Here is a 72,089-nt window from a genome sequence, read left to right as displayed (position 1 = left end):
CAAAATAATAACTTCAAAATGAATTGCTTGATTGGAGATAATTTTAAAAGTCTTAAGAAAATGATGTTAAATTTCTCAGCTGTACTGTTGAGTATCATCGTCAGTTTTTAACTTTTATTGATTTCTGAATCATACACAAATTTTTAAATGAAACATTTTAAATTCAGAAACTGGATTAGCATTTAAGGATTAACTACCAAAATAATATAAAGAAAACTATATCTCCTGAATTTTTCAGCTCAGTGCTCCTCATATATTCAATTGTTCTACCCAAAACTAAACAAATTCTAAATGGAATTTCCTAATCTTATATCAAAATAAGAGGTTTGTATAATAAATTGACTAAATCTTTAAAAATTTAACAAACTTTAAGTGCATAGAAGAAGATATTATCAGAGCATAGTATGTGTTTTTTCTAAACTTGTTAATTCTTTCTAGTAAGAGTTAAATTTCTTCATTAATGATTTATTCATGCATCAATTACAGCTTGAAAAAATAGCCTTGAGAATTAAGAGATTTAGTGGACATGTGTGAGGAACATCAACCATAAACTTTACACATCTGGGCCATCAAGTGTTGGTTACAATGTAGACCATATGCTAATCGACAGAGGAGGATAAAGCCTTTAAGATTAATTGTGTGTCAAGAGAACACCTGCTCACATGATGTGACAAATGTTAATTATTCATCAACAATTCAGACATTTTTCTGCTTTAAGCTTTGCAAAAACGAATCCAGGTTTGACATTTAACATTTAAACAGGAAATAAGAAACTTAGCAATATTGTGAAATTCATAATTACTCACACAATAACAAAGCTTATGTCCACTTTGAATCAGTTAAAATTTTCAACAACAAAATTATCCCAAATTCATGTCAACTAAAACATATCTATACTGAAAGAAATGATTAAGCAAAGGGGTCATTCAAAAATTAACTCCCCAGGAAAGTTGACTATTATAAACTGTTTACTCTTGCTTTGTTACCCTAATGACACATTTAGTTGAAAAACCACAATCTTAAGAAACATTTGATAATGTAAATCTAAATTAAATACCACAAGTAAGCAAATACAAAAATACTCAGCCCCAAACCTTGGACTCTTTCCTGAGTTTCAGCTCTCTGGTGACCTTTTCCTCTAACCCACCCCATCCATGACTACTGTAGTGATACCCAAGATGTTATCAGTAGCAATAACCACCTCGCCTTACAGTGTTGATTTCAGGCCTCATTTCTGTGAATATCACTTTCTATCTTTACAATTACTTATTCTAGGATCCTTAATCCCAAAATCTATAAAGCCATAAGATTTTTCAATCCACTTTTCACTCTGTTCTTTATCTCCCTTTCCCATTTTACCTAATGTACATCCAACAATAGCTGGGATCAACCTTCTTACCACTCTCTTACCTTCTTTCTTTACTGGAAAAAAAAAAATTCTCAGTCTTCACCTTTTTATGGCTTCAGCCACACAATGAAGGTGGCTGGAGAAAAGTCTGGAACCCACTACCTGTGTCACCAAGTCCAAACTCCTTCTGCTTGCCATAGCACAGGCTAATGAATCTAGAGACATGTTATTGGAGAAAAGAATAACTTTATTCAGAGAGCCAGCAGACTGTGAAGATGGCAGGCTAATGTCCTAGACCATCTTACCCAGTCAGAACTAAGGCTTCTTTAATATTGGAAGGGGAGGGGGAGTGGTTGGTTGTTACAAACTTCTTGGTGCAGGAATCCTTTGTTCTTGCAGCCGTCCACCTAGGTCAGGTCACGATGTTCCCATAAACCTCCAACAAGACATGTTGTCCTCTGTTCTGCAACTTATTATCTCTGTGTGAATGGAGGTTATACTCTTAAAGGTCAGAGCATTGAGAATATGCTATCCTGTCTATTTTAGGCTATAGGCAGCATTCTTAACTAGAAGGGAAAGCAATAGAATACAAAGGTTAAAGTACAAGAAACAGATCTAATATGGAGTCAGATTTGTTCTTCCCTATTACAACTCTGCTACTTTCTTTTTAGAAAGTTGTATATCACAGTGGCCTTTATCATTGCCTGATGCATTTCTTATTCTACTTATTTTCCTACTGCCATAGAACTCTGGTAGAATTTCACCACTCTGCCCACATCCTCAATACCCTTTCCCCACTTCTCATTCTAAACAGATGACTTTGCTTCTTATTTCACAATAAAATAAAAATAATCGGGAGAAAGTTATCTAATTATCTTGTTACAAAACCTGTTAACTGACCTCCATCTAAACGTTTGTTCTTTGCCTTCCCTTCTGTTATACTGAATTAAATGTCCCTGTTCTATATCATGAACACTTCACTAGCACTTTGGATTCCAATTTCCAAAGGCCCTGGTGAGCTCCACATCAAATAAACATCTTAACTGATATATCAGCAGCATAAACACAGTGGATCACTTCTTCCTTCTTGAAGTATTTTATTCTCTGAAGGGATGCCATGCTGTTCTTCTTTTACTGATAGATTGTTTCCTTTGTATTTCCTTTTCCGGACTCACCTTGTACTTTCTGGAATGATCAGAACTCAGTCCTTCATCCTGATCTATTATCTATCTAAATTTAATCTGTAATTTTACTCCACCAGTCCCTTGGCTTTCAATACCAGCAGTAATTTTAATGACATAAATTTACATTTTTATCCCTATATACTGATTCATATCCAATTGATTGGATTATACTTCTCTTGGATGTATAATTAAGTATTTAAAACTCATGAAAGAACATCATGCTTCACTTGAATCTGAAAAGCAAGAATCTGAATTGACTCAAGTTCTCGCTCCTACAAATGATAACTCAGTATGGAAATTCAGTCTCTTGATTAAAAAAAAAAAAAAAAAAAAAAAAAGGAAAAGGTTATATTGGTTTGGGAAGTAGGGGAAAGGATTAATTTACGTTAGCTTCCCTGTACATAATCCAGAAAAGTCTCAAGTGTGTTTTAATCTAATTATAGATTCGTTAGATTTCCCAAAAGGGTCTGTTGGAAAGAACTTGTTGCTAAGGCTGCAAGGAGCCTGTTCCTCCAGAAGGACATGACCATTCTGGAGAGAATGAAATGTTTATCATCCTAACATCTTGTAACCATGACCTTTGAGGGAGAGCAGAATTTTATATTCTCCTATTTTATACTTTCAAAGCCCCAATTCTGATACCTACCTTACTCAGCATGCTTCTTCAGCAGTCATTCCCATCTCAGTTAATAACACCATTGTTCATCCTGTTATTGAGTTCTAAAACTTTAGTATCATTCATTATTAAGGCTTTTTCATAAATTCATTTTGTATGTAACAGTTGATACTCATGATTTGCAGTAGTTACATTTTATAAAGTCACAATAAACCAGAACACTGAATTAGTGACTACTAAATCATTAATTCCAGAGGAAATTCAAAGTTAAGTCCCTATGAGCCTCTGGTTATAACATATTTATCAACCAGTCAATACATAACCTGGTTTTGTGTGTTTCTGTTTTATTTTCCATATATGTTGATTCCTTATCATTGAACTCATGGCCAATGTCACTAAGCTGTGCCTGAAAGAAACTTAACACACTTCCTCTATAAAGCACGTCACAGCCTTCCTGCACTTAGGAAAATTAGCATTTCGGCACCAATAAATAGCACAAAAATGTGAAAATGTGACACTAGACTGCAGAAGGATGCTTGTTTACAGTATGACAGCTGAAACAGGAAGGCAGAACACCACCTTGTTTGATCTTAACTGGGAAATTGTGTTGAGAAACTTTTTTTTGCCAGTTTAATCAAGGGTATTTCTGTGAATTACTACCAATGCTTGCGAATACTGACTATAATATTACAAATATTTAGGAGTAGGAAAATTTTCAAACATAGAATACGTGAATAATGAGCATCAACTCTATATGAATTTATTTAGAAAGATGTGTTTTATTCAGTGGTTTACTAACATTGTAATTTTTGATAACTTCTATTATGAGTTGAATTGAGTTCCTCCAAAATTTAAATGTTAAAGTCCTAACCTGCAGTACCTAAGAATGTGACCTTATTTGGAAATAGGGTCACACCGATGTAATTAGTTAAGATGAGGTCATACTAGAGTTTGGTAGTCTCTAATCCAATATGACTGGTGCCTTGATGAAAATTTGGACACACTCACACACAATGTCATGTGAAGATGAAGGCAGAGATAGAGCTGATGTAGTAGAAGCTAAGGAACACCAAAGACTGCTAGCAAACTCTTAGAAGCCAGGAGAGAGAGATGGGACACATTCTCCCTCAGAGCCTTCAGAAGGAACCAACTCTGTGAACACCTTCATGTTGGACTTCTAGCTCCAAAACTGTGACACAATACATTTCTGTTTAAGCCACCTGGTTTGTGATACTTTGTTATGGCATCTCTAGCAAAGTAATACAGCAGGGTTTGGAGAAAATAGGATTGCTAAGCATATATGGTTTGTAGTAGAAAAATGTAACATTCTCAATATAAATTGTCAATGGCAATCGTATTTGTCTGCCCATAAAGGACTCTTGCCTCAATGAAGATGTCTGAGAATGTCCTTATAAAGATACTGGAGATTGGGTTACTTTCTTCCTTTGCAGACAACAGGCTTAATTTTTATCAATTTAGTAATGAAATCACTTATTTATTATTTATCACTTTTTGTCCATTATGAAATAATGTGGTGATATTGACATGCTTCTTTCACTTCTGATATTGAAGAGAGTGCTTCTAAGATTTGCTATTGCATACTACTTTTGATTTAACCCTAGTATTCATGAAAAGCCTACGGAGTTTGTTAGGTAAATATGAGGAATATACTGTCATCTTGCATATAAACAGTTGGAAATAGACCCTATAAATTGTCCATATATAAATATGGACAATTTCTAACAAATAAAAGGATGATACAGTGGTCTTATTCAAAGAGGCAGAGAACAAAAGCAAGAGACTTGGAGAAAAATGAATTAGGTTCTCAAAATCAGAAGCCAGAATACAGCCCTACTAAAGGAACATCTTCGTGCACAGATTTGGGAAAACTGGCAACACGAGCCTGGCTGGATTTCATAATTGCTAGCAACTAGTGACGTTATCAGCTTCTTTTCTTTCTTCTTTAAAATGAGAGCATCCAATTTAGTTTTCATGTCCTCAGTTCATCATTGCACGTAGGGTGGGTGGGAAGTGGGGAGATAATTTAGTCTTAATTCACAGGTCTCCAGCCCAAGAGTTTCTGAAGAGGTTTATCCATATCTGTGTCTGATTTAGATGATGAGATCCTGATACCATATTTAGATGATACTTTGGAGGTCTTGGAAGAAAGTGGGTAAATTTTGCCTCTGGCCTACCTGTAAATTACGGTAGACCGGTAACTGTGGTAGAATTTTTCTGAAGTTGACCACCAGCAATTTATCCTATTATCATCCATGTGTGATCATATGGTCTTATTGATCCAATAGAGTGAATTCTAAGACACACTAGCTGCTGAATGAAAATTTTAGTCCCATAATTCATTAAAACTATCCATATATATATATAATTTAAGAAAAGTGAGCTGCATTAAAACATGGATTGAGTCATTTCCCCTTTCCTGTCCAAGAGCAAACTGATTCCAGTTAAAACCAAAGAGATTATCTTACTTAAGTCACCGTAGACAAAAATTCTAAAACTTAACCTGCCAATATATTATGATAGGTAATTTTGTTTTCACTAGATAGTTCACAGCCTCATCCCATTGTTTTCTTTAGGTATGTTTTTATGTTTTATCAACTGACATTCTATTCCTGCTTGAGAAGGTTACTAATACCAAAGAACTACCAGATCAGCCCCATTAACTTTCTTAATAGATCTTTTTTTGGAACAGTCTTGGACTTAAAGTATAAGTAAAAAAGATGAGAATTCACATATACCCTGCATGCAGTTTCCCCTATTAACATACCATATAAATGATATATTTGTTATAATTAATGAATCAATATTGATCACTATTTTCAACTAAAGTCCATACTGCATTCAAATTTCTGTTCCAGGATACCACCTTACATTAAGTTCTCATGTCTCCGAAGCTTCTTATGGGTGTGACAGTTTCTCAGATTTGCCTTGTTTTTGATGACCTTAAGCATTTTGAGAAGTACTGTTCAGGTGTATTGTAGGCTTCCCTTCTATTAGAGTTAGTGCAATGTGTTTGTCATGATTAGATGCTATGAGCTTTGGGGGGAAGATCATGGGGTAAAGTACCATTTTAATCTTATATCAAGAGTAATCCTGATATCAACATGATTTATTGATGTTAATGTTGACCTTTATTACCTGGTTGGACTGTGTTTGTCATGTTTCTGTACTGTAAAGTTACTCTTTTTTCCCCATTTCCATAGTGCATTCTTTGATAGAAGGTCTGTATGCACAGCCAGCACTTAAGGACTGGGGAGTTATGAGTCCACTCTCTGAAGGTGGAGAATTTGCACATATTATTTGGAATTGTTCAGCATGAGCGATCGATCTTTTCTTCATTTAATTAAGCATTTATATGAATAAAGCAAATCCTTCTGGAAATATTAAAACATTAATTCCATTGAAATCAAAGGGTTTTGGGGCTACCCTAGATAGAACATCATGGATCTAATCTTTGCAAAGGAAAGATAGGGAAAAAAATGTTTAAGGAAAACAGTTTCAGCAACATATCCCAAACACATTATGGGTCAAATCGCAAAGCTTAATCATACTTTCAACATCTCACATGTTTCAATTTATTTGAAATCTCCAAACAATTTTAATATGTGCTTACCAGAATTTCTTTCCCAAGATACTGATATACAAATAATTAAATATCATTATGAAGTTCTTATATCTGATTGCTTTTCTTCAAGCCATGATGATTTGCACTTAAAACTTTCAAAGTACAGACTTTTGCTTGCCTTATATAAACCAAAAGAAACATTAACTTTTAAAACTACTTGTCAGATAACACATATCATAATAATGAATAAAATGCCATTGCTTTCTTTTAGGAAATTTAACTATGAGACTAATATCATATTTTACCGAAAACTGTGACTGGTAAGAGCTTTAAGTACATTACTAGAAAAGAATTTTAAAAGCCATATGGTAAACATGTGTCTTCAATAAACATCTGCTGAAAACTCAGAACTGAGCTGATTTAAGGGAAGAAATGAAGGGAAAGAGTCTTGAGGAATTAAAGACAGACATGAGAAAATCACCCTGCATAGATGTAGGTCTTTCTTTTCAAGGCACTACTTCTGCCCCAAACCATATATCACAACACACTCTACATATACTTATTTTTTCAGGGATTTTCAATTGAGGAACAATTGATTAATCAAAGAGAAAATGAAAATAAAAACAAAACTATGTAACATCAATAATAATCAACCTAGAGATACACAGTATTGAATAAGATTCTCAAAATTTTACCTAAAAACATTTAATTTACTAAATGTGAAAGATGTACAAATAATTTATAAACCAAATTTGTTAAGCATGATGTGTTTCATCTCTCTTTAGAGTAATTTACAGTAAGTCTCGCATAAAATGTCGGCCGTAGGATATAGTGTATACTATATATAGTATAGATTTATGTTTTATAGAAACTACATGGTAAATGTATATAGCTTTTTTCTTGCCATAGCACATATTACTTAGATAAACAGAAGCTGATACATCTATCCTTAACATTTTGTATTGTTTCAAAGATTAATTGCCCTATGTTAATTGTTGAGACATATGCTAAGAAAATAAGCACTGAATACGACTTTACTTGCATGCAAAATTAGGAATGCATTTAGAGAGTAAAACCTGAATGAATTTTTTAAATGACATTAATACAGTTACATTTTTCTTTGAGGAAGGCATTAGTTCACAGTGTTTCTTCCTAGTAAACTAATATTGACATTGACCATTCTGTTTTAGGCATGTCTTCTGTAGAGGGAGAGGAAGATTTAGGATGTGTTCTAGTCAAGCAGCTCAGAAATTACTCTCACAGGTGAATGAGCACAAATACAGGTATCATAGTGACTAGCCTTATATTTCCATTGTGGTAATTTGCCAAGGAGACAGTCCCACATACCCTTTTACTTCTCTGTATCTAGAAAAACTAAGTGTCAGTTCTTATCAACAGGACTCATTCTTTTCGCAATGATTTAAATTTTTAAAAATCTGAATATCTTGGCAAAAGTCAGCCCTTGTGATTATAAACATATTGGCTCGCAATGGGAAAACAGGATTTGGTTTCAGCCTGACATGTTTTGATTCACATGTGTTAACCTTAGATTTAGCTTATTTCAATTGTGTGTGGGCATGTATGTAATACAATACACACAGACCTTCATTTATTCATGTACTATGTTTATTTAACTCACTGTTCTCACTGTCCGTATATAGACCAATCAGATAAGTGATCTCCTTGAAGGATATTTTCGTTTTATAAGAGAGATGCTATAGCTATGCCCTGTTCAGCAATCAGAAAAGTTACATTTGAGGACATGACAGTGAAGAGATGTTAGTGGAGTGACTGTGAGTAGAAATTAGAGAAGCACTGGAACATCATAGATATTATTAGAATAAAGGTGATAAATAACATGGCAGAGATGGATGGAAAGATTGAAAGTTTGAGGAAAGCCCTGAGAGCCAAGGTAAGGATGGGGAAGCATGAGATAATTCACTATGTATTACATGTTGAGAAATTATGTATGTATGTATATTTCTTACAAAATATACATGTAGAAGTTTGTTCAAATGATGTACATAACCTATCAAGACTAGTGTGATACTTATCTGGTAGTTGGGTATTTATAGTAAGATCATAGGAACCATATTTATCAAGTAAATTATTGCAAAGTTAGTAAGATCAGTAAACATGAAAAGATTTCTATAAATTCATATTAATTTATATTTAATTCCACTTAGCCTAATTTAGACCTCTTGCCCCAGTCTTAAGTCTTTTAAGTGGACTTGAGTACTTTCCACCTACAACACAATTTTAAATTGAGTTATTAGTGTCCTTATTTGAAAGTTAAGAGCTGAAATAAGATATTAACTGAGTTAGCAACCTACTAACAGATTTTCAAGATCCTTGTCTTTTGACCTTTATTACCTGGTTGGACTGTGTTTTCAAAATCCTTGTCTTAGACTTTTAGGAGTACCATGTTTCAGTTTAGAGAAGCAGAGAACTGAAAAGAGTATCACTCCCATCTTTACAAAAAAGAAAAACAATCTGGATTAACTACAGATTAATGACTTCTGTGTACCCATTCCAAAACTGAGGCCACAGGGCAAATAACTATCCCCAAATCCAAAGGGAGATAGGGACCTGCAAGGTGAAAATAGAGCTGAGTGTTTACATTAATTCAAACAGTCCGTGGATATCAAATGCAAAGCTGGGGAAAATATTAAACTCTTAATGAACAGCTAAAGACTGTGTGTGGGCTGGGTAGGAGAGTGAAGCCTCTGGGACCACAGATACGAGGTCTCACACCTTCTTTTCCTCAGGGAACTCAGTAAGTATCAAGAATAAGGATTCAGGGGAATCCTGAGAAAGCTCCCTCGTGGCTCTGCCTGGGAAAAGAGATTGGTGGCTACTGTCTAAATTAGACACATCTTCCTTATGTCCCCTAAAAGCCTCAAACATCAAAAGGAACATCAAAAGTGTAGCCTCAGTGCACAGGTGGAAATACACTGAAGCAGGGAGAGGCTTCAGAGGAGTAAAAAAAAGCAAGCCCTTCTATAAGCCACAATACATGCAAGGCCAGGCACTACATCACAGAAATCCTGGTGAGGGCCACAGACCCAAGACCCAGTCATACTGACTGGCTGAGCTTTGGTCACAGCAGCCAGCACTGCCTTCTCCAGTACATGCCCATGATGACAAGCTTAAGCAAAGTAACAGTGGAATACAGCTGGGAGACTATGAGGGACAGGTTTCCTAGAGAACAGCACTGAGCTGAAGACCCAAAGCTAAACAGGGAGACAAGAAAAAGGTATCGCTAGAGAAACTCGTAGCTTCTCAACCACTGAGGGTAACCAGACCAAAAACAAACTTTAAATACACTCTTTCTAGATGAATATAAAACCCCATACCAAAGACCTAACAGAAGGAAAGAGATGCCCATGTCCTATTATTAAATAATGGTTTCAAAAATGTACCACAATGTACCCTCACACAGAATATGTCCACATATATATATATATGTGTGTGTGTGTGTGTGTGTGTGTGTGTGTGTGTGTGTATTTGGCACCTAAAAGGCAACACATCTGCACACACACAGTTGAAGAGAAAGAGCAAATACTCTTCATCCAGAGGGCAACTGGGATTAGGGAAAGCATTGCCTATAGAGGAACAAGAATAAAACTCAGAGCACACTTTTCAGAAACCATGTAATCAAGGAGGCAGTCTAAACATGACTCACCTTGCTCAGTCATTTATTTGCAAAATCTGACTTAACTCGATCTGGGGTCCCTGTGATTCTACATGTAATCTCATGTCTTTCCCAAAAGGTACATTAGCTATAGTGGAACTCAGAATCAACTTATAGTCTGAGTAGAAATGAAAATATCAGCCAACTGGTGGCTAGGAATGTGTTATGTTATGCTCCTAAGGTACTTGGGGATGCTCTTCAATTATGAAGTGTTAATCAGAAGCAAATTATGCTTTCTATGGAAGAGATAAATACTTTTCAGTTACTTTTGGGCCTAATGGTAGTTCCATTTCTGCACTTATGGAAACCAGTCAAAGCTGTGGTATCATTAAGGTCTTACTGCACAGACAAGTGATCGTACCAGACAATTAAGCACCTGCAGTACACTGTGTGCAGAGAACTTGGCTGCCACATGTCTTCACCGTGCAGACAATGTGGTGAGAGATGAAAGCAGAAGAGTCTCCTGCAGGGAATTAGTTTCCAATCTAGTTTGTAGATGTTAAAGGCTTTTGATTTCACTTCAGATTTTTCCTGTGAGTAGAGAATGACAGCTATTCCTAAAAATGTTTAGGATCTTTTTTAAAAAGAAAAGTTAAGCTTTTATGCCAGATCACAGTTCCTAAATTTTTCTAGAAAGTTTGAAAAATATAAAAGCATCTCATGATTTTAATTTGACAAATATGTGGACTTTTTAATATTTTGAATGATGTTTTGAAATAAAAATGTAATAGTATTTATACTTTGTGAAATGCTATATTACGGGAATCTTTGAAAGTAGAAAAATGGGAATAAAAGATGAATCAAGTAGATCATTTTGTCCACATAATTACAAGCATTTCATATCATAGAAATAAACTTAGGTGTACTAATTCAGTTTTGCACAGATTTCTTATAACTGACTTGGACATACATAGACAAATGTTCTTTACTATTTTTTTGTCTCGATCGTTGGTATTGAACTTTACTGACACGGGTTATGCTTCAATTCAAAAGATGTTTTAATGGCTCTTTTCCTTAATGTTTTCAAATAACCTTTGTTAGTTTTTCTTTAGAGTTCTATTTAGGATTTCTATTTCTTTGTGTGTCTTTTTTCTATTTCCATTACTAAAGATGCTTTTCCAGTTCATATTTAATGTAATAGTGTGCTTATACAATTGATTTTGTAAAGTATATTTGCATATCCATTAGAAATATTCTTTCATGCTTTTATTAATAATCCTGGTTATGTAGTCCATGTATGTTAAGTAACAATAGATACCATTTGTGAGGTTCTCGTTATATACCATTTGCGAAGTGTTTTAAGTGTGTGATGTTATTTCATCCTCACAGTCGTCCAGTGGGGATAGGTATTACTATTTTTTTGCATTTACAGATGAAGAAAGTGAGACACAAGGCATAGAATAACAACCTATTTCTAAGATCACCCACTTAGCAACAGGTGGAGATATGGTTTGATATCAGATGGTGGCCAGACTTTAAAGTCCTTGCAATATTACACCACACATAAGCCAAATTCAGTCAGAAAAGGGTCCTTGGTTCATAATATATTCCTGTATAGATTTCCATAATTATAATACAGCACATTCATATAATGTCACAAGTGACATTCATATAATGAAAACCCTTTTTCTCATATATACCAATAACAGTGTAAGTCTACACTTGACATCTACACACATTTCCTAATGACTTAATTTTTCAATTTTCTTCCAGGTGTTTCATTTGGTTGTAACTAACACATAATTCAAGAATAGTAATGTATTAAGGAACACTTTAGATGCACTTACTCCTCCAGACTTTTAAGTTTTCAATACTGTGAATTTTAATTCTCCCCTGGATATTACCAGCTTATTTGTTTTCATTTGTTTATAATCAATACTATTTTATATTTATTTATATATTTCCATTTCATTCATACCTTCCTGTATTTCCTGCTTCCCTCTGAAATTGTTCATCTTCTTTTTAAAATTTCCTTTTATATTTTATATAATGCAGTTTTGCTGGCCCCAAGTTATTTCAGCTTTCATTTTTATGAAAACAGATTTGCTTCTGTGTGTTTTGTTCTATTTGTGATTTATCTTTTATTTGGGGTTACTTATTATGCAGCAGACGTAACTGGAACACACTCTGGTGTTTCATTTATTCCTTTAATAAAGAAGCTGTTTTTTAGATCCAGAGATAGCAAACTATGGCTGCTGGTCAAATCTAGCCTGCCATCTGTATGTTGTTTTTTAAATATACTTTATTCTTTAGAGAAGTTTTAGGTTAACAGCAAAACCGAGCGGAGGCAGAAACATTTCCCATATATTCCCTCTCGACACATGTGCCAAGCCTCCCACACTATCGAAATGTCTTACATTTATTAAAATAAATGAACGTACGTAGATAACATCATTATCACCCAACATCCATAGTTTACATTAGGGTTCACTCTTGGTGTTGTACATTCTGTGGTTTTTGACACATGAATGACATGCATCTATCACTAAAGCATCATACAGAGTAGTTTCAGTGCCCTAAAAATCCTCTGTATGCCACCTATTTATCCTTTCTTCCCCCCTCCCCCTGGCAAACACTGATCCTTTTACTATCTCCATAGTTTTGCTTTTTCCAGAATGTCATATAATTGGAATCATACAGCTTGTAGCCTTTTGGATTGGTTTATTTCACTTAGTAATATGCATTTAGATTTCTCCATGTCTTTTCATGGCTTGATAGCTCCTTGCTTATTAGTGCTGAATGCTATCCCATTGTCTGGATGTACCACAGTTTATTTGTCCACTCACTTTCTGAAGGGCATCTTGCTCCCAAGATTTATCAATTATGAATAAAGTTGCTATAAACATCCATGTGCAAGTTTTGTGTGAATATAACTTTCCAACTCATCTGAATAAATACCAAGTGAAATTTGCCACATGCTATAGTTAGTTTTGTAAGAAATTGTCAAATTGTCTTCCAACGTAGCTGTACCATTTTGCATTCCCACCAACAGTGAATGAGTGTTTCTGTTGTTTCACATCCTCACCAGCATTTGGTATTGTCATTGTTCTGGATTTTGACCATTCTAATAAGTGAGTATATCAACATTGTGTTAACTTGTATTTCCCCAATGATATATGATGTTGAGAATGTGCTTATTTTCATATGCTTATTTCCTATCTATACATCATCTTTGGTGAGATGTTCAGGTCTTTTGCTTATTTTTAATCAACTGTTTTCTTATTGAGTTTTAAGTGTTCTTTGTATATTTTGGATAATAGTCCTGTATCAAGTATGTATTTTCCAAATATTTCTACTCTAGTCTATGGTTTGTATTTTATAGAGAAGTTATTAATTTTAATGAATTCCAGCTCATCAATTCTCTAATGGATTATGCCTTCCATGTTGTATCTAAAGAGCCATCATATGCAAAGTCATCTAGGGTTTCTCCTATGTTATCTTCTGGGAGGTTTATAATTTTGTGTTTTACATTTAGGTCTGTGATCCATACTGAGTTAAAATTTTAAAGGGTTATAAGTTCTATATCTAGATTTTTTTTGGCATGTCAATGTCTAGTTATTGCAGCACCATTTGTCAAATATTACTAGGGATGTAATGCACAACATGGTAAATAGAGACACCTTATCTCTGTTCTTCAGGCAGTAGAGGGTGCAGAGTAATCAGCAAGTACAGAGGCACACAGTTTCTCCTAATTTTACTGCTAATCCTTTTGTGATAATAGCCTGAATAATTTCCTTCATTTATGCTGCTCTGAGTACTTAGGAGCCTAATGCTTCTCAGCTGAATACTATACAGAGAAAACAATGCCTGAAACTTCATAAAAAATAAAACTGCCACCTCAAATTTGTTTTTATGTCCCTTAAACTCATTTTCCCTATAGTATTTGAACTATGTAATATAGGTGATAAAGTAGTCAGAGTTAGTTTATACAGTAAATGGAAAATTCTTAAAAAGGTCAATATTTTGAAAAATTATATATAAGGTAGAATGAGAACATGAATAGCTTTGTGGCTGAGGGGAAGATGAGCTTGACCATAGATGTATACAGGCTAGACCAGGAGTTCGAGTCAAGGCATGGAATTTCTGCAGACCATTTTATTTTTTTATACAACATTATCAAAACTCCCCCCAAAACACAACAACAAAAGTCCTGAAATATCAGTATTCACATACTTCAAAATCAGAGGATTTCCTTTTGTACAAAGCATAAAATACCTACGGAATAAGTTTCAAAAAGAAACTCAGATTTTAATCACAAAACCTAAACTGAAAACAAAACGTTACTTTGCTGGTTAGCCATAATGAAATTAGTATGTCTAGTATGAAAATTCTGTAGCAGGGTATTATTTTCACTAAAAATTCACAGCTTAGTAGAGGTTTAGTTATACAACATTAGGTTGTTTATCCAGAAAAATAATTTTTACATAATAACAATGAGAAATAGTAGTTTGGGTTTTTGGGGGTTGCTTCATTTTTGTCCCCTGAAAGCTTTGTTTTACTTTTTATTCCCATTTTATATCCTCAGTGTGAATGGGTTTTTAACCTACTGTAATGAATTATCTTCTGTTTAGTAAATCAAGCTGAATTTTCGTTGTCCAGTGTAGCAGGCAAAATACCAAGAATGTAAAAGATTACCTAATTTATTTATTTGTTTATTCAGATGTTTAAAACATTATGTGCTGGCACTGTATTAAATAGTATGGCTATTACATAATAAATAATATGGTCTGCATACCTGATCTCACAAAACATACTGTATCTCATATCTAGATATTTTAGCCATCCATCTACCTAGGAAATAAGGTTTTTTTAAAATTTATATACACATATTTTTGATGCTATTGTTGTGACCTCAAAGATAATACGCTTATTCTACACAGTAATGATTTCTGAGCACATCATATTTCCTACAAACTCTGCTTTTTTTTCCTGTAAGGATTAAAATTATATTTCAAAAGCATGCTTTTAAAAGACAATGCAATCATACATATATACAAAATAAATCACTGATTTTTATAAAATTTTATTTATCCAGCACGTTAGGGTATCTCTGCCAGCTTTTATAGCCAACAGACCCGCATCTCACAGTGCACGCAACGCAGGGTTATTTCTTGCTCACATAACAATCGAACGTACATCAGATTTCTCTTGAGGACTTTCTTCTACATAATTTGGTCATCCAAGATCATTCCAGTTTGTGACTCTCCATCCTTCAGGCCTCCCTCAGGGTGCTGCACATGGTCCTCTGTATTGAGAGGCCCTGAAACAACAGTCTGTGCAGGATTTTAAGGCATGTGTAGACTAACCCACATAGCCCCCACTGAACTGTAAGGGAACTGGACACTGATTTTTTTTTTTTTTTTTTTTTGTGGTACGCGGGCCTCTCACTGTTGTGGCCTCTCCCATTGCGGAGCACAGGCTCCGGACGCGCAGGCTCAGCGGCCACGGCTCACGGGCCCAGCCGCTCTGCGGCATGTGGGATCTTCCCGGACCGGGGCACGAACCCGTGTCCCCTGCATCGGCAGGCGGATTCTCAACCACTGCGCCACCAGGGAAGCCCGACACTGATGTTTATTGTGAGTCCAGGAATAATGAATCAATCTCTGTCATATCTGAGACGCTCTGTGGCAAGAATTATGTATGGTCACCTTTATAAATCAACCCCTTTGTGAAAAAAAATTATTAGGAATTTGAAATTCAATGTATAAATCAAACATTTTGTGACAAGATTTTATTTTGAAATACTTGTTACTGTCTCATAGAATTTTTAAAATATTTTCATGTATTTTATTTTTTAAAAGACAATTTTGCAAGCTAGCAGTAAAATATTGTCAATATTTTACTGATTAGCACTATATGCCTTTAAAGCTAACTGGAACATTGTTTCATTGTAAATGATCGTAAAGTAAAATGATCATTTCAAATGCCAAATTAGTCTCAAGTAACATATGAACCATTAATTATCTTTGGCTTTATGCACAAAGATGTATTTCAAAGATGACCTTAATATTAGTATGTTTTGTCAATCTAACACAAAGTACCACATTTTAAAGCAGTTTTTACTCCTGAAATTATTATATAATTTAGAGGCATATCAGAAAGTTGAGAAATCAGCTATAAAAACAAAAGATACTGCATAAGGTTTAGTGTATGTCAGTATTCTCATGCTTTACTTATGAGTTTGACCTTACCAAAAAGCCATCAGAATGTCCAGGGTAATTCACAGGGACAGCTAGAAGCCTGAAATAAAATTTCTCAGTGCAAAAGATTCCAAGCCATTCATATAATTTTAAATGGAAACCTAGACATTTAGCTCCTATTTTTGTTTTCATCTGAAAAACCTTTTGAAAATTTGCAAAAATATTTAAACCCAATTTTCCCCATGTGTTTAAAAAAAAAAGGGAGGATTTTTTCATTTCCTGTTTTCAAATAAGAGCATTCTTCAGAGCTATGGGGTTAAGTTCTAAGCTACAATCCACTGCTTATTAGCATGCCTGTTTTGTATGCCAGTAGAATCAAGTCCAGTTTTGCCATTTGTGGCTAACTATGACAAGAAAGAAGAGCATGTGTTTGCCATAAACAGCTCAGGCTAACAGCGAACTGCTCACATTGAACAGATCAAATTCTCTATAAGGACCACAGCTAAATCCCACTACTAATGTTTGACTGCTATATAATTTTTTTCCAATTTGTGAAATATATTAAATAGTAGCTGAAAGGAAAGTTCCTAAACATGAGAAATATTATTAAACTTTTTAAGGACATTTTACAAATTATTTTCATTGCGACCAAATACACAATAAGAGGTTCCTACATCTACTGCTCAACTACTTAGAAATGTAACATGAATTAAAAAATAACTACCCTAATTTATCCAGGGAACAAATCAGATATTGAAGATTTATGTCAGAGTGCAAAAAAATAATTCTTGATCATCATATTAACACATAAGGAAATAAACTAAAGCTTGTAAAATACTCTTATAACAATAATGTTTTATATTAGTTGACTTCAGGATAGAATATTTTTTAAACCAAATTAAGCCAAACTGGAAAATATCGTGCATGAATGTTGTGCAAAAAAATTCTTAAATGACCAGTGCAGAGACTAATATTAGCTGTTCACTCTAGGAGTCGTTTCACATGGTATTTTGCAAAATATCCAAGGAAAACAAGGCAACGTTCTATAATATGCCACAATTTTTCTTGCAACGTGGACATTTTTGTGAGGGTGGGGAGTTTGTTTTCGAGATCAATGTTCCATTCAAGGCTCTTTTATACAGAAATTGCCATCATGACATATTCAAAATATCTTCAGTGTTGCAAGACTTACATGGTAAACAAAACTCCTACACTTATTCAGCAGTGTACACTCAATGGGAAATGAAAAGGCCTCGACAACAGCTATTTTAAGAAGATACACAGGTAACAGGAAGGAACACAGGGGCACTAGGATAAATTGATGACACAGTTAACACAACTGGAATTCCTTTTGGGTTGGGGGATTAAACTCATTACAAAAAAATATGTTTTCCATGCATAGTGTTATATCCATGGTTCCATGTCACCAAAAGTAGGCTTGCCAAGGCAAGTGAGGTGTACGAATGCTCCAGCCTCACAAAACTGCAATCAAGTGCAACTATAAATAATATTGAATAAAGTTTACCATCTCACCAGTGAATAATACTTTCAAGGCATTCAATTAGCCTAATCCTTTGCAGTATTCTCAGCTATTCACATTGACAATCACCTTCACTGTAGTGCTTGCTACAAGGGAGACATATAACTAGTTGTTTGGGCTAAAATATAACGGGAAGGCATTCCTTGGGTTCTACATGAAAGTAACAGTTTAATGGCAATCTCTGATAGGCTGCTTATATGAATGATATTTCCTTCATTCATTGTGTTGTTAGGACCCAGTGGAAAGAGAAAGGAAAAAAAAAAAAATCAAACCTAATACTATTCTAGTTGACTGAGCTGGAGAAATGGAAGCTCCTCAAGATCCAGATGGCACTTGACTTTGATTTTACAGGGTTTTCCTTCAAGTGAAACTACTACATTGCCTCTCAATTTTTCTCCAAGTGTCAAACGGTCCTTTATTATCATCTAAGCCATTTACTTGCCACTCATGTTATTACTTCTAAATTTCTTTTTAGTGGCATCTATAGAGCTAGAGTAAATCATCTTTTTAAAGGTGCACTTTCAGAATCCCAGAATATAAATACTAGGTCTCCTTTCTTAGACTCTTTTGTTTTCTATGTGGCATCTTATTAGCAATCATTCATAGGTAGCAACTTCACAAAAGGTGCGTAGGGGTCCTCTACAGTATCACCAGTGTTACCCACCAAGATCTGTTTCGCCTCCTCTACAATTACTTGTCTTCTGTCATCGCTTAAACAGAAGAGAACAGATTTCTTCTTTCGCTGTCTTGTGTAGAAGATTACCCTACTTTCCTATCATTAAAAACTTTGATGACTTCATCATTCACTGTAACTCCAGAAGCCAGTTTCAGAGCACGCACGTGGAGTAAAATCAGGAAGTAGAGGGCAAAGGCCGCATGCCAGGCTATGAGGGGAGCTCCGAGGTCCCTTTAGTGGCCCTGGCCACGCCCCGACACCAGACCCCCGCCCGGTGCCCGAGCCCTCCCTGCCCCGCGGGAGGGCCAGCGGGTAGGTAGGGGGAGAAAAGAGGGGCCGCAGCGCCCACCTTGGAGGCCACATTCCGGTTAAAATGGCGGTCTCCGGCCCGGGGCCGCGCTCCCCACCTCGGGGGTCTGCAGGCTGCGCGTCTGCTTTACCACAAGGCTGTCAGCTGAGGCTGCAGCGGAGGCTCGGGCTACCCCTCGAAGAATGTTTACAGTGAAGAAAATTAGCGTCATGGACCTCTGGACACTTAAGATAAAGCGCACATTTTTAAATAAACTCTCGTGTTTATTTATTGATTTGAATGAAAAAACAACCAAGAAGGCAGTTATGTCTCTGGCACCCCAGGCTCTTAAATGTATATTGAAAGAACAAATTTTGCTTTTTAAAACATCTTAGAAGCAGTAACAGCAGTACCAAGCATAAAAAAATTTAGTGCTTAAAATATGGAAGGGTCCAACTCAAACACTTTATTCCTTAAAAATTAGAATTGAATATAATCTCTTTTAATAACAACTAAAGAGCTGTTTGTTATTCAAACCAGAATACATAGATATATTTTCCATGTTTTTATCTATATTCTAACAAAAAAGAAAAGCTATTTTTTATTCATATTCTTTGCAATATTTAGATTATTAAAATCATCAATGAAGCAGAAAAATATTGTAGTTAGATAGGAGATACCACAACACAAAGTATGGGTTAACATTTCTTCATTTCTAATAGTCCTCAATATTTCAGAAGATGTAGAAAATTAACATTTTCATGCTGTGGTTGATGGTCATATGTATGCAGTACACTGTTTCAGAAGAACAATTTTTAATTCTTTCTGTTTATGAAGAATTAGAAAATTAAACTTGAAAATGTACGTAACAGGCTTGCTGGGTCTTATAAATGTTTATATGGTTAATGGCACTATTCTTTCACAACATGGAAATGTATCTTATTGTCATGCATTCAGGTAAATATGGGATTCTCTGAACATGAACTATAAAACTATTTAGAATATTCAACTGTAAGCAGTGAAAAATAAGTAAACTAAAGTCAATTTATTTTTTAAATATAATCTTGTTATACTCTTGTATACCTAGTTTTTCTTTTGATGTTTTATTGATTGTAAGCTTCAATAATTAGAATGTATCTTCTGTCACATTTTTTTTAACTTATATGAAACATGGAGAAAATGGGATAACTAACCACAGAGTAATTTATTGACTCCTAGACATTCTTGTTTCAACTATATCTCTCATTCCCCTGCCTCCAGAAGTCTTAGAAAGTGAATTTGCTTTTTGGACAAGATGTTCCAGGTGTTTCTTGTGTTTTCCTACCCTGTGGTGAATTTAACGACTTCTCCAAGAATCCCTAAGACATTTTAATGTTTAAATACATTCAGATACCATCATCTAGGTACTGGTGAACATCTTCATTGCTACTAGATCATTGTTCCTAGGCCCTTTAGGTGGACAGATGAAAGTTCTAAGATTAAAAAAACATGAATTCTAACTGGTATTTCCAAACTAAATTTAGAAACACGGACTTTTTATTCCTTTTCATTTAAAAAATTTCTACTACTTTGTTCTAATGTTGAAAATATTGGTTCCCAATAACATCAGCAAAATGTTTTTATACTTATAATTTTTAAATACCAATATCGTTAATAAGAATAGACTTACTGAATCAGTATTTTACAATTGAGATTATATATTAGAATATTCTAATATAGTACATACATGAGTATATTTATGTATATATGTATAAATATTTTATTTTATCTTTATATACATCCAATTATGATTGTAGAGTTAAATTACTGTAACTTCAAATCACTTGAAATGTGCATTGCTGATAACCCAATAGTATTTTTGCATTAAAAACATTGCTAATTTTTATACTTAATTTTATTATCATGTTAAACTACTTATAAGTTCTACGGTAAAAACTTACAAGAGTTGCCTCATGGAAGTTTTATTATTATTATGTCCTCTCTATTCTTCTTCTTCCCTCGTTGCATAGAGTGATATTTTATTTATATATATTTATATATATTTTTTTATATATATTTATTTATATATATTTATTATTTTGTTTCATTTTTATAAACTGTAAATTATTGTGTTTCTACATTGTATTCCTTCTTCATTAGGTACACTGAAATATACATGCTGATTTACACATTAATCTTAGCTAAATACATCCTAGAACTAACTTCATAGAAATAAAGAGAAATATTTTCTGTTGCTCTATACTGCTATTACGTAATATAATAATGCAACCTCTAAAACGGGTCTTTTTAAAAATTGTAGTGTAATTGACTTATAATGTTATATTAGTTTCATGTATATGACATAATAATTTGATATTTGTATACATTGTGAAGTGATCAACACAATAACTCTGGTTAATATATCTGTCACCATACATGGTTCAAAAAAAAATTGTTTCTTCTTGTCATGAGAACTTTTTTTTTTTTTTTTTTTTTTGTGGTACATGGGCCTCTCACTGTTGTGGCCTCTCCCGTTGCGGAGCACAGGCTCCGGACACGCAGGCTCAGCAGTCATGGCTCATGGACCTAGCCATTCCGCAGCATGTGGGATCTTCCCAGACCACGAACCCGTATCCCCTGCATTGGCAGGTGGACTCTCAACCACTGCGCCACCAGGGAAGCCCTCCCCCATGAGAACTTTTAAGATTGATTCTCTTAGCAACTTTCATATATGCAAGAGTGTTATTAATTATAGTCCCCATGCTGTACATCTCCATAGCTTATTTATTTTATAACTGGAAGTCTGTACCTTTTGATCCCATTCAATTATTTTGCCCATCTCCCACCCTCCACCCTCCACTACTGGCAACCACCAACCTGTTCTCTGTATTTGAGTGTAGTTATTTAGGTTTTTTTTTTTTTTTTTAACTTTTTTTGTTTGTTTCTCATTTAAGTGAGATCATACATAAAGTATTTCTCTTTCTCTGTCTGATTTATTTCATTTAGCATCATGCCCTCAAAGTCCATCTGTGATATCAATATAGTTATATTTTCTTCTTTTTTATGGCTGAATAATATTCCATTGTATATGTGTGTGTATGTAAATACACACACCACATCTTTGTCCATTCATCCATCTACAGACACTTAGATTGTTTCCACATCTTGACTATTGTAACTAATGCTGCAATGAACATGGGGTTAATATACCTTTTTGAGTTAGTGTTTTTGTTTTCTTTGAATAAATACCCAGGGGATTGCTGTATTGTTTAATAATTCTATTTTTAATTTTTTAAGGAACCAACATGTTGTTTCTTTTAATAGTGGCTGCACCGGTTTACATTACCATCAACCGTGTAGAAGGGTTCCCTTTTCTCCATATCCTCACCAACACTCGTTACTTCTAGTCTTTTTGATAATAGCCATTTTAACATGTGTGAGGTGATAAATCATTCTAGTTTTGATTTGCATTTCCTTGATGTTTAGCAAAGTTGAGCATGTTTTCTTTGAAAAAGTTCAGAACCTCTGCCCATTTTTAATTGGATATTTTTAATTGGATTTTTTGCTGTTGTATGAGTTCTTTATATATTTTGGATGTTAACCCCTTATCACATATGATTTCCAACTAGTTTTTCCCATTCCATAGATTACCTTTTCATTTTGTTGTTGATTCCTTTGCTGTGTAGAAGGTTTTTAGTCTGATGTAGTCCCACTCCTTTATTTTTGCTTTTGGTGTGAGATTCAAAAAATCATTGCCAAGACCAATGTCAAGAATAATACCGCCTAGTTTTCTTGTAGGAGTTTTATGATTTCAGGTCTTACATTAAAGTTTTTATTCCATTTTGAGTTAATTATTGTGTTTAATGAAAGATGGTCCAGTTTCCTCTTTTTTTTTTGGATTTGGCTGTCCAGTTTTTGAAAACCATGTGTTGGAAGAGTCTGTTTTTTTTCCATTATATTTATTTCCCCCCCTTGTGCCTTTGTCATAAATTAACTGACCATAAGTGTGGGGGTTTATTTCTGGACTCTATTCTGTCCATTAATCTAAGTGTCTGTTTTTATGCTGATACTATACTGTTTTGATTACTGTAGCTTTGTAGTATAGTCTTAAGTCACAGAGTATGATACTTCCAGCTTTGTTCTTTCTCAAGATTGTTTTACCTATTCACAGTCTTTGTGAATTCATACAACTTTCAGAATTGTTTGTTCTATTTCTATTAAAAAATTCAACTGAAATTTTATTATAGATTGCATTAAATCTGTAGATTGCTTGGGTGATATGAATATTTTAATAATATTAATTATTCCAATCATTGAGCATAGGGTGTCTTTCCATTTATTTGTGTTTTCAGTTTCTTTCATGAATGTCTTACAATAATCTGTTTACAAGTCTTTCACCTCCTTGGTTAAATTTATTCCTAGGTATTTTATTCTTCTTTGATGTAGTTATAAATGGGATTGTTTTCTTAATTTCTTTTTCTGATAGTTCATTTATTAGTGTATAGAAATGCAATGGATTTCTATACATTGATTTTGTATCCTGCAACTTGATTGACTTTATTATTTCTGACAGTTTGTGGTGGAGTCTCCAGGGTTTTCTATATATAATATGTAATTGGAAAATACTCTTCCTTTGCAGCTGGGATGCCTTTTATTTCTTTTTGTTGCCTATTTGCTCTGGCTAGGAGTTCAATAATTTGAATAAAAGTGGTGAGAGTGGGTGTCCTTGTCTTGTTCCTAATTTTGAGGAAAACTTTTTAGCTTTTCTCCATTTAGTGTGATGATAGCTGTGGGCTTGTCATATATGGCCTTTATTATGTAGAGGTATGTAAGCTGGATATCCACTTTGTTGAGTGCTATTTTATCATAAATAGATACTGAATTTGTCTAATGTTTTTTCAGCATCTATTGAGATGATTTTTATTCTTCATTTTCTTAATGTGGGATATCACATTGATAGATTTGCAGTTGTTGAACCAAACTTGCATCCTTGGAATAAATCTCACTTGATGATGATGTATGATACTTTTACTATATTGTTGAATTCAGTTTGCAAATATTTTGTTGAAGATTTTTGCATGTATGTTCTTCAGGGATACTGGCTTTTAATTATCACCAGCCTGATAAGCTTAGTTTCTTGTTGTGATTGGTTTATTGGGAAAGTGGAATAGAAGTTGGGGAGCTAAAGAAAAAAAAGAAAAAGTTGGGGAGCTAACAAGTAGATTGCTAAGAATAGAAATCAGTGATTCTGAGGTAATAGTCTTTCCATTTTTAAATTAATTATTGTGGAACAGTTTAATGCCTTCTGGATATAATGATGTAGTTTTTATAGCTCCCCTTAGCTATGAAAAAAGTGTATTATCATTGATTAAAAACAACTCTCATTGCCATTAATTCCAAGTATGTTTGATTGGTTATAATTCATTGAATTTCTATGCATGTCTGTTTGAGTTTTAATTTTGGCTATAAATAGAGAATAACACTTGATGTTTTTACTTAGGGCACATGGGTGAAAATAACTCATTTTTATCAATTCAGGTGAGAAATCCAACACTATTATTACTTATTATTGTACTACAAGTAACAGCGTTCTTACTTACATAAGTATACTTATTTATTTGTTAGTGAATGGTGTGGCAGTCAGTGCATGTACACTCTGATCTTTATCACAATCAAACTGAGACAAAATTAAAATCAACAGCAGTGCTTCCCTCCTTCAAGAAATCCTAGTTGTCTCTGAAAGGATGATTAAGAAACGAAAAGAATGTAGAAGACAGAATCAAGATGTAGATACAGATTCAGTAAACATATCACAATAAAAAGATAAGTATCTTGAAATTATAAACCAAGCAATAACAACTAAGAATAGAAGAAAATGAAGAGGCAAGGAAAAAAACTATATAATAACATTAGGAAATTTAATTCATGCTCAAGATTTGCTTTTTATCACAAACTGATTGCTTTTTTAAAAAAAAATCACCAAGCCATTAATGTATTGCTTCATTTGATTTCAGATATTTCAGTGAAAAAGTAATCCTATGACTGTATTTTAAGATCTTAGTTTTGCTAAGGCTTTCAGTTCTTTACTGTATATTGTTGCTGATCAAGAGAATTAAATTACACCTTAATGTCGTAGCACTCTAAATCTAGATTCAAAAAGGTCTAACTGATTCTGACTATAACATTCAAATTAATTAGAGTTTGTTTAGTAGTTGCAAAATGTTGGGCAGTTAACCAAACTAGAAAAGACAAGGGTACTTCAAGCTGAGCAGAAATGTAATTTATCCTGACTGATTCTATTACCTATTAAGGATATGTTATTCAAACTAGCACCCGAAGTAATCAAATGCAAGGTTATAAACTAATGAAGTATATACTCTGATTTGAGAAAGGGACAAATAATTTTATGTCTAGAAATTATGCCAGACAACAGGACAACAAATTTATAATGTTCAAAGAGAGAAGGGGCAAGGGTGAGAAAGAGAGGCTGTGTCTGACTCTTACAGTAGTGAAAAAGACTCCAGGACTGTTTTTACTATGGCAATAATTTATATTATTGGTTACTTTCTGGCTACCTGGTCATGTAATAAAATAAATGGGTATTATTCCTTGTTTCTACCATCATATCAAACAATTTTTATCATTTTTATATTATTGTTATATGGAACATGGATATGAATATATTGATACTTTTGCAATGTTTATTTCATATAACATGTTCAAATACATAACAGAAAAATAAGCTAGTTTGTTGAAAAAGTTTTATGTCACATATTGGCCACTTTTCAAAAGTCCAGTGCAATCAAAACAGGTAATTACTTTCAAGAAACAAAATTAAATCAAGGGTCAAAACCTCCAAAATCTAGCCTCACTGTAATTGAAATGCACAGGATTCTGCTTTTATTTTATTTTTTTCCTTTCACTTATACCTATGCTCAAAAGAATGTGGTCAGTATTTTTAATATGCTTAAGTTAATATTTATACTTGTATTTATTTAGTAATAATATTCTTTATGAAGGAATAAAAGTTTTTTTTTAATTGGGTCAAAGATCTGAAATAAAGCTATACATGAATGGAGAATGGAAGGAAAATGTTTTCACAAAAATGCAATCCTGAATGTCTGTAAGACCTATGTGCAATGTCGGATAATATGTGTATTTTACATAAGACCTAGTGTTCTTATACGTAAATGGGAAACATTACAAATATTACAGAACATTAAAAATGGGGCTGCATTAGTAGTCCTTGCCTTATATAGTTATTTCAAGGAACAAAAGAAATCACATAAATCCTTTAGCACTGTGTCTGACAAATAGTAAATATGTAAAAGGTAATCAGTGCTGCAGTATTACAGAAGAGTGAGGTACTTCTTGAGATGAGATGATTACATTCAGTAGGACTGTGCCAAGTGAAAAGTGGTAGCATATTCAATTCCTTCTCTTTAATCTCTGTAGAAAATTATTGTCCTTTTAAATTTCATATATATCCTCTTTTAGGGTTTCAAAGAATTATAGTGGTCACAAAAGAAGCATTAGAGATTGAGTTATGTTGTTCATAAAATCATAAAACTAATTTCTGGAAGTTAACTTTAGGTAATAATTTTATCAGAAATTCTTAGTCAGATACAGCTTAGATAAAACTCAGAGAATCAGTTGGGGGAAATTTGCTTCTAGAGAATATAGCAAGCATAGTTATCTTTTGTTCCCCTTTCTTTTTCTTTTTTTAATTAAAAAAAATTTTTTTTGTTGGAGTGTCAAAAAAGATATAGGTTGGACCTATAAAAAAAGATATACTGGGCTTCCCTGGTGGCGCAGTGGTTGAGGGTTCGCCTGCCGATGCGGGGGACGCGGGTTCGTGCCCCGGTCCGGGAGGGTCCCACGTGCCGCGGAGCGGCTGGGCCCGTGAGCCGTGGCCGCTGAGCCTGCGCGTCCGGAGCCTGTGCTCTGCGGCGGGAGAGGCCACAACAGTGAGAGGCCCGCATATCACCAAAAAAAAAAAAAAAAAAAAAAAGATATACTGTGTTCTCCTACTATTTTTAATATAGAATTATTTGCAATAATGGAGGGTCAGTACAAGGATTCTTATCAAAAATCAGTACCTTGAGAAAATATTAAGATGACAGCATAGTTATTTAGAATAGTGGTAACAAAACTGCCACTTTAAAAAATGTAATTTTAAGTACTAGAAAATAAATTTCTTTTGAGAAAGTTTTTCTGGGAGAAGTAGATTTTGATTATTACACTTGTATATTGTGGATGCATTTATATAAATATTTTTTGCCTTTTTTTCTAATGAATTTAAGTGAGACCAACAAATAATTGCAAAACAGTATATAGAAATTCTATCTTCTTAATTAGCATCTTATTTCTTATTCTAGAAAGCATGTCTCTTTTTGCATACATGTTATCAATAAGCATATATTGTCTGATACTTAAATAATTTGGAAACTAATTAAGGGATAGCATATATGAAGTTTCTATTCTACCAATTGAGGTTTTTCTATTTAGTTAGCTGCACTCTATATTGATTGCAGTGTTTAAAGTACTTATGGGGGGTACTTAGCCATCTAAATAAGAAAACTTCTGTCATATGATAGAAAACAAAATTTATTTTCTTACTTTATACATGTAATTTTTAGAGCATGTAGCAGATATGAGTAGAATACACGTAAAAATATATTAAATGAAATTACATTTAATAGTATATGAAAAAAGATTTCTTGCATTTAAAAAAGCCTTTTTGAAATCTAATTTCTTTCACAAATGTTTTTCTTTTATATAGAGCACGTTTTATTAATATTTCTGATGTCCTATTCAAAGTTCTCTTTTGTCTTTGTTAGAAAAAACTTGGTGTTAAGATAGTATCATTAATATTTACAAGTTGTGCCTAAGTAATGATTGCAGCATTATTTTTCAGTCAATAAACTTATTTTAGGAGAATTTTAGGCTTATAGAAATTTTGAGCATATTGTACAGAATTCATGCACACACACAGTTTCCCCATTATTAATAATATCTTGCTTTTGTGTGGTACACTTATTACTATTAATCAACCAATACTGATGCATTTTCATTAACTAAAGTCTGTAATTTACATTGATTCACTCTGCATTGTACAGCTCAGTAGGTTTTGATAATTCATTAATATGGCATATACCTCTGTATGAATGGTATATAAGTATATACCACTGTAGTGTCATATGGAATACAGGGATTCCATAAAGTACCCAGGATTGCTAAAATATATGAGCTAAATTAAGAATAGGAATCTGGATTATATTATTTCCTTCTTTTTACTAATTTTGGGCTTAATTTGTTTTTCTAGTTTCTTGAGGTGTTTGAGATCTTTCTAATTCTTAATATATTAATTTATAGCTATAAACTTTCATCTCAGAACTGCTTCTGTTGCATTTCATAAGTTTTTAATATGTTGTATTTCTATTTTAATTTGTTTTGAGATTTTTTAACTTTCCCTTTTGATTTATTCTTTGACTCATTGGTTGTTCAAAAGTGTGTGTTTAGTTGCCACATATTTGTAGATTTTCCACCTTGCCTTTTGTCATTGATTTATAGTTTCATACCATTGTGATCAGAAAAGAAAGTTGGTATGATTTCAGTCTTGTTAAGTTTGCTAAGACGTGTTTTTTTGTCCCATTGTATGTTCTATCCTAGAGAATGGTCTGTGTGCACTTGGGAAGAATGTGTATTCTGCTACTGTTGAGTAAAATGTTCAAAATCTTGCCCCCTTTACCTTCTTTGTTTCTTGTTACTGTTTTTGGCTTGAAGTCTATTTTTTCTGATATAAGCATGGCTATCTCTGCTTTGTTCTGGCTTCTGCTTGCATGGAATACCTTTTTCCGTCACTTCAATTTGAGCCTATATGTATCTTTAGAGCTAAAAATAGTCTCCTGTAGGCAGTATATAGTTGAGTCTTATTTTTTACCTGTCGGCTCTGTGTCTTTAAATTGGTGAATTAAATTCATTTACATTTAAAGTCACTGTTGATATGTAAGGTCTTATGAATGCCATCTTATTATTTGCCTTCTGTTTGTTTTGTATCTTCATTGAATGATTCATGATGCCATGGTGCTGATGTCATTCTCCACATTTGCTATCTTGACTTTCAGCATGGTGGTTGGGATCCAAGAGTGAGCATCCAAAGCTTTTTGTTTGTTTTGGTTGTTTGCTTGTTTTAGACATCATATGCATTGTCAAGTTTAATGTGCTTCTCAGTTTATGATACATGTTTTAAAATCACTGGTCCACATGAAGCTATTCATTTATTATAATATTATGGTTTTAAATCAAATTGTGACTTTATTTGCCTTTCTCTTATTACTAATGAATTTGGGTATATTTTAATATAGTTGTGATCTCTTGGATGTAAAATTCCTAGTCATAACCATTGCTCATTTTTAAATTGTCTTTGGGTCGCATTTTTTGTTTCTTCACATTTCTTGCATTTTTAAAACATTATGTACTGAACATTGTGGTGATATGTTGTAGGTATTCTTAATTCTGTCAACTTCCTCTAGGCATATATAATTTTAGTTCAAGCAGTCATTTGTATTATTTGCTGTTCTACTTGAACTTATGCAGTAATGATTATAGATATTTATTAGGAGGTATTTGTTTTGTTCTTATTATAAACATATATTAAATCCATTCATGATGAATATGATAATAACATAGAGTGTATTGAAGGTAAAAAAGATTATCATTTGAGGAATTAAGGAATGCTTAACAGTGGATGCTACTTTTCAGATATTTATCTTCTCTTCAATTATAATTTTCTTTAAATCATTAGCTCATAACCCTGTATCATTAAACTATGTAAAATTATTATTGTCACTTTCTCATTACCTTAAATTGTACCATGTTTGGATATCCTCCCATCAAAATATAAACATAATTAAGTATTTCCAATATGAAAATAATCTAACACATATGCCAAAATAAAGTTACAAGAATGACTAATATTTTAACTATTGATGGCCCTCTACTTACCATGTTTTTTTTTTCCACTGCTAAATATCTTGAGACTTATCTAAATTCTATCTACCTGTCTATTGCCCATTCTCACATTTCTCAACCCATTAGACTTGGTTCTTTATGCTCTTGCCAATATCACTAAAGAAGATCATATTCTGATTTCCATATATAGATTAATATTACTGGGACTATGTACATTTGATACCTATTGTACTATGAACATAAACTGCTCTATAAAATTAATGTTTTTTCCCCCAGTTTTATTAAGATATAATGGATACACAGCATGTATAAGTTTAAGGTGTACAGCATAATGATTTGACATATATATTGTGAAATGAATACTGCAATAAGTTTATTTAACATCCCTCATCTCACATAGATACAGTAAAGAAAAAAAATTTTTTTTCTCCCTGGGATGAATACTCTTATGATTTACTCTCTTAAGTTTTATATATATATCATACAGAAGGGTTAACTGTAGTTATGCTGTACATTACGTCTCTAGTACTTATTTATTACTGGAGGTTTGTAACTTTTGACCACCTTCATCCAATTCCCTCTCTGCCCCCCAACCTCTGGTAACCAGAAATCTGATCTCTTTTGCCATTAGTTGTTTTTTTTTTTTCCTTTTTAAGATTCCACATTATAATTGAGATTGTACAGTATTTGTCTTTGTCTGACTTATTTCACTTAGCATAATGCCCTCAAGGAAGGTCCATCCATGCTGTTGTAAATGGCAAGATTTCCTTCTATTTATGACTGAATAATATTTCTCTGTGTGTAACACCTGCTTTATCTATTCATCCATCATGGACGTTTAGGTTGACTCCATTTCTTTGCTATTGTAAATAATGCTGCAATGAACATGGGAATGCATATATCTTTTCAAGTTAGTGTTTTCATTTTCTCAGATAAATACCCAAAAGTGGAATTGCTGGATCATATGGTAGTTCTATTTTTAATTTTCTGAGGACCCTTCATACTGGCTGTACCAATTTACATTCCCACCAACAGTGTACAGGTGTCCCCTTTGCTCCACAGTCTCACCAACATTTACGTTCTCTTGACTTTTTTTTTTTAACATCTTTATTGGAGTATAATTGCTTTACAATGGTGTGTTAGTTTCTGCTTTATAACAAAGTGAATCAGTTATACATATACATATGTTCCCATATCGCTTACATCTCCCTCCCTCCCACCCTCCCTATCCCACCCCTCTAGGTGGTCACAAAGCACTGAGCTGATCTTCCTGTGCTATGCAGCTGCTTCCCACTAGCAATCTATTTTACATTTGGTAGTGTATATATGTCCATGCCACTCTCTCACTTTGTCACAGCTTACCCTTCCCCCTCCCCATATCCTCAAGTCCATTCTCTAGTAGGTCTGTGTCTTTATTCCCCTCTTGCCCCTAGGTTCTTCATGACCTTTTGTTTCTTTTTTCTTAGATTCCATATTATGTGTTAGCATATGGTATTTGTTTTTCTCTTTCTGACTTAATTCACTCTGTATGACAGACTCTAGGTCCATCCACCTCACTGCAAATAACTCAATTTCGTTTCTTTTTATGGCTGAGTAATATTCCATTGTATATATGTGCCACATCTTCTTTATCCATTCATCTGTTGGTGGACACCTAGGTTGCTTCCATGTCCTGGCTATTGTAAATAGAGCTGCAATGAACATTGTGGTACATGACTCTTTTTGAATTATGGTTTTCTCAGGGTATACACCCAGTAGTGGGATTGCTGGGTCATATGGTAGTTCTATTTTTAGTTTTTTAAGGAACCTCCATACTGTTCTCCATAATGGCTTTTTGATGATAGACATTCTAACAGGTGTGAGATGATATCTCATTGTGGTTTTGATTTGCATTTCCCTTATGATTAGTGAAGCTGAACACCTTTTTCAGGTATCTGTTGGCCATTCATATATCTTTCTTGAAAAAAAATGTGTATTCAGGTACTTTGCACATTTTTAATTGTTTTTTTTTTTTTGGTCTACTGAGTTGTAGTGTTCTTTCTGTGTTTTCAAAATTAACCTCTTACCACATGTATGATTTGCAAATATTTTCTGCTATTCAATAGTTTGTTTCTTCATTTTGTTGGTGGTTACTTTTGCTTTGCAAAAGCTTTTTACTTCCAGGCATTCCCACTTGTTTTGTTGCCTTTGTTTTTGGTGTCAAATCAAAAAAATTATTGTCAAGGTTGATGTCAAGGAATTTAATGTCTATATTTTCTTCTAGAAGTTTTATTGTTTTAGGTCTTACATTGACCCATTTTGAGTTAATTTTTGTGTATGGAGTAAGATAGTGGTCCAGTTTTATTCTTTTGCATGTGACTATTCAGTTTTCTGAACTCCATTTATTGAAGAGACTGTCCTTTCCCCACTGTATATTCTTGTCTCCTTTGTTAAAAATTAATTGTGGGCTTATTTCTAGGCTCTCTATTCTGTTCCATTTACCTAAGTGTCTGTTTTTATGCCAGTACCACACTATACTATAGCTATAGTAAACACTACACTCACTTTGATTACTATAGCTTTATAAAATAGCTTGAAATCAAGAAGTGTGATGCCTCCCACTTTGCTCTTCTTCAGGACTGCTTTGACTATCCAGGGTCTTTTGTGGTTCTATATAAATTTTAAGTGTTTTTTCTACTTCTGTAAAAAATAAAGTGCCATTGGAAGCTTGAAAGGGATTGCACTGAATCTATAGATGGCTTTGGATATTATGTGAATTTTAACAATACTAACTCTTTTAATCCATGAACAGAAGTACCTTTCCATTTTTGTGTCTTCTTCAATTTCTTTCACTGATGTCTTACAATTTTCAGTGTAGAGATTGTTTACCTCCTTGGTTAAATTTATTCCTGAGTATTTTATTGTTTTTAATGCCATTGTAAATGAAACATTTTAAATTTGTTTTTCAGATAATTTGTTTTGGGAACATAGAAATGCTATGGATTTTTGTTTGTTGATTTTATATCTTGCAACTTTTACAGAATTCATTGATTAGATCTAACAGTTTTTATGCGGATAGACTCTTTAGGATTATCTCTATATAACTTCACGTCACCTACAAATATTTATTATTTGTATAGGAAAACAAGAAAAAGATTAAATGATTTGGCGATTATTAAAAACAGTTTTCTTAAAAAGTCTTAGTTACAAGAATTCTGACTAACATAATTTCTTTGATAAAATTTAGTACTGAGAGATGTAAGCATTCTTTCAATTAATCATTCTTGTTAAATTATAGTTTTATATATAGTGTAGTCTAAGGATGGAATGTTGTAATTATTAAGAGCACAGACATCAGAGTCTGACTTAAAATTCTGGCTTTGACATTTTCTATTTATACAACTGTATTTGTGATCCCCAAGATTACTCTTAAGCTTGAATATTCACTTGATTATGACTCACACTACTCATAAAACTTGTTCTATTCTTGGATATGGTTTATTATAGTGGCAATAAACAAAGAGGAATAGTGCATGAAGTGAAGTGTTAGAAAAACTAGGTACAAGATTCCAGGTGTCCCCTCCTAGTGAATTTGCATGGAGACATGCTTAATATTCCTATCAATGGTGTTTGACAACACATGTAATTATTCTCAACCAAAGAAGCTTGTCTGTGCCTTGGTGTCCAGGGTTTTTATTGGGAGTTAGTCACATAGGCCTGTGGTGCCCACATGACTGACCTCAGCTACTTAGAATAGTCACTATCACTTACATTCTTAGAATAGACTTAACCTGTCAATTGGGACAACATGCTCCAAGGTCTCAGACACACCAAAAAAAAAAAAAATATTAGGCAGAATACTCCAGTGTCTTGGAGGTTATCTCCTAGGAATCAACCAAGACATGTCATACTTGGGAATGTGCAGGATTTGAGCAACCAGGGCCTGCTGAGTCAATTCTTTCCTGCCAGCAACACTGGCACATTATATTATTTCAATGCACCACTGTTTCTCATATGTAAAAATGGGATCATTAACTGTAGTGTATGTATTATGTATGTTGTATACTGTAGTATATGCATAAATTATTTAAATGCATTTTATGTAAATAATGAGTTGGCTCATGTAAAACAATTTGCATAATAATCTGACACACTGAAAACAATAGTAGCTATTAGATACTATTATTAGTATTATTATAGCTATTGTTATTACTGCTACTATCTCTATAAAATGTGCAATAGACTCATTTCAAGGCCCTAATGGATCCTCCTGTATTCAAAATTCTTTGTGGGAAAATAGAACAATAAGTAACTATGGGTACTTAGGAGAAAATTGTCCTTGTATATGTGAAAAACTTTGGTATTATTGCTGTGAATATGCTCAACCCAAGTGAGTGCTGTTAAATCCAAAATATTTACATATATATACTAGTGCATATATTTAGGTGTTAAATACCTAAGCTCTATCATATTTAATGAAAATAACCTTAAAATGTGTTTGCTTCTAAAGATGTCAATTTTGTATAGTAAATTTCGTATGGTAATAATAATGAGGCATCTTTAGCACAAAAGCGTCATGTTTAAAAAAATTACTGAACTAAATTAAACAATGAAACCTAATTCTATGAGGGAAAAAGGGAAGAAAAAAATTACCTCCAGCGTTTTTGTGGTATTTGGTACAGACACAGATGTAAATAAATATGAGGTAATAATCATTCTATAAAATGTATCCTTGAAAATATCAAGATTCACTTTTTCTTGTAATCAAATCAACTGACAAGAGCTCACAAGGTGCCTCCCTTTTCTTTTCTCCGACAGTGTAAAAGATAATCTGAGATAGGAATTGTGTTCTGAGAGCCTAACTAATTTGTAAGGCACTCGAATTATGATTTCTCAGTTGGTGAGTTGACATTACACACCAAGTGCATTGTCTGAATCTGAATTTAGGATGTTGGCAAGTATATCAAGTATATATGTTAGTCTTTATGTTTTTAAATGGTACTTTGATGTTATCAAAGCTAACTGTATAATATTCATCTGTACTTAAGGGTGTCAAAAGCTATGAGATACTATTATTAGTATTACTATAGCTATTGTTATTACTGCTACTATCTCTATAAAATGTGCAATAGACTCATTTCAAGGCCCTAATGGATCCTCCTGTATTCAAAATTCTTTGTGGGAAAATAGAACAATAAGTAACTATGGGTATTTAGGAGAAAATTGTCCTTGTATATCTGAAAAACCAAAATGTCATATGCTTGGCTGTCTTTTTGAGATATATGTAGTCAGCATAGAATTGTATTTAAAAAATGAAGCAACTGTGCAATTGATGCAAATTAATTCATATTCACATTGCAAAGCAGCATGCTCCCCAATGTTCCTTTTATACTAAGTCCTATTTCATTATCGTTATAACTGACAGATAGTGTTAAACAAGGCAGTACTACCTGTTTGGAAGACATTTTACATTACTAATTCATTATTTACAACCCCAGAGAGAGCAAAATGACTCTCTAAAAGCATAAGAGTTTATGAAAGCTTTAGCTGTTGAGGTTGCTAAAAGAAGTCAAGTAGAAGACAAGTTTAACGCTATTATAAACCTAAATTATTATAAATTTACCTTTCTGAATTGGAAGAATCTTGACTTTTTAAAGAACATGTTTTTAACAGTAAACTAAATGTTACTTTAAAGTTTAATTAATTGAGGGAGCAATGGTATGTAATGAAAATTAAGAATCCGTATTACATTTAGGTCTAAAGTATTTTCAGTCTTAGCCAAACCAATAGTCTAAGAATATAATTGAATTTTTCATGTATAATATATATAACAACATATAATATTTAACATACAATATATTCAGAGAGAATGCTGTTTTCCAAATCTAACTTACATGTTAATGATGTCTTCTCTAAACTAGCATTTATAAAGTGAATGTAATATTAATTAACTGAAATAAGTTTATGTAAATGAAGTTTGTAAAATTCTACAGATCCTGTAATTATTTTCTGTCCAGAAAAACATATAATGGAAAGATCAGATTTTAAAAACTTGTCCATGACTGTAGAACCCTCTTTCATAGCTGGCGATATTGACTGGATTATTTATTACAGTAACCAATAATAGAAAGGGTAATATTCTCTATTGGAATATGGTGCATAACCATTTGATAAGCAATTGATCAGTGTTTTTCTTGAGGGTAAAACATTATGGACATCAAGGACACTGGAAAATTTTCAGAATTTTTTCATAAAAAGCAATTTCTGAGACATTTATGTTACATTAATATTTTATCTATCATGTTGAAAATTAAGAAATAGTTACCAATTATTTCTACATCTCTATTTTTATAAATGAAATATAAAATCTCTGTAACTTTTCTAGTTCCCTCTGGGAAATTTTAAGACATCTTATGTAAGATAAATGTCCTGAGATTTTTATTTTGTTTTTTAAAAATTTAGGACTTGATTATGGGAAGGCAGAATCAAGACTCATCAAAGGAAAGCTGGGCATTTCATGAAGATTGTGGGTGCCTGAGAAACAATGCTTAGCAACCTATTTTGAGAAACAAAACCCATTCTGTTACCTTGCACACACAGTTTGTATTTTCCATCAGTCTTGCTGCAACCATATTAATTTTAACGTTTTAACTAAAGTGGCTAACTTTTATTTCATAGAAAGGACAAGAAAATAAATAATTCAACTTTCATACATAGGCATTTAGCAGATGAACAAAGCTCATAAAATCATATAACACAATTTTCAGCAACAGCACACATCCTCCTTACACCTTAAAGGTATCAAGTAGTAAAAGTAGATACATGCATAAGGTGACCAAAAGATACTGCCACACCACAGCATTTAAAAATAAGAAGGAATAGTATGTATATTTAAAATCATGCTTAATTATAAATACTTCAGTATTCATTTACACATAGCTTTTCTTTCCTGAATCAAAACTATTAAACCAATCTTATTTGTTCAAAGATTTATTTGAAACATATAAACTTAGATTCTTAAAATATTTCTAAGTTAGAAGTCCCTAGAAGAAATTTTTAGTAATTTTAAAGTATCAAAAGTTTCATTTTCTTATGTTCTTTAAATTTGTGAGATGTTACATTATACAAGCACTGAGTCATCAGTATATCCCACTTAGAACTGAGTTCCCTTAATTTAAGAGACTTTATATTCTAATTTGTTAATATCTTACAGGGGCAGGAAAACATTTCACTCTAGCAACATGAGACGTCAAGGATTTTCTGAGTTATAGACACACAGACACTTGGAGCACTTGGAGCTTCACTTCTACAATTCTAGCCATAATCAAAAACAAATTCTATAGGGTCAGATATTAAAGAGCTGTTCTTCCAGTGTGGATGGAAACTTTTTCCTTATATTTTTTAATTGAAATATAGTTTATGTACAATTTTATGTAAGTTACAAGTATACAAATAGTGATTCATAATAAAGGTTATATTCCATTAGTAGTTATTATAAAATATTGGCTATATCCCTTGTGTTGTACAGTATATACTTGTAGCTTATTTTTTTATTTTTTATTTTTTTATTAATCTTTGGCTATGTTGGCTCTTCATTGGTGCATGCATGCTTTTGCTAGTTGTGGTGAGCAGGGGCTTCTCTTGTTGCAGAGCACAGGCTCTAGGTGCACAGGCTTCAGTGGTTGTAGCATGCGGGCTCTAGAGTGCAGGCTCAGTAGTTGTGGCACATGGGCCCAGTTGCTCTGCAGCATGTGGGATCTTCCTGGACCAGGGCTCGAACCCGTGTCCCATGCACTGGCAGGCAGATTCTCAACCACTGCACCACCAGGGAAGCCCCATGTAGCTTATTTTATGCATAATAGTTTGTATCTCATAATCCTCTACTCCTATCATGCCCCTACCTCCTTCCTTCTCCCCATTGGTAACCACTAGTTCATTCTCTATATCTGTGAATCTGCTTTATTTTTGTTATATTCACGAGTTTGTTTGATTTTTTAGATTCCACATATATGTGATATCATACAGTAATTGTCTTTCTCTGTCTGACTTATTTCATTTAGCATAATACCCTCCAAGTCCATCCATGTTGTTGCAAATGGCAAAATTTCATTCATTTTTATGGCTGAGTAATATTCCACTGTATACATATACCCCATCTTCTTTATCCATTGTTCTGTTGATGGACACTTAGGTTGCTTCCATTTCTTAGCAATTGTAAATAATGCTGCTATGAATACTGGGGATGTGTGTATCTTTTCAAAATAGTGTGTTTTTCTTTTTTCAGATATGTACCCAAAAGTAAAATTTGCTGGGTCATATGGTAGTTCTAATTTTAGTTTTGTGAGAAACCTCCATACTGTTTTCCACAGTGGCTACACCAATTTACATTCCCACCAACACTGTATGAGGCTTCCCGTTTCTCTACATCCTTCCCAACTTTTGTTGTTTGTGTTATTTTTGATGATAGACATTCTGACAGATATGAGGTGATATCTCATTGTGGTTTGACTTGCACTTCCCTGATGATTAGTGATGTTGAGCATCTTTTCATGTGCCTGTTGGCCATCTGCATGTCATCTTTGGAAAAATGTCTATTCAGGTCTTCTGCCCAATTTTTTATTGGAATGTTTGGTTTTTGATGTTGAGTTGTATGAGCTGTTTATATATTTTGGATATTAACCCCTTATCTGTCCTGTCATTTGCAGGTATTTTCTCCCATTCAGTAGGTTGTCTTTTCATTTCGTGGATGGTTTCCTATGGTTTCCTTTGCTGTGCAATAGCTTTTAAGTTTAATTAGGTTCCATTCATTTATTTTGGCTTTTACTTTCTTTGCTTTATTAGATCCAAAAAAAATATTGGTACGATTTATATCAAAGAGTGTTCTGCCTATGTTTTCCTCTAGGAGTTTTATGGTTTCTGGTATTACATTTAGGTCTTTAATCCATTTTGAGTTTATTTTTGTATATGATGTTAGGGAATGTTCTAATTTAATTCGTTTACATGTAGCTGTCCAGTTTTCCCAACACCACTTATTTAAGAGATTGTCTTTTCCCTATTGTAAACTCTTGCTCCTTTGTTGAAGATTTATTTCTGGGTTCTCTATTCTATTGCTCTATGTGTCTGTTTTTGTGCCAGTACTGTACTGTTTTGATTACTGTCACTTTGTAATATAATTGACACTAATAGATAAGCAAAAAAAAAAAAAAAAAGAACCCACTAATAAATCCATTTCTCTGTCATTTCTCTCTCAATAGAGAATAGAACCATCTTACAAAAATCACCAAAATCAGGCCACAAAAGCAGTTTCTCAATCATTGTTGCCATCAATGAAGAATAACGTTTCTGCTGTATGCAAACCAGAAATAAAACAACAGAAAATCAGTAGAAAAAATAAACTGCAGAGGCAGCAAATTTAAAGTTCTATTAATGCTTATATCACTCTGGTATCCAAGTAAGGGCAGGTCTTTAAAAGCCTATCAGGTATACTTCTCTAACAACATAGTTTACTTGGCTCCACCAGGTGCTCCCACAAGGACATCATACTGGAACCTCCAATAGTATAATTTTTAGAAAGTAAAATAATGATTTTAAGGAAAATATATTATCACATCAGTTATTTTATTTTACTGGTTAATTAATGACTGAAAAAATAAGATGTTAAATTTGTTCCAAATGGCACTGGAGAAGTTATGCGTATATAGGCAATTTTTTAAAAGAAATATTAAGTTAACATTTCTAGATTTGACACAAAACTGGTTCATGTCTAAAAAGTCCATAGGTGTCAGTCTTGGAGGTTACTTATTCTGCTGGACAGAATTAATCTCTCTCTCCAGCTATCTAAAATCTCCAAGTTAACCTCTGTTTTTACATGGTTCAGACAATAAAAAGTTAAGCTCAGCATGTCATGAAGAAACCCTCAATAATCTTTTTATTTCCAACATTTAAATAATTATTTTTTACATCAAACTGAACTTGCCTAGAATTTTTAAGGTCTCACTTGAACACCACTTCAGCTCAGAAATATCCAAGCCTTAAACCCAACTTGATACATCTTTAAAATCTAGTATATCACTGTGGACCAACTATATTAACTATAAAAATGATCTTTCCCTTATTTCCATTACATCTAAATTTATACACTATAAAGAGAGTCAGACCTCTGATCTTATTATTTTCAACTAATTATCAACAAGGACCTAACTTTATATTTTCTCCATACCTAACCTAGAACCATGGCTAAACACTTCAATCTCCATTGTATCTTTATCTTCAACTCCTTCAAATACTTAACTTTTGCATATCCTGGAACATTTTTTGGTCTTATATGCTTTTATTTCTTTGGTGTATAAAGAATTGATAGTGTAAAACTCACCCATAAAACTCAGTGTCATAACTATTAACCTTTGACCAGTTCAAATCCTTCACTGTACTTATTTTGTTGCCCTATCAGCAAGACTGTCCAATGTTCAAATAAAAATCATGTTTGGTTGGCACAAGACCACAGTCTCATTGTTCTACATTCCTAAGGTCTCCCATTAGTCAAAGTACACATGCTTTTCCTTCATGGGACTGTAGTGAAAGGATTAGATTCTGACCATCTTTTATTCATTTTCCAATGTAATGTTTAGTAACTCCATCACTGAAATCATCCAGCTCCTATAAACTTAGATGAATCTAATCCTAATGTTTTTTAGACTCTAATTTTTAAATGTTTCCATGAGTCAAATGGTCATAACAATACTGTTGAATAAATTTCAAAGTGATAAACAGATGCCAATATGACCACTACTTTAGACTATAATCTAAGCACCAATATCTAATAATACGCATTTTAAAATTCCCAAGTAAAGTCAGAGACAGAAAGTAAATTAGTAGTTTTCAGGAGCTGGGACAAGAATGTTTCTTGGAGGCAAAAATGGGGAGAGTAACTACTAATGGGTACAGGATTTTTTTGGGGGTGATAAAATTTTTTCTAGATAGGTAGTGATGTTTGTACAACTTTTTGAGTACACTAAAGCCTTTAGAAGAGTGACTTTTATTGTATATGAAAGGAGGTATATGAAATATACCTCCTTAAACAGGAGAAACACAGTAGTCTCAGAATTTAAAATATGTACTAATCTTGATCTATATTGCAATTGACAGCCAGATAAAATCTAACCTTAATGTGCTACCTAGCAGAAAGTACTAAGTAAAGAAAAGCAAATAAAGGAAAATGAAGGTTTCTTGCTTTCAGTTTGTTAGGAAACCAGAAAAATCTGTTTCAGTTGTCTGCAATGTAGAACCTATGAATGAATAGTTAATTAGGAGAATGCTTTTGTTAAGTTTTGCTGTTAAGTTCTTCTCACTAATCACTTGATAAGGCCTACATTTTCTTAGTTTTGTCCTGTATTTACCAAATTTTTGCCTTCAGGGAACCAGAAATGATAAATAATATATTGGCTGTTCTAATATTTGCTCTTCCTCATTAATATTTTCCAAGTAATTAAAGAACAATGAGAAATTCCATTGTTCCCTTTTCCCCTGCTGAAGTAGTATCTATTCTCATAAGAAAAAAAAAAAAAGTAACTCAGGCCTTGATGAAACAGAATAAAGATTTTATTTAAAAAGGCCAGTGGAGCCCAAGCTTTGTCCAGGAATAGTAGGAAATATTAAGGTATGCACCATTAGAATAAGTGGCTTTATCAATGTTACTAAAGTCTATGATGACAGTAGAATTATGGCCATACCTTAGGAAAATCTGCAACAAACACTATGAATAAATCTAGATCCCAAATCATAGCTTCCTTAAAACACCTCCATTTTACTATTTGTAGACATTTTAACACTATATTTATTGGGTTTTTGGTAAGTATGATTATAATTCATCTAAATTTTCAGTTTTTCAGTTTTCATCAATTTTTCAGTTTTCATCTAAATAAAAACTCTCTCCAAAAGTATGATGTTGGCCTAAATTCAAAAACCACCAAGCTTCCTTACCTACCTGTTGTAGAAGATGCAGATATAATTGTACCATCTCTAATCACTGAGACAGACTGAATGAATTCGACACTTCAAGGATTCTTGCAGGCACTGAGTATCATTACCATGAGGAAAGGTTGGGAAGTTGAAAGGTGAGTCAGGAAAAAAGAGCAAAAGTATAAGAAGTAGTAAGGAAGGGACCAAATCATGATCTTAAAGTATGCAAAGGCCTTTCCCTTTTCTTTCTAGTTAAGCATTTTTTTCATTTGAAAAAAATAGAAGGCATCCCCAAGCCTGATTAAGTGTGAGTTATGTGTCTTGTAAAGACAAAAAAAAAAAAAAGTGTCTAAACCACTTTCAATTTGAAAAGTCAACCCTCCTGGACACTTACATCACATTCCACATTTCATTTTAAAACTTAAAATCTATAAATTCAACATTTAATTTTAAAAAAGTTTTAAAGATGATAATTGAAGCATGTATATTACTTATTATTAGATAACATGGTCTTAGTATTGTGAAGTTACCTAATTTATATCACAGTGCTATTCGAAGTTAATTGTGTTTATCTTCATATATAGGGATAATGCTACCATATGGCACACGTATGATGAGATAAGTTTGTTACTATGAATATATTATATATATATATTAAAAAATCTGTTACATTCTTAATACTATGACTTTTTATATTTTGGAGATCCTGCACTACATTTTAGGAATATAAAAGAATAGAAAGGTAAAGAGATTATACTCAGTAGCATTGCTGTACCAATAAAAATAATAACACTAAAAGTGTCTTTTCAACCATGTCAGATAATTCAAGCTTCTCTATATAATCTTTAGGAAGGCAAAACACTGAAAGTTCAGTGTGTTTTATATCTCGTCACTGCATATTGGTGAACTGACCACATCTCTGACAGGCAGTGCACTGAGCAGAGACACAGATTATCTGCCATAGTCAGGGCTGGGTATTTTTCAATTTTCTCATCTTTGAAAAAAGAGCAACATATCCAGGTTCAGGTTTTTCGATATGACATATGCAGTGACATCGTATCATCCTGTCAGTATGGTTATTCATTGACATTTCTTAAAGATACCAAGATCTGTATCTGTGCCTAAGATCTCTCCCAAGATGGACAAAATCAACTCTATCTATCTATCCATCTATCTTTTTAAACTTTAATTAACTTTAAATTTTGTTTTACTTAGTAGGACTATAATATGTGTACTTATGAAAAGTTTTGAAAGGACTTGAGATGGCATTTAAAAAATATTCTCAAAAATATATGCATATTTGACTAGGTGAGCATTATTATGTTGTTAGTACTTTATAACTGAAACACCAAAGTAAGTTTCATAGGGACAATAGGACAATTTTCAAATTCTCCCTTAATTTATTTAAAATATATTTTATTGTAGAAAGCTTGCTTTTGGAAATGTCAGCAGAAATGTAAAAAGGCTAGAGGTCAGCTACAAACTAGAGGTCTTTATTTGGTGTTATTAGCATATTTAAACTAAATTGAAACACGTGATTTCTGAGGATTTTCATGTTTTTCAGAAGAACACTATAATATTTTAGAGAGAAAATCTTCCTCATGCATCCATGTTTTCTAAGAAAGGGAATAATTCAAAAGCAGGGTTTAGTCTACCGTGATGAATGAAAACACACGATATATGCATTGGCTTTAGTAACATGTAAATCATCAAGGATGCTTTTAGGAGCCATTTCAACAGAAGAGATCTCAGACTTTAGCTTACGCTTTATTTCCCATGCTGTCATCAGCTTTTGTCTTCTAGACATTTGAAACTTTAATGCCGAAGTTTAAAAGCACTCTTTAGACACCAGTTAGGGTGAACTGTGAATGTTCATTTTTTTTTTTAAGTAAAGCAAATGCATTTTTTGGATTACAAACATTATCTACTTTTAGGAAAAATGTTAATAAAATAATCCTTTTTACTATAGATTTGATAATTTAGTTCTCATGTTGGGTGTGTGTGCATCACAGGCGAGTGTGTGTATAAAAATCAATCAATATAAAACAATCAAGTAAGAATCAGCGATTTGAAGTAATTAATATTGTCACCTGATCGAAACAGTTATTCAAAATTTGGTCAGACATAAGTCAGTCAAGCTTTTGTTATGAATAATTTAGAATCAAATAAAATATTTTCAAAATATTTGTACTATACACTTCAATGTTATGTTGCTCAGAGAGGAAAGGATTTCTATTATCCTCGGTGATGGCCAAGCTGCAATCCATCCATTTCACTGAATAAACATAATTTTTCACAGTGCTTAACATCTGTTGTTCTCTGTTTTTTTAATGCCAGTTACTTCCCATATATAATTCAGGCAAAAGACTTCTTTGGTTAGAAACACTGAAGGAAACAGACTAAAGATAAATATTTATAACTGTGGGTATGAAAAATATAACAAGTAAAAAATATCAATTAAACATTTTTAAAAGCATTAATTATGAGTCTACAAATAAATGAAACTAGACAGTTACTAAAAGTCCTTCACATTTTCATTTACTCAGAAAATTAGTCCAATCATCTTTACAGCCATCAGTGAAAGACTGTTTCTGATACTTCTCCAAGATGTGCAAGGTTTTTTGTTTAAGTATACAGTCTGAATTTCATCACTGTCCTACTGTCTCAAGACAGACTGTAGATAATGGAATCTCAATTGTGTCTTGAAAGATCAAAAACAAAACAAAATTCAGTCTATCCTATAAGAATGGTATATTACAGAAGTTTCTTATTAACTAAATACTTCCCTCTTATCCATTCTACCTCTCAGCTATTTATAAGTTTTATCTACAGTGTAAGATGATAGCCAAATTATCCAACATCATCTTTTTTCAAAAAAGAAATGTTATCTAAAAAAAATGAAAGGTACTATGTAGCAAGAGACTTACAAATGCAAATTCATTGAAATTTACTGAACACTGGTACTAGATATTACTGAAAACTAAATTTTAAAAGACCCTTGGATTTCTGTAGTGTTTTTTTACTTTTCAAAGACTTCTCACCAGTACCATCTCATTGCAATTACCACTATACACCAAGGTACGTATGGAAATGATTATCTCTAATAGATGAAAACCAAGAAATATAACTTTTGCAGTTACAATAGAAAAATAAAAACAAGTAAAGAAATAAACACGAAATAATTCCAAGAGAAGCCTTTTAGGTCTCAAATCAGATTTGTTGATCTTACTATTTCTTGCTTCTTGACAGCTTTGGTGACCAGGATAGAAAGTTCATTTCCTGTTTCCCCACTGAATATTCTCTAGAAGGATATAAAATTCATGGGGTCTAAAGACAATATACACTTCTAAAATGTTCATGTGTGGTAGAGAGCTCTGCAACAACCAGAAATAGTCAGTTTTAGGATAAAAAATAGGACTATATTATGAACACCATTAACACTACATAGATTTTAACTAGAGGGTCACTCTAACCAATGTCACTGACATGTTGGAATGTTGGGTGAAACTGACACACGAAAATATCCCGAAGCTTAAAAAGAGTCTCACACAGTGATATCTGGTTACTATCTTTCACAGTCATGGGAACAAAGTCCTAGAGAGCCACTGGATCTTAATCCATGACATAAAAATCATCCTCAATAATGTGATATTATCAAGTACTTGGACACACATATCTAGCTGTTGCAGTTTGTTTCTTATGTATAAATACATAAGAACCAAAAATGTTAGCAGCACCATAGCAGAAATACTGATTCCAACATAGAGTCCCTTCATGGAGCTCATCCCTGGATTTTGTGCCAGAGACGCTAGACTTTGTTATGCTTAAGGCCATTTGAAGACTGTCACCCTGCCATTCCCATCTGTTGCATAAGGGTGCAGTGGTGTTTGTAGGTTAGGTCCTTGATTCCTGCAGTGTTTTAGCCTGGGTTTCCGTTGGTTGTGTTGGAGAATGTGATGTAGTTACTGGTTTGTGGTTTTGAGTGGGTGTTAGCATCGGAGGCGCAGAGACTAGATGACTTTGGAACAATGGTGTTTCCAGCTGGTTTAATCTCCAGTGATATGGTGTGTTATCATAAACTATCCCTTGCTCTTAATATGGCAAAAATACCCTGCTCACCACAACTAGAGAGAGCCGGTGTGCAGCAATAATGACCCAACACAGCCATTAAATAAATATAAAATAAAGACCCAACACAGCCAATAAATAAATAAATTTATATATTAAAAAAAGACACATTCCCTTTTAAAAGATAGTCCTTTGCCTTATAATGCCTATGCTTCTGAAAAGTCACATGAGATCCATCAGTCCAAAATAACTGTATGTGAGCATCAAGACATAGGACATGTCCCTCGGCTCCAGTGCATGGATATGACCACTGCACTAGCCACTGCGTAGGCTCAGCGTAGCACAACAGGCTGATCCAGCAACCCTCTCCCTTGTGAATAAGAAACTAGAACATCTGTCAGGAGCAGTATGAGGCTAGAGATAACTACCTGAGTCACAGTATCCCCGTGTTAGGAGGCAGTTTCTCAGCTTCTTGTTTATAGCCTTTTCTTCCTTCTCATGGACTGTTTGTAGAAGAATCAATTTTTAAAAATTTATTATACATGATTCTTTATATTTCACAATTAAAATGTTAGTCTCTGGTCTGCTGACTGTCAAGCTGTGTTCAAGTCCTGGCCTCATTCTATATCAGTTACGTGGTTTTGTTTTTCCTTCTCTTTACAGTGGATAATGCATTTTTCTTGACAGGGATGTGAGAACATGTTGTTATATACAGTCTACAGAAGAGCAAAATGTTTGAGGCACATAATATGTGTAAATTATAGAATAACATTTACAACAAAAGCAACAATATTATCATTGTTAGTAATTGTATCATTGTGTGCTTGACTTGCAAGTTTATCCTATATCTTCTGTTGTGTAATATGCCATGCTGTTTCGTACATACAAAATGTGTTGTTGGGCTTCCCTGGTGGCGCAGTGGTTGAGAATCCGCCTGCCGATGCAGGAGACACGGGTTCGTGCCCTGGTCCGGGAGGATCCCACGTGCCGCGGAGCGGCTAAGCCCGTGAGCCATGGCCGCTGGGCCTGTGCGTCCGGAGCCTGTGCTCCGCAACGGGAGAGACCACAACAGTGAGAGGCCCGCATACCGCAAAAAAAAAAAAAAAAAAAAAAAAAAAATGTGTTGTTACTTTATTTTTTCTATCATTACTTTATTATCGTTATACATTCTTGTAATGCTGCTAGTTCGAGTTCTATTTAATTTTCATGAAACTTCAGCTGTTTATACCTAGGAGCATTTTGAAAAGTAATAAACTCCTTTATACATATGCTTAAATGACTCATTAAATAATGCTGTTGTTGTTACAGTTTCATAGGCAAAATAGTGATTTTTTTTCTACAAAACTTTACCAAAATTCAATATAGAATTCTTTAGGTAAATGCTAATATTTGACTGGGAAGTCATGAGTTATATATTTAGGATTAAAGTTATTTTATATCATATTTTCTGATTCAAGAATAAATAAAAATATATGCATACATGTTAAATTGCCATCATTACACTTGCAACTGATAGATGAAATAACCTATTTGAATAAGTTAAATTTGTACACATGGTAACAGAATAATTTTCCAGCTTTTATATTCTGTTCTATATAGAATTATCATTTTCATATGTCTTTTATTTATTGGTAATTTATTTTGATACATTTTAATCATAAAAATATTTTAATTAAGATTACCATTTTCTTATGTAAAAACTATTTCAGCTACTGAAAATATGGGAGAATAAATGACATAGTTCCAGACCTCTAAGAGAGAACATTTAAAATTTTTCAGTGTCATATATTTGGAAATCATATTAAATTCTTATATAAAATCAAGCTTCCTATATGTTATTGAAAATTGATATGTTAAAATTAATTTAAAAACAGCAATAAAAGATTGAAACAAAACTGATGGAGGAGTTGTTTACCTATCAGCAGAACATTAGCAATTTCCTCTTACGTTTTAAAATAAAATTTGCTGTATAGAAGTGATTGCATTTGAAATTACTGGTATATTTGAATGCAACTACCAAACCATGAAAAATGAGGCTTCCATTTGCTGGAAAAGTAAATTAGGAGGCAGTGCTTTGCTAGCAAAGTCATTTGAGCACCCCAGTTCATATCTATTCATGGGACCATTAACAGATGTCTTTGTTAACACTGTGAGCTGCCTTATGATGTTGCTGTATTCAGCATTACTTTACAGCTAAAGTGAATGTAGGCAACTTGTTCCAGGATATAATTAAATGAACCCTGATATAGAAATCCTGTGGGAAATTATCCAATAGTTTTACCAAATAACTAATCTTCTTCTTATGAAATCATAATTCCCACTACACTTTTAGAGCTATTGAAAGTATTAACATCATCATTTCTCTGTTCCTATCTCAGAAAATCACAAAAATATAAAACAGTGTAGCAAGTGAGACATTCTGTTGGAAAAATGTTTTTACTTCTAAAATGAAAGTAATATAAAGCGAATATGAAACAGGTTGTAGGTTGCTTGTTGACACTAAAAATACCTTTCTTTTTTTTTTTTTTTTTTTTTTTTTTTTTTTTTTTTTTTTTTTTTTTTTGCGGTACTCGGGCCTCTCACTGTTGTGGCCTCTCCCGTTGCGGAGCACAGGCTCCGGACGCGCAGGCTCAGCGGCCACGGCTCACGGGCCCAGCCGCTCCGCGGCACGTGGCATCTTCCCGGACCGGGGCACGAACCCGCGTCCCCTGCATCGGCAGGCGGACTCTCAACCACTGCGCCACCAGGGAAGCCCTAAAAATACCTTTCTTAAAAAAAAATCAGTTTCTCTAAGTTAATGGCATGATGCTAGTGGCCAGAACACTATAAGAAAGGCAAATTATTCTAGGAAAAAAACCAAAAGTGATGTGGCCTTTACCAATCATCGCTTGGTGTCAGATTCCTAAGAAATATTTAAGAACTCATATGTAGTACACATTCAGTGAAGCAGTCCTGTGTATGAGCACCTGCCCACACTTGTGTACCATGCCTGTCGGAAACAGTGTATATAGTAGAAAAAATTCAACAACTGTTAGAGTTTAGGCAATTCATTTAATTTCAAAACACTGATTCTTCACTGTGAAATGAGAATAATAATAGCTACCTTGCACTGTAGTGAGGATTTAACTAGATAAGAACTAAAACATGTCTAGTTTTAGTATTTCTAACATAGCATTTCTAAAAGTTGGGGAGTATATTCTGTTCATTGTTTCGACATTGGTCTTCAGAGGGGGGAGAAAAAGTCCTATAAATCAGTAATACTAGGAACATCTAAAAATATACGGGCTTGTGAAAATGAAAACTAAAAATGATCAATTAAATATCCCTTCATGTACTTGACTCAATATTATATTAAAAGCAATAGTTGATAATTATTTATTATTGAGAGTTCCTAGGCCATGTTATTCACAGAGATTACAACGAAACAATCAAAACTCCAAAAGATTAGGTAAACTTTAAGCATAGGGAATACAGTTCTTGCCTCTTGCCTGTTTCTTTTGCCCAAGATATGAATTTTCTTTGTGTAAATTCGGACCACGTTTACTCTACACTATCAGTAGTCATTATTTACTAAACATAACTGGAATCTTTCTCTTGTAAATATGCCACATAATTCTATTCTTCAACTTGGAATTTGACATTCCTAGGTGTATGTTAATAAACTTTTAAGAAGTGCATTCATGTATATTCAGTCTCCACGTATACACTGAGTCCCTTCTTATGTGCTTATACAGAAGTATCACAACTGGTCCGTGTTGTTAAGGACAGATAAAAATATAGTACACCATGAGACAGAATCTACTACCTGTAGGAGACAGGTCCTGAATACTGAAGTATTAATGAGTCACAAAGCTACATGAATAAAATATAAAATAATTTCAAAGAAGATGAGGGGAAATATAATTTTAGGCAAGATAATGTCCCAAAGTACTTCTAAAATTAAATAAAGCTGAACCTAAAATTTTGCTATCGTTAAAGTTAAGATGCTTTTCTCTTTTTAACATAGCATCCCTTGGTATAAAAAATGTGATTAAATAATTTATAGAAAAGAAGTTTCTGAATTTTTGTCACAAGTCTGTAGTGATTTTAATGATAGTTTGTCTTTTTTCTCAATACATTGACTATTATATCTAAAAGGGTAAGCAGAAACATATGGAAAACTTGTATGTCCAATTATATTTATTTTTGTATCATATATAAAGCTTGCAACTTTAGAATCATCTCAAAATTACTTATAATTAATTTTTGAGAAGGTAGTTGATTCTCAGAGCTGGAAAGAAACTTACATGGTATGTAATTGAAGTCTCAAATTATACAGTTGAGGAAACTCAAGTGGAGAAAGCAAATATTTACCCTGTTTTTTTCTGATATAGTTAGTGGTGGAATTGGACTTAAAACCCCCACTGTCTAGCTGGAAGTCTAGAATATTTACACTCTAATATTCAATCAAGAAAGACTTTAATTTTTAGTAATAAAATCTTATAATACACTGATAAAATTGGGATATAATTGTTTCTTGCACTGTATTAAATGTCTAAGACACTAGTATAACTCACTTTACTTGATTTTGAAATATTAACACACTTCTTAATGTTTCTTAATGATATATTGATTTTATCAAATACCAAAAAATTCTGACTGTGAGTTGAATAATAGTGTGGAATCTGGGACATCAAGTAAAAAAACTATTGCAGAAAATCCATACGGCTTAGACTAAGATATTACAGTTAAGGTGACTTAATTGTGAACCAAGAAAGCAATTCAGATATATGTGTTGGGAGAGAGGTGTCCAGAATGATTCTAAATTTTACACTGAGCAATTGGAAGGGTGAAGTTATTGCTAGTTATGAAGAGGAGAACTACAGATGGAATGAGTTTGAAGTCAGAATGGTATAACATAAGAAATGCATCTTTAGACATGTTAATTTTGAGATTAATTGTACTTCCTAGTTCCTATGCTGAGAATGTTTTGTGACATAAAACTTCAAAAGTTGGCAGATCGGCTAGGGCTTGGAGATACAAGTTTGGGGAAATCAGCACATAAATGATATTTAAATCCAAAAGATAGGATGAAATCCCCAGGGGAGAGGATAAAGCAAAAGATGAAGGAATAAGGAGGGAAACCTGGAATTTTCTAATCATAACAGGTTGGAGTAAAACAAAAGATGAGACAGAACAATGTGGTATGCTGGAGGTAAAGTGTGTAAAAAATGTGCAGTTATTCTTGTGACCTATAGTAGTGTTCGATGAGCTTGATGGAAACAGTTTTGGTGAAACCATGTGGATAAAGCTGAATCAAACAAGGGTTAAGAGAGGATGGAAAAAGAAGCATTGAAGACATCAATTCTTTCAAGGACTTTTTGCTCCAAGGAGAGGGGAGCAGAGAAAAGAGGGGTGGTATCTAGAAGAAGAAATATTATTAAAATAGTAGAGCCAACAGGTATTTATATATGCTTGGAAATTATTTAGTAAAGAAATAATTTTTTTTTAAAAAAGAAATAAATAAATGATGTAGATAAGTAACAGGAGAATTGTGAGACTGAGGACTTTAAGTAAAATAAAAAGAATGGACCTCAGTATATATTTCAAAGGACCTGAGAGGAGCAGCAACAGTTAACCTATTGCAACCGTTAAGGAAGCAGAAAATAAAGGTATGGATACTACTAGGTGAGTCACTGAGTACTGAGAATATGTGGAGCTCCTTCTAATTGCTAAATTTTTTTCAGTTAAACATGTAGCAAGGTTATAAGTTAAGATGTACAGAGAAAGCATGGAAATTTCAGGAAATAGGTGTGAAATAGTTGTCAAGGAGAAGGTGCGAGTAAAAATCAAAAGAACCCGTTAAATTGCTCAATAGCAGTATGAAGTTAACAGTAACAAATTCAAAGAATAACATATGCCTGATCATATTTCTTTGGGGTTGTTCCCTCAAAAGTGTTCATCAACTCAACATTTGGCAATTACCAAACTAAATTATCTAGCATTTATTTTCTCTTATGTTAAGCACCTATCAGCATTTTAGTTGATTTTCTCTCTCTTTTTTTTTTGGCGGTACGCAGGCCTCTCACTGTTGTGGTCTCTCCCGTTGCGGAGCACAGGCTCCGGACGCGCAGGCTCAGCGGCCATGGCTCGCGGGCCCAGCCGCTCCGCGGCACGTGGGATCTTCCCGGACCGGGGCACGAACCCGTGTCCCCTGCATCGGCAGGCAGACTCTCAACCACTGCGCCACCAGGGAAGCCCGTTGATTTTCAACATACAGTAAAGATCTTCATTCCTTTAGAGGAAAACCTGAATCTAAACTAATGATTTTCTGTCAATGACATTAATTTTATATTTTGTAAAAAAAAATGATTTTTAGATTTGAAAAGATTAAAATTACCTCAGTCAAATCATTTTAAAGGTAACTTGTATTTTCCATATACAATTTTGAAATAGCTTAAATTTATCTTGGTGCTTAGCTTAAAATAATAACAATAACAAGTTAATTATTCTTGGGTAAAGTCCCATCCTCCAAGCTATCAAAAGTATTTATTAGGATTGTTCCTGCTATAATCCTGTCCTTCTTCCATGTAGCCCCACCTCAACCTACACATACATATTTTCTTTGCTAGTTAAATACCATCAAGTTCATCATAGAAAAATATTTCTTATTTAAGTATAAAAATTCCAATTTTGAGATCTTGCTAGTGCTAACAAAAGCTCTATTTGAAGAATATTGTCATTTACTCTTTTTACTGAGTGATATATTTGGCAATCTTTGTTTTAATCACTATAGTAATTAAAAAGAGGCTAGCCAATTAATGACTTTTAGAACCAACAGTTTTCTATGTTATCATTTGAAAAATTGAATAATGATGTGATATCAATTACCACTGGGCAAAAAAAAATTCCAGTGCCTTTCTAATAATATGGGTTTTAGTCAATAAAATAAAATATTTACCCTATAAGATACTTTTCCTTATAAAGTGAATTTAATAATAAGATACCAAAAGTTGCTAAGTACTCAATAATAGCAATTTCTGAACTATATTTTAAAATATTATTTGAACATATTTAACATATTAAACAGGAAAATACTAAATGTAATACAAGTTATTTTTGTTTCATGCTATGGCTGTTATGGCATATTTTAGATATTATGCTCTTTTAAAATTTAAAGAGAACATATGAACTCTACAGCATATACACACATACACACACGCACACACATATGTATATACATATACAACTAAGAGAATTAAATATCTGCTCATGTAATAAAATCTGAATTACTAACACAGTACCAAGGAAATTGAGGTTCTTATTCCTACCAAATTACATCAACTTTCAATTTTCTCTGAAATATCCATTTATAAATATCTAATTTTTCTTGTAGATAGTCTAAGAAAATATTTATTCTTAATATTTACAGCTTAAATAAATTTAGCAAGTTTTAAGTTTTCTGGAGAAAGAAATGATACCACCTAAATTACATTTTTTATTGTCTTTAAGTTCAATTTTGCAGTTATTAACTCCTTTAAAGATCATATTAGTTTAACATACTTTCATGATAAAAACATTCAACAAACCAGGAACAGAAGGAATACCACAACATACTTGAGTCCATCATAGAATAAAAACCCACTGCTAAAATCATACTCAATGGTAAAAGACTGAATGCTTTTCCTCTAAGATCAGGAAAAAGATAAGTATGCCCAGTTTTACCACTTCTTTTCAAGATAATTTTGAAAGTTATGGCCAGAGCAATTAAGGAAGAAAAAGAAAAGTCCCCTAAATTGGAAAGGAAGAAATAAATTTATTTCTGTTCACAGATGACATGATCTTATTTGTATAAAATCTTGAGTCTACAAAAAAAAAAAAAAAAAAAAAAACACCAAACGGTTGGAACAAATAAATAAATTCAGCAAAGTTGAAAGATATAAAACATACAAAAATTCAATTTCTATACACTAACAGTGAACAATCCAAAAAGGAAGCTAAGAAAACAATTCCATTTACAGTAACATCAAAAAGAATAAAATCCTAAAGAATAAACTTAACCAAGGAGTTAAAAGACTTGTGCACTGAAAACTTCATAAATTAAAAAAAGAATTAAAGATGGCACAAATATATGGAAAGATGTCTCGTTTCCATGGATTAGAAGACTTAGTGTTGTTAAGACATCAACACTGTGTAAAGCAATCTGCAGATTCAGTGCAATCCCTATGAAAATTCTGTTGAGAATTTAGCTAAACTACTCCATAATATTGCAGCCTCAGCATCTATTTTGCCCTTGAACTGACCCCAGCCCCTCCTGTGAGAGCACACCCTGGGCAACAGTCTGCAAAATCACAAGAAAGTGTGAATTCCTGATAGGACTTCCCCAAAGGCCCTGGTGAATAGTGTCTCTCCTGCCTCCCAGTTCCTTCCCCTTGTGTACCCTTTAGATAAGCCCACTGCTGAGCTGACTGAAACCTCACCACCACCATGTTCTCAGTATCTATGACTCTTTCTGTTTTCTTATATTTGTTCATTTCTTTTGATATTTAGATTCCACATATAAGTGAAATCATACAGTGCTTGTCTTTTCTCTGTCTGACTTATTTCATTAAGTCTTATACCCTCTAGGTCCATCCATGTTGTCACAAATGGCAAGATTTCATTCCTTTTTATGGCTGAGTAATATTCTATTGTGTGTATATGTGTATGTGTGCCACATCATCTTTTTAAAATTTTTTTGAAGTATAGCTTTATAATAATTCATTAGCTTTAGGTATACAGCATAGTGATTCAGATATTTTTTCAAATTTCATTCTCAGTTATTATAAGATATTTAATATAATTCCCTGTATTATAGAGTAAATCCTTTTTGCTTATCTATTTTATGTATAGTAGTTTGTATCTGTTAATCTTATAATGGTAATTTGTCTCTGCTTCCCCACTTCTGTCCTTGGGTAACTATAAATTTGTTTTCTATGTCTGTGAGGCTATTTCTGTATTGTATCTAGATTCACTTGTATTATTTTTTAGATTCCATATATCAGTGTCATCCTATAGTATCTGTCTTTGTCTGACTTATTCCCCTAAGCATAATATTCTCTAGGTCCATCCATGTTGCTGCAATAGGCAAAGCCATTCTTTTTTATGGCTGAGTAATATTCCATTGTGTGTGTGTGTGTGTGTGTGTGTGTGTGTGTGTATGTGTGTATACACACCACTTTTTCTTAAGCTAGTCATCTGTTGATGGACACTTGAATTATTTCCAAGTCTTGGATATTATAGATAACGCTGTTATGAACACTGGGCTGCATGTATCTTTTCTATAGAGTTTCTGTCTTTTCCAGATATGTGCCCAAGAGTGGGATTGCTGGATCATATGGTAGCTGTTCTTTTCGTTTTTTAAGGAATCTCCATACTGTTTTCCATAGTGGCTGCACCAATTTACATTCCCACAAACAGTGTAGAAGGGTTCCCTTTTCTCCACAGCCTGTTCAGCATGTATTATTTATAGACTATTTTATGATAGACATTCTGACAGGTGTGAGGTGATACTTCATTGTAGTTTTGATTTTCATTTCCTAATAATTAGTGATGTTGAGCAGCTATATATAGAGTATCATGTCATCTGCAAACAGTGACTGTTTTTACCTCTTTCCTTCCAATTTGTATAATATTTATTTCTTTTTCTTGTCCTATTGCTGTGGCTAGTACTTCCAATACTATGTTGAAGTGAACAGGTGAGAGAGTGGGCTTCCTTGTCTTGTTCCTGAATTTAGTAGCGAGGATTTTGGCTTTCTACCTTTGAGTATAATGTTGACTATGGCTTTGTCATAAATGGCCTTTATTATGTTGAAATATGTATCCTGTATAAAACTCTGGTGAAAGTTTTTATCATAAGTGGATGTTAAATTTTATCAAATGTTTTTCTATATCTGTTGAGATGATCATGTAATTTTTTTTCTTTCCTTTTGTTAATGTGGTGTATCACATTAATTGATTTGCATATGTTGAACCATTCTTGTGCTCCTGGAATGAATCCAACTTGATCATGATGTATGATCCTTTTTATGTTTTGTTATATTTGGTTTGCAAATATTTTGTTGAGGATTTTTGCCTCTATATTCATCAAAGATATTGGTCTGTAATTTGCTTTTTTTGTACTTTGTCTGGTTTTGGTATCAGGGTGATGGTGGCTTCATAGAACGATTGTGGGAGTTTTCCTTCCTCTTCAATCTTTTGGAAAAGTTTAAGAATAGGTATAAGTTCTTCTTTGTATGTTTGGTAGATTGCCTTAGTGAAGACATCTGGTCCTGGACTTTTGTTTGGAGGAATTCCTTTATTACACATTCTAAATATTTCACTTCTAGTGATTGGTCTCTTCAAGTTATCTGCTTCTTCTTGACTCAGTCTTTGCAGGCTGTATGATTCTAGAGATTTGTCCATTTCTTCTAGGTTGTCCAATTTGTTGGCATATCACTGTTCATATTATTTTCTTATGATTTTTTGTATTTCTGCAGTATTAGTAGTTATTTACCCTCTTTCATTTCTTTTTTTGTTTAGTTGGGTCCTCTCTCTTTTCTCCTTGGTGAACCTGGCTAGAGTTTTGTCAAAATATTTATCTTCTCAAAAAACCAGCTCTTGGTTTTTATTGATCTTTTGTGTTCTTTTTTTTTTTTTTTTGGTCTCTGTTTTAATTATTTCCACTCTGATCTTTATTATTTCCTTCCTTCTGCCGACTTTGGATTTTGTTTGTTCTTCTTTTCTAATTCTTTTAGGTATCAGGTTAGGTTGTTTGAGATTTTTCTTGTTTTTTGAGGAAGGCCTGTATTGCTATGAACTTCCCTCTTAAAATTGCTTTTGCTGCATCTCACAGATTTTGTAAGTTTGTCTTTGTCATTTTTCTCAAGGTATTTTTGTATTTCTTCTTTGATTTCAAGTTAACCCATTGGTTTTTTATTAGCATGTGGTTTAGTCTCCATGTGTTCATTCTGTTCCTGTTTTTCTTTCTGTGGTTGATTGCTAGTTTCATACCATTCTGGACAGAAAAGATGCTTGAAAGAGTTACTATCCTCTTAAATTTGTTGAGTCTTATTGTGATCTTGTATGTGGTATATCCTGGAAAAAGATCTACACATGTTTGAAAAGAATGTGCATTCTGGTTTTTTCTTTCTTTCTCCCTTTGTCTCTCCCTTCTTCCCTCCCTCCCTCCCTCTCTTCCTTCCTTCTCTCTCTCTTTCTTCCTTTTCCTTCCTTCCTTCCTTCTTTTTCTTTTCTTTTCTTTTCTTTTTCTTGTCCTGTAGTATCAATTAAGTGCAACTGCTTTATTGTATCATTTAGGACTTCCATTGCCTTATTGATTTCTGTCTGGATGATCTGTCCATTGATGTTAGTGAGGTGTTAAAGTCCCCTACTATTATTTTATTATTGTTAATTTCTCCCTTTATGTCTGTTAGTATTTGTTTTATATATTTAGGTGCTCCTATATTGGGTATGTGCATGTTAATGAGTATAATATCCTCTTTTTGTATTGATTCCTTTATCATTATCTAATGTTCTTTGATTTTATTTATGGCCTTTAAAAAAAAAGTCTATTTTGTCTGGTATGAGTATTTCTATCCCCACTTTCTTATTGTTTCTATTTGCATGGAATATATTTTTTCCATCCCCTCACTTTGAGTCTTGGTGTGTCTTTTGCCCTGAAGTGAGTCTCTTATAGGCGGCACATTGTTCTTGTTTTTATGTCCAATCTGCCACTCTCTCTTTTGATCGGAATATTTAGTTCATTGACATTCAAAGTTATCATTTATAGGTTTGTACTTATTGCCATTTTACTCCTTGTTTTCCAGTTGTTTTTGTAGCCTTTCTTTGTTCATTTCTTCTTTTTCTTTGTCCTTTTGTGTTTTGATGATTTTCTTTTGTAGTATGCTTGATTTCCTTTTTAAAAAAATTTTTTTGAATCTATTGTATGTTTTGATTTGTAGTTACCATGGAGTACAAGTATGTTGACCCATAACTATATCTGCTTAATTTAAACTGATAGTCATTCAAGTTGAAACACATTCTAAAAGATTTACATTTTAATACTCCCCTCCCCCATATTTTGACTTTAATGTTACATTTTACATCTTCATGCTTAACCTTTCACTGTTTATTGTAGTTATAATCACTTCTTCAGTAATTTTATTGTTTTTAATCTACATACTTGCTTATTTAAGTCATCCTCAATCCTCTTATATATTTGCCTTTCCTTTTGTGATTTTCCCTTTCCTGTATATCCTTGCTGCTTTTCTATTCAGAGAAGACTGTTCAATATTTTTTTTTTTAGGGTAGGCTTAATATTGTTCAGGACTTTGAATATACCCTGCCACTACCTTTGGCTTGCACATTTTCTGCAGAGAAATCAGTTCATAGCCTTATGGGTGTTCCCTTGTAACTGACTCTTTGTTTTTCTCTTGCTGACTTTAGAATTCTCTTTTTATCTTTCATTTTTGCCATTTTAATTATGCTAAGTCTTGGTGTGGATCTGTTTGGGTTCATCTTATTTGGGACCCTCTGTGCTTTCTGTACCCAGATACCTGTTTCCTTCTTTAAGTTTGGGAAGTTTTTAGCCATAATTTCTTCAAATACATTTTTGATCCCCTCTTTCTCTCGTCTCCTTCTGGAATTCATATTATGTGCAGGTTGTCAAGTTTTATATCATCCCATAGATCTTGTATATTGCTTTCATTTCTTTTTCATTTGTCTTTCTGCTGTTCTGATTGGATGATTTCCACTATTCTGTCTTCCAGATTACTTATTCATCCTTGGCTAGTCATTGCTTCTAGATTAGTTTTTATTTCGACAAGTAAATTGTCTATTTTTGATTGGTTCATCTTTATAGTTTCTAATTACTTGTTGACAGTGAGCTGCATTTCTATCTATAGTCTCTCTAAGTTGTTAGCATCTTATTACCATCTTTTGAAACTCAGGGATAGCAGATGGGTGAACTATGTTTTATTATTCTTTCAGGAGATTTCTCCTGTTTTTATTGGGAGTAGTTCCTTTGCCTTTTCATTTTAATTAACATTCTCTATCTCTATGAATTGAGGAGAAATAATTATCTACTGTGGTCTTAAAGAGGTGTTTTTATGTGGGAGCATCCCTGTTTAGACTGTGTGTCCAGTGTTTTTGGTGTGAGGGCTGGTTTTGATATGGACACCAGCCATGTTTCTCCTCAAGGTGTGCTGGCTGTTATACCCTTCCTAGGGAATATGGTTGGTGCTGGAGTATCCATAGCCTGTGTGGGGTGTGAGGCAGAGCTTCCTCTGTGCTTTGTGACTGTTGCTGTCCTGTCATGTGCAGGGTCTTCTCCCTCTTTTGGAATAGAAGTGCTGAGAGTTGGGTTGCCCTTGAGTTCATGTCTTGCCCCAAAGGAGAAGATTGCTGAAGCAAGTGAGGCCTGTGTACTCACAGAAGACCTATGCCCCACCTGTGTAGGCATCTGCAGTTCATCTTAGAAGCATCCCAAGGTCGTGTCCCTTTCTCTGTTGTATTCACCTCAGGTCCCAGATCTATTGCAAGGCTGTGGTGTGGAGTAGGCTGGGGCTGGAGGTCAGGGAGTTTGGCAACAGGAATTTAGGTGGCTGAGCTGCTGACAGAGATCTGAGGCTGCCTCTGTGGCCTTCTTTTCCAGGTACCTTCTGGTCCAGATATAGTGCTAAGCCATAGTGTTGAATGGGTGGAGCTGGGACACTCTTGCTGAGAGACAAACCTCTTTGTACTATTGAGCCTCCCAGGTTTTCTCTGCATAGCTAGACTGAGTTCTCTCCCGGGCCCTGTCTGCCAGAGTTTCAGTGCTTAGGGGTGGTACTGCCCTGTGTGTGTGCTGACAATGGCCGGCACTGGTGCCCCACCTGCTGCCCCATGTATGAGCTGTCCCTGGCTGCCTTGGCTCCAGCCAGATCACATCCCAGGCCCCTGTTCTGTCTTTGCATAGCTCTACCAAGTCTTTTCCCAGGGCTCAGTTGGCCTGCATCTCACACCAGGCTGTGGTGTGGAGTTAGTGGGGCTGGGGTGTTCACCCTTCATACTGGGAAGTATGGTGAGGCAACAGCCACCAGTGTGAGGCTGTCTCTACCCTGTTAGCATGTGTGCACTCCTAGAGAGGACAGTCTGGGCTTCTCCAGCCCCTCTGTCTGTCCTAGTGGTTTTCCCAGCAGGTAAGGGTTTTTGTCTTCTCTGTGTAGCACCCCAGGACTGGGATGCCCAGACTGTGATTCCACCTGCTCACTCCCTAGGGTGAGGGCCACCCATGCAGACCCACTCTTCCTTACAGATCCTTCTCAGAGGCACAGGTCCCAGACCGATACCTTTTTTTCTTCTGTCCTTTCAGGTTACATAGAGATGTTTCTTGTAGCTTTGGTTGTAGATGTGTTCATCTGACAGTTTCCAGTTAGTTTTCCATGAGAATTTTAACATAGATTTATTGTTGATATGTTTGTGGGGAGAGTGCAACTCTACCATCTTGATCTCCCTCTCTATACCACTTCTTTATTGTGATTTTTAAAAATTTTTTCCATTGAAAATAATAACAGCACTAACTATAGCTAACATTTAATGAGGTTTTTACTATATGGATCTACTCATTTAACCTTCACAATAACCACATGGTGTGGGTATTATTATTATTTGTTGATAAGAAAATTGAATTTCATATAAATTATCCACTGTTACCTAGAAACAAGTGGAGCTAAAATTTGAATTCAATCAGTGTGCTTCTTGAACTATACTTATTGTATTACCTTTATTCTGGGTATATCCTCTGAAATTTTCTCTTTTAGTTATATGCAAGAGTTTGTCCAGTTGAGAGGTTTTATTAGAAGTTTTATGGAGAATATATACCTTAGAAATTGTCATTATTTTTGATATGCTGTAACTATTTTTGCACGGGTGAGAAAAAGCAATATGTTTACACACATTAAATGTTCACCAGTATTAACTTGCATTCATAAGTTGACCTTGCTGTTATACCACATTTTCAAAAATAATTCTTCAATGATTAAAATGTTTTATAAAGAACTGATGATTCACTATATTGTAAACCTGGAATCACAATTTTCTGTTGGCCTTTTATTTGTATATATATCAATTTTTACCAGATTATTTGTCTTATTATTTTAATATGGATTGAGTTTTTGTGATGAATGTGGGACTCTTTAAACCCAGACAAAATAAAGGCATTCTGGTGTATTGTACAGGTTGTCTAAAATTACAAAATAATAGCTCTAAGAGCAACTGTTAAGAGACTCTCTTGTCTATTATTTTGATGGTAACTAATATATACTTAAAGTAACTAATATCTCAGACATTTTCTCTTAGAAATAGTGTATATACCATTTTTCATTTCCCAATTACATTTGGGAAAAATAATTTTTAATTTTCTCTAGTTTATAGGTATTTTCCTCTAGGAGTTGGAAATTCTGATGCAAAACAAAGCAACATACAAGAAAGAAACGTGAACTGTAAGATCTTTTATCCTTGCATTCATTCATTCATTCATTCACCATGGCAATTGGATAAAAATCCATGGGATACAACATATTTTAAAAATTAAAGTTGAGATTCAATTTTGGCTTTAGTATTTTTGGCACTTAAAGACAAAGAAACATGATTAGGAACATAATTTGTACCATCATTAAGTAAGAGAACACTGCTTTATATATCAGACTTTGTACTTAGGTCTTGTATAGTATATGAAGTGATATAATGATTAATAATATAAGCCATCAGAATTCTAACTGAGGTATGCACATCTCTAGGGATAACACAAGGCTTTCAAAAAGGTGACTGAGCAAAGAATTTTGAGGAAAGCAATTTTCAGGTATTCAAGTTTCATATACATTGCATACTGCTTCAACACATGTTTGTAAAATACAAATTAACTTATTAGAGATTAGATAATGAGAAAATTATGTACAATAAAATAGACATATGTTGGAGTATGAACCATTTTCTGCAGTAAAGAGAGCCAGAATATAATAAATAGAATTGTAATCTTCAGCAAGAAAGGAGAAAGCTGGGCTACTGCCCAGGGAGGAGTCCTACTAGCTTTTACTTTATTTTAATGATAAAATGAATGTCTGCAGAATGTCCTTTCATAAAGATGTACATCCTGAGCTTTACATAATTCTAGGTTCATGACATGTTACAACTCCCCCGAGTATTCTCTTTTAAGTAATTTCTTCAGCCAACCCAGAGTTCGAATATGACAAGGGATATAATAAGCAAAAGTAATGAATGATAAAGATATGTTTGCTGTACTATACATATATGGATAAATATCTAACATGTGGCTAGCTAACAGATGAATTCCCATAAACTTTGCCCAAATATTTATTTTGATGGCTACAAAATCATTGAGTTATCTAACCAGTCTATGAAAATATGAATAGAGACATTAAGCTTTCTATTCTAGAGAAATTATAAACTTCCAAGTCATTTCTAATATTCTGTTTCATCTCTTATTTTTTAAAGATCTGCTAAATGTGTGCACACATGTGTTACATAAAAATATTCTATATAATGTACTTTTGGAGGCATGTAACATAAAACTTCATCCTTATTATATGGTACAATATTTGAAAACACCAAATCAGTAAGTCTTCCTTCAATGAAGTCTGAATATATTTTTTTTAACCAAGTTATGGCTTATTTCTCAAAGAGCACTAACATGTTACATCCATTTATAGGATATATACACCTAAACAATAAATATCATATGGACTCCTCTACATGTAATGATATCTGAATCTAAGAAGGTGATTAGGATATGATGGGAAAAAAATGGACAAAGAAATATTCAGGCCTACCTGTCCTTCTCAGGGAAGGAAGATGAGGTGAAAATGTGTCCTTATGCCAGAGAGAAATCAGCTAAGTTATTTTAAAAGCTGGAGAGAACTGTCATAGTAACCAGTTAGACAAGTCAAGGTATTTACTCGTTGTATTTGTGTATGTTTATGTAACCAATACAGAAAAACATTTCTATCTTGAGGGCCTATGATGGCACAATAATGATCCATTTGCTATTTATATTGCTCTAAGTTTTAAAAATCAAAACCAATTTATCTAAAGTCATAAAGGATTTATATTTATTCACAATAGATTAACTCCTTTAAAATTATTCCTATTACATCTCTTTTTCTGTATTTTGAAAACCAAAATAAGTAGTTTCTAATTAAAGAAAATATGTAATTAGACTGAGATATCTATGCTCCAGATATGAACCTTTCATGCATTACACATATTTCAAAAATAATATGAAAACTGGCTTAATCTGTCTTTAATATCTTCCTTTGTTGATATTAAGGCATCTCATTGAAGCCACCAGGATTTATATGCCAATGTGGTGTGTAATCCTTTCCCCAAATTTCCTTAGGAAATGCAAACCCCAACTACTGCAGCAAGGACCATGTTGTTTAAAGAATAGTTTCTACATATTCTGGTTTGATTAAACCCTTTCTCTTCTTTCTTTGGTTTTCATTTTTGGGGCCAATCTTATATTAAGCAATATGTTCTAATATTTCTGAACTTAGTTTCAGAAGATTTTTTTCTCAGGCACAAGCTACCAATAAAAGTCAGCAAACCTTTGTGTTTTCTGGTTGCTTTATATTTTATTTGCATGCTGACATATTCTGATAACAGAATTATGAGAGTTTCACAAAACAGTGGACATTTTGGTCTTTTCAGCCTGTGAAATATAGTTATGAAAAAATTTATAATTCACCTGTAATGAACTCCAGATCTGGCAACTTTGTTTAGGCAAGATTTACTAACATTCTTGATCTGAATATTCACCAGGGTGCTTGTTGAAAATAATACTGATTTCAGGGTCCCGTCTTCCTTACTAGGTCAGAATCTCCAGGAGAAGATTTATAACAGGTATGCCAGAAGATTTATACAATCAGGATACTCTGGGTATTTCTTAGTCAAAAATTTACATTTTTTCATGTTCATATAAATATTTATGTTTTCTTAGAGAAGTATTATTTCTTTTAGATTTTCAAATATTTGACATTTAATATTATCTAGGTATGTTTTGATTTCCTCTTTGATTTCTTCAGTGATCTCTTGGTTTTTTTAGCAGCATATTGTTTAGACTCCATGTGTTTCTGTTTTTTACAGGGTTTTTTTTTTTCCCTGTAATTGATTTCTAATCTCATAGCGTTGTGGTTGGAAAAGATGCTTGATATGATTTCAATTTTCTTAAACTTACTAAGGCTTGATTTGTGACCCAAGATGTGATCTATCCTGGAGAATGTTCAATAAACACTTGAGAAGAAAATGTATTCTGTTGTTTTTGGATGGAATGTTCTACAAATATCAATTAAGTCCAAGTTGTTTAATGTATCATTTAAAGCTTGTGTTTCCTTATTTATTTTCATTTTGGATGATCTGTCCATTGGTGAAAGTGGGGTGTTAAAGTCCCCTACTATTATTGTGTTACTGTCAATTTCCCTTTTATGGCTGTTAGTATTTGCCTTATGTATTAAGGTGCTCCTATGTTGGATGCATAAATATTTATAATTGTTATATCTTCTTCTTGGATTGATCCCTTGATCATTATGTAGTGTCCTTCTTTGTCTCTTGTAATGGACTTTATTTTAAAGTCTGTTTTGTCTGATATGAGTATTGCAACTCCAGCTTTCTTTTGATTTCCATTTGCATGGAATATCTTTTTCCATCCCCTCACTTTCAGTCTGTATGTGTCCCTAGGTCTGAAGTGGGTGTCTTGTAGACAGCATATACACAGGTCTTGTTTTTGTACCCATTCAGCCAGTCTATGTCTTTTGGTTGGAGCATTTAATCCATTTACATTTAATCCATTTAATTATTGATATGTATGTTCCTATTACCATTTTCTTAATTGTTTTGGGTTTGTTTTTGTATGTCTTTTTCTTCTCTTGTGTTTCCCACCTAGAGAAGTTCCTTTAGCATTTGTTGTAAAGCTGGTTTGGTGGTGCAGAATTCTCTTAGCTTTTGATTGTCTGTAAGGCTTTTGATTTCTTTGTTGAATCTGAATGAGATCCTTGCTGGGTAGAGTAATCTTGGTTGTAGGTTTTTCCTTTTCATCACTTTAAATATGTCCTGCCACTCTCTTTTGGCCTGCAGAGTTTCTGCTGAAAAATCAGCTGATAAACTTATGGGGATTACCTTGTATGTTACTTGTTGCTTTTCCTTTGCTGCTTTTAATTTTTTTTAATTTGTTTGTTACTTTGATTAATATGTGTCTCGGTGTGTTTCTCCTTGGGTTTATCATGTTTGGGACTCTCTGCACTTCCTGGACTTGACTATTTCCTTTCACATGTCAGGGAAGTTTTCAACTATAATCTCTTCAAATATTTTCTCAGGCCCTTTCTCTTTCTCATTCTTCTGGGACCCCCTATAATTCAAATGTTTGTGCACTTAATGTTATCCCAGAGATCTCTGAGACTGTCCTCATTTCTTTTCATTTGTTTTTCTTTATTCTGCTCTGTGGTGGTTATTTCCACCATTCTATCTTCCAGCTCACTTCTCCATTCTTCTGCCTCAGTTATTCTGCTATTGATTCCTTTTAGTATATTTTTCAATTTCAGTTATTGTATTATTCATCACTGTTTGTTTTTTAGTTTTTCTAGGTTCTTATTAAAGATTTCTTGTATCTTCTTGATCCATACCTCAATTCTGTTTCCAAGATTTTGGATCATCTTTACTATCATTACTCCGAATTCTTTTTCAGGTAGATTGCCTATTTCCTCTTCATTTATTTGGTCTTGTGAGTTTTTATCATGCTCCTTTGTCTGCAAAATATTTCTCTGTGATCTCATTTTGTCTAACTTACCACGTTTGTGGTCTCCTTGCTGCAGGCTGCAGGGTCGTAGTTCCTCTTGCTTCTGTTGTCTGCCCGCTTGTGGGTGAGGTTGGTCCAGAGGCTTGTGTAGGCTTCCTGGTGGGAGGCACTGGTGCCTATGCTCTGGTGGGTGGAGCTGAGTCTTTTCTCTCTGATGGGCAGCAACTCATCAGGTGGTGTGTTTTGGGGTGTCTGTAAGCTTAGTACAACTTTAGGCAGCCTGTCTGCTGATGGGTGGTGCTGTGTTCCTGTCTTGCTGGTTGTTTGGCATGAGGTGTCCAGCACTGAGGCACGCAGGCAGTTAGGAGGAAACAGGTCTTGGTGTCAAGATGGTACCTCTGGGAGAGCACACAGCAATAAATGTTCTCTGGGCTCAGGAATTCTCTGGCAGTCCAGCATCCTGGACTCAATACTCCCATCCCAGAAGCTGAGGCCTGACCCTAGGCTGGGGAACCAAGAGCATGCAAGCTGTGCTGCATGGGCAGAGACAAAAGAAAGAAAAGGAAAAGAAAGAAAGAAAAAAGAAAATAAACAGACAATACAAAACCCAAGACAAATAGCAAAAACAAAAACAAACTGCAACAATGACACAACACACACACACACAGAAAACAGACACACCAAATCCAAGACAAATGATAACAATAAAACCAAACCAACAGAAACAATGAAGCAAACAGAAAAAAAAGAGCACAAACAAAAGAATTAAAAAATGAGAACAATCAATAAGAACTATATTAACAAAAAAATGAAAAATAAAACAAAAACAGAAAGCAAACAAAAAAGCAAGAAAACATAAACACATAGAAACAATCAAAAATTTAAAAAATAAAATAAAAAACAGAACAAAATCAACAAAAAACCCACAAAACCAAAAAGTAAAATAGAAAAATAAAAATATAAAAAAATAAAAAATAATAAAAACAATAACACCATCAACTGAAGAAAACTAAACAAACAAAAGAATAATGGTAATTAAAATATTTTCCTGGGGCCTCTTCTATTGGTGTCCTTGATCTCACAGTGAGTCACAGCCAATCCTCACCTCCGAAGGAAACCCTCCAATACCTCTAGGCAGGTCTCTGCTCTGGGCACTGTGGGGCCAGCTCAGACTCTGACCTGGCCGAACTCCTGTGTGTACTTGCTCCCAAAGTGCACTGCTGCTAAGGCTAGACTGGTAATGGTTGTGGGAACACTCCTTGTTTTTTCAGGTATTCCATAGACACAGGATTTACCAAGCCAATCACAGGGATTTAATCTGTGGCTTGTGCAGCTGTATGGAAAGATTTCCATTCCTCTTCCATAGTCGCACCACCCCTGGGGCTCAGCTTTGGTTTTGACCCTACCTCTGTGAGTGCACCACCCTCAGGCAACTGCTCCCTGCCCAGGTGAGAGGGAGTGAAAGCAGCTGATTGGGGCACACTTACTCCCTCAGGCTGGGGAGCGTTACAGCAGCCACAACTGGGGTGTGCATGAATTGCCCATGGTGGTGGGGACCAGCAGGCAGTTGCAACAGACCATGGCACACTCACTCTGATGGGAGTCCCTCCCAGTGCCTGCAAAGGCCAAAGAAGCCAGTGGGTGGGGAAAGGGGTTTTAATGGCAGCCCTGCCCCTTATGCACCACTCAACAATGATGCCTTCTATTCCCAGGCTTTTTCTGCAAACTTTCCCCATTGTGGAGCTCCTTACTCGTTCAGGCTCTAAGCTGAAAAGACACCTCCTTCAGACTGTCTTTTCACAGCCAACAGCTATCCCCTCCCTGGGTCTGCACTCCAAACCCCACTTTCCAGCACCCAGCCCCCCTCTACAACAGGAGATTCATGACTCAGACTGGAATGCGCAGAGCTGCAGCACAGACCACGCACACGGTTCTTTCTTTGTCCTGCCTTCCACAGGCTGTCCACTGTGTTCTCCTTTGATCTTCTGCATTCTCCTTTGATCCCCTGAAGGTCCCTTTCTATCCCAGTGGATTTCCCCACCATGAGGGAGTTTTTCTGAGTGTGGGGACCTCCCCTCACCTTCAGATTCCTGCCAGGGTTGCTGATCTCTTTTTTGATTCCTCTTTTTTTTTTTTCTTTCTTTTGTCCTACCTGGTTGCGAGGGGATTTTTCTTGTCCTTTTAGATGTCTGAAGTCTTCCACTAATGTTCGGCAGGTGCTCTGAAAGAACTGTTCTATTTGTAGATGTATTCTTGATGTACTTGTGAGAAGTGACAAATTTTATATCCTCCTGTTCTACCATCTTGACTCCTCATTTTATATTGTTCATGGTTTGTTTACCCTTCTTAGATTTGTGATAGTCTCTTCTTTGATACATTTATAAACTGTAGTACATTTAAACTACTTGAGATTATAACTCTCCATATGTTCTTTTTATAATTCAGTTTTGTTTACTAGCATATATTAGATCCATCTTACAGTTTTCAAAAAAACTTATTGTTCTCTTTTCAATTTGCATGCATTATATGCATGTGTTCTTTGTTTTATTTTAAAAACTGGAAATAGTTAATATTCGTTATAAACCTCATAAATGTCAATAGGTTGATTTCTCACTATCATTATTTTTTAAATATTACAGCAGTGCTATTTTGATTTGATGTGGACTTAGTTATTCATAAACATCTCACTGGTTTCAAATGGTTAACATTTTTAGTTTATGTATTCATTTTAAATTTTACTATAACATAGATTAAAATATTTTCTTAAGGGAATTCCCTGGTGGTCCAATGGTTAGGACTCCATAGGACTCCACACTCTTACTGTTGACAGCATGGGTTCAATCCCTAGTTAGGGAACTAAGATCCCATAAGCCGTGTGGCCAAAGAAAAAAAAACTTAAAATATTTTACTTTGGGGATTCATTTATGTATCAATTGTAGCCTCATATGTTCACCATGTACATACATATGTATTAGCATACATATATATGTGCATATACATCACAATATATGTATAGTATATATCATGTATATGTATATGTGAATAAAATAATAGTGATAGTGGATCTAGAAATTAAATTGTATATGTAATAGAGTAGTATCTGATAGAAAGTACTGGTATTTAATTAATATTTTATTTGGATTCTGATTATATACCATATTTTCTCATTGCATATATAATCTGTGACTATGTTCTCACTTTGTTACTGCTGTAAATAAATACATTATGAACAATTTTTAGTTTATATATTTAATATTTTATTATTTGGTATATAGTTTTTCATAGAATAGTCTATGCTGAAGCAGTAAAATGAGCTCCTCTCTTGTTATATTGTACCTATTTTTTAAATTCAGAATTCAACTTTTTCCCCTGTGGTTGTTTCCCAGCAACTGATTATCTACTCTAATTTTCTTGAAATTATTTAGTGTGCTTCAAAAATAGAGTTGATTTGTCTGTGGAAAAATCTCTCATCACCATTCTGACTTTAGGTATAGATATCTTTCCTGGTGGCACAAAATCTTCCTGTGTGTTAATAATATGCCTTTACTTATCTTTAACTGATCAAGTAACTATACTTTAACTAATCAAGTTACTATACAGTAACTATACTGTAATGCTGATTGTCTTCTATGCTTTTTTCTTTACCAGTCATACCCAAAGCAAAAAAAAATGAGTGTACATATGACTTGCAAAGAAATGAGTATATATGGAACCTGCAGAGAAAATGAGCATGCATATGGCTTCAATGAGCACCATATCCACTGCCACTTGGCCATGTGTATGTACATATATATTCCTTTATCACCATACTCACTGTCATTCTGCAGTGGCATATAGTTTCAGGGAAACTGTAGCCAGCTCAAACATTCTGTTTGTATTATACCAAACAAGGAATCTTTGGTTTTATCCCTGAGTATGCAATCTATTCTGTAAAAGTAATGCCTCTGCTAACTTGCCCAAGATGAACAGTAATCAGCACTCACTCCCTTTCCTTAACTTAGCCAAATTGCAATGCAGTTACCAGCCTTTCCTTATATATGTTGCAGTTTACATAGTACATGTTATTAGTTTTATTAGGCATGGAATTTTATTTTCTCATTATTGTTTGCAATTGGTTTCAGAATGTTCAAAAGACTGAGACTTCTTTATTGTATTACTTTGGAAGTGGAGTCTAGCACCCTTATTTACAGAAGTGGAATTCTGACATGCTAATTTAAAGAGGAGGATGAGCAAAAGCTACTTAGTTTAAGATCATGGACAAGAATTCAGATTTATTAGCTCCACATTCAAATCCAATTATTTCCTAGTGTGGCACTCTGCTGCCTTAAAGATAATACTTGTGATCCTTTCCAAGTTTAAAATAATCTATTTTTTTCTGCTTATCTTCATTAAATGGTTATGCATTTAGTTTCTTATATTAATAGCCATTGAGATATTGTAACCCATCACTAAATCTCTGGGGATAACTCAAAGTCAAAAGTTTATCTTTCAAAAAATATTCTGATATCTCTGATCAATGATTTTAATTTTTGCAATTACAATAGACATTTTAGTTGCCTCCAAAAAATCCATTTCTCACTTTAATAATGGCTCCCCAATTTTCATTCTGTTATGTAATCTCTGGCCCAGAACCCACATCCTACAAAAGAAAAGCGGGTTTCTCCCCCATATTCAGAGAGAGATCTGATTCTTGAGGATAAGCCCATCCCTTTGCTAGTGATTCATTCAGAATTAAGAGAACTGGAGCATAGCATCATACTGAACAAGGAACCATTTCAAGATAATTATGTGCCCAGTTCAGGTCAATGAGATATGAGAAGTATTCTAGGGAGAGCTTGGATTCTTCATCTATTTTCTATTAAGAGATTGTTGCTGCAAGAGATAGGTTTTTCTCTCAATAATGACATATATTTTTGTGAAAAGCTGCAACCATTTTACTGCCAGACTAAGACTGAAACTGTAAGGGAAGGTTGGGGGACAGAGCTGAGAGACTGGCAGAAAAAGGAGCTGAAGCCCTGACTGACTGAATATTGGCAGCCATCTATTTAAAATGTAAAGTTTTTCAGTTAAATATGCCAGTTTACCCTCTTTATTGTATGAGCCAGAGTAGTTTTCTGCTATATGCAACCCAAAACATACTAGATTAAATGTAAATGCATGTTCATTAAAAGAAAATAAATTGAAAATATTTTAAAGTCTACATTTTCTTGAAAATTATTCTCCATATATATTATCAGAGGCCCAGTCTTTAAAGGACAAAAATATTTCAAAATACATAAATGTTCTGACTCTCTTTGTTGGACTGTAAGAAACATTAAAATTAAGCATATTATTTAAAATCTGTTTTAAATCCTTCCTGGGAAAAAGGAAATGTCTAAATTATTCACTTGAGATTTTTTCTAGTTCTAGGGTAACTATAGCCAACATGTAATTTAATTGTCTCTTTAAAAAAATATATATATTTATTTATTTTTGGCTGTGTTGGGTCTTTTGTTTCTGTGTGAGGGCTTTCTCTAGTTGCTGCAAGTGGGGGCCACTCTTCATCGTGGTGCGTGGGCCTCTCACTGTCGTGGCCTCTCGTTGTGGAGTACAGGCTCCAGACATGCAGGCTCAGTAGTTGTGGCCCACGGACCTAGTTGCTCCACGGCATGTGGGATCTTCCCAGACCAGGGCTCGAACCCATGTCCCCTGCATTGACAGGCAGATTCTCAACCACTGCGCCACCAGGGAAGCCCTAATTGTCTCTTAATTGTAACAAGAAATTGCTGAACATTTTTAAAATCAGTCTAATTTCATCTAGTTTTATCTTTTTTACTAACTTTCTATAATTTTTAGACATTATATATTTAAGACATTTTTATGAAAGTAAGATACTGTTTTTTTTCCTGATTATAAAGGTTGCCTTGTAGCAATTCTAACACTGTGGTGAATCTAAATCTCACAGCATAATATTTCCTCTTACTTCATTTTAACGTGAATGCCCATTCCTGCTTATGTGCCCATAAGCAGAGGTGAAAGGAATAGCAGTATGAACTTGACTTTACTAGCTATATGACTGAGGAGCTGGACCTAAAGGCAGAAAGACAATTTTAAATAAAAATTAAATAGCAGAAATTATAAGTTGAGAGAAAAAGTATATTTAGATGATGTCTATGGACAAACTCGGAATTATGTTTAAGATATTTTCTTTTTAAAAATAAATCCCTAAAACCTCCTTAGTTTTTCACTATGAACTTTCAAAATGTAATCAACTAAGGAAGAAAACTATTCAGCCTAGA

At 33.8% G+C, this 72,089-nt stretch overlaps 1 pseudogene; it reads right to left on the bottom strand.

The window, feature by feature from the left end:
• Positions 1-18,383: 18,383 nt before the first annotated feature.
• Positions 18,384-68,114, bottom strand: LOC131758212 (cofilin-2 pseudogene; annotated as a pseudogene).
• Between the last annotated feature and the right edge of the window lie 3,975 nt (positions 68,115-72,089).

This window comes from Kogia breviceps, chromosome 6 (assembly GCF_026419965.1).
Source record: "Kogia breviceps isolate mKogBre1 chromosome 6, mKogBre1 haplotype 1, whole genome shotgun sequence".
Classification (NCBI taxonomy): domain Eukaryota; kingdom Metazoa; phylum Chordata; class Mammalia; order Artiodactyla; family Physeteridae; genus Kogia; species Kogia breviceps.
Note: the sequence above shows the minus strand (reverse complement) of the source record. Positions and strands in the feature narration are given on the sequence as shown.